General features: G+C 36.0%; 5 protein-coding genes across 7 annotated transcripts; 1 reads left to right on the top strand and 4 right to left on the bottom strand.

The window, feature by feature from the left end:
* Window positions 1-13603: 13603 nt before the first annotated feature.
* LOC136227211 (B3 domain-containing protein REM13-like) lies at window positions 13604-14721 on the bottom strand. The gene is made up of 4 exons (XM_066015887.1): window positions 14609-14721; window positions 14209-14521; window positions 14016-14125; window positions 13604-13846 (listed from the first exon to the last, which is right to left on the bottom strand). Exons 1-4 carry the CDS (start codon window positions 14714-14716, stop codon window positions 13604-13606), a joined length of 774 nt encoding a protein of 257 aa, XP_065871959.1. The 5' UTR covers window positions 14717-14721.
* Window positions 14722-27284: 12563 nt separating this feature from the next.
* LOC136226518 (B3 domain-containing transcription factor VRN1-like) lies at window positions 27285-30807 on the top strand. 2 transcript variants are annotated; one of them, XM_066015047.1, is made up of 4 exons: window positions 27285-27770; window positions 29032-29392; window positions 30200-30297; window positions 30382-30807. In XM_066015047.1, the coding sequence occupies exons 1-4, from the start codon at window positions 27735-27737 to the stop codon at window positions 30616-30618; spliced, it is 732 nt and encodes a 243-aa protein (XP_065871119.1). In that variant the 5' UTR covers window positions 27285-27734; the 3' UTR covers window positions 30619-30807. The 2 variants fall into 2 exon arrangements, with proteins under 2 accessions (XP_065871119.1, XP_065871118.1); XM_066015046.1 differs by lacking the exon at window positions 27285-27770 and adding an exon at window positions 27794-28953.
* A 1749-nt stretch (window positions 30808-32556) lies between these two features.
* Window positions 32557-35819, bottom strand: LOC136226517 (B3 domain-containing transcription factor VRN1-like). Of its 2 annotated transcripts, none has more exons than XM_066015045.1 (4): window positions 35488-35819; window positions 35284-35416; window positions 34853-34977; window positions 32557-33155 (listed from the first exon to the last, which is right to left on the bottom strand). In XM_066015045.1, exons 1-4 carry the CDS (start codon window positions 35578-35580, stop codon window positions 32904-32906), a joined length of 603 nt encoding a protein of 200 aa, XP_065871117.1. In that variant the 5' UTR covers window positions 35581-35819; the 3' UTR covers window positions 32557-32903. The 2 variants fall into 2 exon arrangements, with proteins under 2 accessions (XP_065871117.1, XP_065871116.1); XM_066015044.1 differs by having other exon boundaries at window positions 35059-35416; window positions 35488-35816.
* Window positions 35820-53383: 17564 nt separating this feature from the next.
* Window positions 53384-58713, bottom strand: LOC136225886 (pentatricopeptide repeat-containing protein At2g39620). Its single transcript, XM_066014028.1, has 4 exons — window positions 55138-58713; window positions 54275-54325; window positions 53839-54174; window positions 53384-53750 (listed from the first exon to the last, which is right to left on the bottom strand). The coding sequence occupies exon 1, from the start codon at window positions 58696-58698 to the stop codon at window positions 56062-56064; it is 2637 nt and encodes an 878-aa protein (XP_065870100.1). The 5' UTR covers window positions 58699-58713; the 3' UTR covers window positions 53384-53750; window positions 53839-54174; window positions 54275-54325; window positions 55138-56061.
* A 4375-nt stretch (window positions 58714-63088) lies between these two features.
* LOC136226756 (actin-depolymerizing factor 2-like) lies at window positions 63089-64987 on the bottom strand. The gene is made up of 3 exons (XM_066015409.1): window positions 64830-64987; window positions 63534-63799; window positions 63089-63435 (listed from the first exon to the last, which is right to left on the bottom strand). The coding sequence occupies exons 1-3, from the start codon at window positions 64830-64832 to the stop codon at window positions 63285-63287; spliced, it is 420 nt and encodes a 139-aa protein (XP_065871481.1). The 5' UTR covers window positions 64833-64987; the 3' UTR covers window positions 63089-63284.
* Between the last annotated feature and the right edge of the window lie 7102 nt (window positions 64988-72089).

Below are 72089 nucleotides of genomic sequence, written 5' to 3'. Positions count from 1 at the left end.
GATAATAATAAATAACCTAATTGGATAATAATAGGAGAATATTAATCTAATTAAAACTCCTAATTATATTATCTCTTAATTAATTTAATTCATGATCCTAATCTAATTAGGATTAATGGAATAAAATTAATTCCTTACTAACATATATAAATTTCGGCCCCCTCCTAGTATTTGGGCCTTACTGGGCTTATTTGGGCTTCCATCTATTAATCATATCCATCTCTCGTTTGGTTCCAAGTCTTATGTGTGATCCATTAGGTCCTTACTACTTCTGGCCGTATGCAACCTATTAAATTAATTTCTTCAAGAATTATATTTAATCCCTTGCATAACGGAATGATGTACAGAGCATGTTATTGGCAAGTCCGTAATCATTCCCCCAGAGTCCGTTAAGAAGACAGGTTGATTCTGTCGTTAACCCTTCCGTATTAGTTACGGTATAATACGATCCTTTATCAACTACATCCTTGAACTGAATCTTATGACTATGGGTAATGTCAAGTCACATATAGCGAGATGTTCGTTTTACTTGTTATTGGCCGAGTCAACTCAAAAGGATAGGTTAAGTGAAATCCGAATTTCTACTCTTAAGCTATCACCTTGCAAGGGTTTAGAGTCGAGTCTTCCACAAGCGATCCTTGGATGTAACTCCCATTAATCGGGAGTGATAAATGCTCAATCCAATGTATAACTACCCTGAAATTACTTCCTATGACACCCAACCTTTGCAGTTCACACCCCAAAGTCATCTCTGTTAAGGATCGTGGGACCACATGATCAAAGTCTCACATTCAGTAATTCAGAATGACCAATTAACATTCCTTTGAGTCTGAGGATTAGTTATACCTATTAATACCAATGAGATGAACAGTTGACAAGGATGAATCTACCCATCCTGTTATCTCAAGTCGGATCCCCAATCCTAATGAACAACGTTTCACCGGATCTATGTAACTGTCCAGATATCTATATATGTGAAGCTTGTGAGATCAGCTTTCTGTCGGACAGAAGACATTGTTACATACAAGTCTCAACTGTGATATATCAATCCTAAATATATCACTTGACTTGGGGTGGTTTTAAGTTTATTAGTTTATTATAAAGTTTTGTCTCACTTCATGCTTGTATGAACACTTTATAATCACTTTAAACAAACTTACGGATTTCCTTTTATTAGACTTTATTTAGTGCTTAAAAGGGATTGCCTTTATATAGTTATAAAACATATATCTCATTAAAACAAATGATATAAAGAACAATTCATTTACAATAAGTTTGTATCCTGCAACAATTGACTATAGGACACAAAACACCAACACTGACTCCATTGCCTCACGGGCTTCTCCTGCATCCAAGCACCTCAGTTGTAAACCGTCGGTGTGCCTTTTGTAAAGTAAGTCGTTGTGGATGACGAACTGCTGAGCTAACCTTCTAATCACAGCTTGATCCCTAAGTTCTGATTCTGCCGGGTATGTTCCACTCTTCATGAAGTTTACGATATCGAAATACCACGTCTTTTCATCTGCCCCTAACAGCATTACATCTTCGTAGCATGGTTTGTGAGATCTCTTCAATACCAAAGGCTTCGAGGCAAGGTTCCGAGGGTTGTCCCAAACTGACACCAAAGTGGCCAGAGCATCCGCTGCCTGGTTCTGTGCTCGAGGAATGTGATAAAAACGACACTCGCTGAATCTCTGCGCCAATCCCTCCAACTGGTCTAGGTATGGACGCAACCTTTCTTCCCTTACTTCCCAGTTTCCCTGCACTTGTTCGATACTCAGTTTTGAGTCGCCCCATATTTCAACATATGATGCTCCCAGTGCTGCTAATGACTCCAACCCATAGATGCACGCTTCATATTCAGCCATATTATTGGTGAGAGGGAAGGATAGCTTCTTTGCCATCGGGATCCTTTCTCCCTCTGGTGAGATAAGTAGCACTCCTACTCCGGCTCCATTCGAATTAACTGCTCCATCGAAGAACATTTTCCATGGTATAACTTCTATTGCGTTCAAGTGCTCATCGGGGAAATCATAGTTTATCTCTTCCTCTTCTGCGTTCAGAGGTTGGTTGGCCAGAAGTTCTGCTACGGCCCTCCCCTTGATAGCCTTCTTCATTACATATTCGATATCAAATTCGGACAAAAGCAACAACCATCGGGCTAGCTTCCCTGTTAGAGACGGAGTTCGGTACAGATACTTCACGGGATCCATCCGGGAAATAATGATCACTTTATAAGATTGGAAGTAGTGCCGTAGTTTCTTGGTTAGCCATACTACTGCCACGCACGTCTTTTCGATCATGTTATACTTAAGCTCGTATTCCAAGAACTTCTTACTCAGATAATACACTGCATGCTCCACACCAGTGTCCCCTTCCTGGGCCAGCATTGCCCCAATAGATCGCTCTTCGATTGCCACATAGAGGAGAAGCAGTTTTCCCAGTTTAGGCGGTCTCAGAATAGGTGGATTAGACAAGTAGTTCCGGACGTTCTCCAAGGCTTGTTGACACTTATCATTCCAAATCGTGGGTTGATCTTTCCGTAGCAACTTAAAGATTGGCTCGCAGATTACGGTGAGTCTTGCTATGAACCGACTGATGTACTGAACCTGCCCCAGAAAGCCTCTCACTTCTTTCTCATTCTTTGGTGCCGGCATTTCTCGTATGGCCTTCACTTTGTCGGGATCTACCTCAATTCCCTTGTTTCCGATTATATAGCCTAAGATTTTCCCCGACGAAACGCCGAAGAAGCACTTCTTTGGGTTTAACCTTAGTTTGAATTCTGCAATTCGGGCCAAAAACTTCTCGAGTGCAGCGAAATGCCCCTCTCTCGTCTCCGACTTGACCATCATGTCATCCACATAAACTTCTACCTCTTTGTGTATCATATCATGGAACAGTGCCGTAGCCATTCGCTGGTAAGTTGCCCCGGCATTTTTCAAACCAAACGGCATCACCCTATAGCAGTATGTTCCCCACTCAGTTGTGAACGAGGTTTTCGCTTTGTGTTTCTCAGCCATCTGAACTTGCATGTAGCCCATGAAACCGTCCACATTCATGTGTAAGACGCTTGATGCTGCACTGTCGATCAACACGTCAATATGAGGCAACGCGAATTCATCTTTGGGGCACGCCTTGTTAAGATCTCTATAATCGACGCACATTCTCACTTTGACATCCTTCTTTGCGATGGGCACTACATTTGCGACCCAAGGGGGATATTCGATTACTTCGATGAACCCTGCTTCTTCACTTCTTCTCTGATCTTATCTGCCCATTCCGGTCTCATGCGTCGGAGTTTCTGCTTCACGGGCTTCGCGTCGGGGTATGTTGGAATACGGTGAGTTACGATTGATTGATCAATTCCTGGCATGTCTTCGTATGTCCAAGCAAACACTATTTCGTATTTTTTAATTATTCTCTCAAATTCTTTCCTCTCTTCAATAGTTAATTCTTGAGCAATTTGTATAAGTTTAGGACTTTCATCCGTGCCAAGATTGAAAGTTGACATTTCTATTGTATTGATTTCAAATGTAGGCATGTTATATGAATGAGAATGCATGGAATGATCACGATCAACATCAAGCAAGTAAGCAAAATCAGAATTCATTTCATTGATAGTGTTGGCGAGTACATCATCGGATTCAAATAAAGCAGTAATACAATTTTCATCGCCAGGGTTCTCGGGTTTCTCATAAGCCTTGGAGGTACTGGGCTCGTCCACCGCTCCCACAGTTGCTTCAATAGTGATGACTTGCTCCTCGGCATTCAAATCTAACATCATGATCTCCTCGATGAAGCAGCTTGCCTTTCCTTTGCCCCAGTCGGTAACATCATTGAAGATCTCCAAACCTGGCAGAATCTTTCCTTCGGTGCTAGTCCATGACTCGGGAGTCCCCAAATAAACCTTTCCGTGCCCCTCATTCACAAAATACTTCCTTAGGCCCACCTTTCCTTTACTACTTGCGTTGGACGGACCTCCCAGCTCATATCCCAAACCCCTCTGGGTTTTCTGACTCTTGAACTCCGGAAATTCTGGCAACCCTTGATGGTGTGCTCCCAAGCCCATACCAGGGATGAAACCCCCTTTCATCATCTTCACCACATCGGTGGTCATGCTAGACTCGTAGATCCCAGAAACTTGGAATCCGGAGAAAAGTTGAGGCTCAATTCCCAATGCCGCCACCGAGCTCAATTTTTCCACTCTGATCATCACTATCTCCTCCCCGAAGGGGAATTTGATCATTTGATGGAGCATGGAGGGCACACCTCCCAACTTGTGGAACCATGGGCGCCCCAACAACACGGCAAAGGTTACCGGGATATCCAGCACCGTGAACTCTGTTTCCTCCTCGTGCGGCCCCACTTTTAGCTTGGCCTTAAAAACTCCTTCGATGTGCCTATGGCTATCATCATAAGCCCTGATCACAGTTTCCGAGGCCGTCAGGTCTCCTCTTTCTACTCCCAACTTAGACAAGAGCTTCAGCGGGCAAACATTAATGGCCGATCCATCATCGACCATCACACAGCTCGGATGTACAAAGGCTTGTTGTGGGCCTTCCCCTCTTCTGGGAGATCTTCGTCAGTAAACGTGATTTCGGTCTTCTTCCGGGCCATAATTGCCCCTACTAACGCTGCCGGCTCAGTATCGGTAGAGATAACCAAATTCTGCAGCTCTTTCATCAGATTTTCACGGTGGTATTTGGAATGGCATAGGACTTCCCACACCGTAGACTTAGCTTGTGTTTTCTTCAACTGCTCGAGGACTTGGTCATCTGGCTTGGGAGCCGATCCTTCCCCTATCTCAGTCTCCACCATAGGTGCCTTTCCCTCGGCCACTCGACCTGATCTTGTCATGACAACGATTTCCGGCTCATCCTCAGATTCATCCCAAATATTGATAGGAATCCTCCGATCAGTATCCTCTTCATCCGAGGAACTTTCCCAAATGTCCACAATCATCAGATCCATTATATGAGGAACGTTTGAATTCAAATAAAAGGGATCCGCTGATCCATACAAAGCCCAGCCTATCAAATCATCATAATCCCTGAGGGATACTCTACTCATCCTCCTTGCCGCCAACAGAATTGCGCCTCTCTGTATGCACATGAGCTGCACCTTATCACTCATCGTTTCATGACACTGCTCATAGCGGTGCCTCCACCTCCTAACATAATCCACGAATGGTTCCTCGAGGAATTGCCTGATCCTATCCAGATCCTCCAGGGATCCCGCCCATGGAACATACATCTCATATCTCGCCACAAAAGCATTCCTAAGAGGTATCCAATGACCCATTTCCTCCTCTGATAGGCCTTGGTGCCACAGCAAGGCTTCTCCTATGAGGGTTTCCGGGAAATATTCATGTAATTCGCATTAAGGGAACCTGGTGTCATACATATGGTTGTGGAATATCCTCGCATGCTCAATAGGATCCTGGTATCCACCATACCTAGGCATTGCCAACACTGCCTGGGGTGTTTCATAAGAGGACGAGTCCGGGGTTTGCTCCGCCAGCATCCATATCGTATACTCTTTGATAAACCTCTTCGTCATTGCCGCCCAATCGGTCTTGACATGCATCGAAAGTGACATATACCACATCAACGGCTCACCCATCAGCGAATTACAGAACAAGCTGGTGATCTCTCCTTCATTAAAACCCAAAAGCCCCATGGCCGATAAGTAGAAGTGAAGATGTTCCATCGGATCCTTGTTGCCGTTATACTTACTGACCCTCGGTAACGGACGCTTGACATGCCCAATCTGCATCGCAAAGCGCTCTGCGGCCCCATCCTTAGCTCTCTGGTACTTTTCTAGGAATAAATCTGACAACCGTTCCCAATCATGCTTGCAAGAGTCGGGTAATGAGTGGAACCACCCCAAAGGCTCGCCTATTAGCGAATGGTGGAACCACTAAGCAATCTCGTCCACCCCGAAGGACTCAACAAACATATCGTGCATATATTCACGCAAGTGCACATCGGGATTCTCTCCACCACTAAACAGACTCAACTCTGGCTCAAGCGGCTTCTGCTTCATAACCGCGGCCTTGGCCCTCCATCTTCTTACAAAATCGGAAAAAGATTCCCCAGTCTGCTGCTTAGTGCTCTCAAGCTCCTTCAAAGTGACCTCAAGCATAGTGTTGAAGCTATACTGAGCGATGAATGACTTCGCTAACTCTTTCCAATCCCTCTTCGTCACCATCGGCAACGCATGAAACCATGTGAGGGCAGCCCCCTCCAGATAAGTGTTAAACAGCCCCAGGACTTGATCCTCAGTCAGGATCGTGTGTTTCATCACAGCAACATACTGATTCATGTGGGCAGTGGGATCCCCAGTTCCATCGAACTTTTTCATGTCAGGGAGCCGGAATTTCAAAGGCAAAGCAGTTGCCGATAAACAATTCTTCAAGTTATAAAAGTCCTGACTCCCGGAACTTCCCCCACGTAGATCCTGCACCTCCTGAGTGATGTGTTGCTTCCACACCTCTTCCTTAGCTTTCTCTTTCTCAAGCTGTTTCCGGATATAATCCTGATAGTCGTCCTCATTCCCAAAGCGGGGACCATCGTTCACCTCATTCTCAGCGCGCTTACTACCACTCTTGTTATCCTTCAACGCCAACTCAGCTAGCTGGGCCAAAATTGCGGCCAACTGATCATTGATATTGTTCACAGAGTTTTCCAATTCGGCCACTTTTTCATCGGTCGCAGACATACTGACTGAAGACTGAGTATACTCGGACGAAGATGATTCGGAAGCCACAACTGCCGATTCAGAACTGTCAATCTGTAGCTGATCAAACTGCCTGACTAACCGGTTACTCTCGCAAAACCACAACCGCTTAATGATGAAGTCTGCGCGAACGGTCATCCATTAGTATGTATGCATGATTTTATATGCATGATTCGTGGTGTGTGTGTTTATTTATTTACGGATATATAAGATAAGAAGAACAAACGTTAGTCTAATTACACGTATCACAACATCTCTCTTCCACCCTTATTCCTCCACGCACTCGATGGTCCAAGTCTCTTTCCTAGGATTTTGGTTTGGGGCTCACATTGCGGTCCAGGGGACGCATGATGCCGTCGATTATTGCGGAAAAGTAAATCATTCATCAGACAATACAATTCGTTTTAACGTATCAGCGTTCAGTGACTAAGATATCGACCAAATGGATTGTCCTTTCGGAATAACTCGTCTTTTGTCATTTTGCGAGACGCAGTAATTCGGGTTTTGACTCCCTTCGAGCGCGTCTCAGATTTTAGATGTGGTACGAGTTATTCTTTCAGTCCAATCGTTCGTTATTGACAATGAATCGTTCCCTTTTATTCGCGTGGGTTCGTGTCTCGATTTTTGGATTACGACGGGATCTTTTGGATCTATCGAGAGACGTAACCACGTGTTCATTCAGTGATGAAAGCACTTTTTATTTTAAGGAACGGACTCATCGCGTAACGTGTTTGTTTTTAGCGTTAAGAATTCGTTTGCTCGTTTTGGCTATGTGAAAAGACGGCGAGTCTTATTCGAGCGCACGATAATCTTTCGGCCATTAACAACTCTTTTATTTCTTCCAATTTACGGGATATACCGTCCTAGTGTGGTTATAGAAAATCAACGTTTCGTTGAATCGCATGCTTATTCGAAGCAGGGATATTACCGTCCTTCTCACTTTGGCACGAACTGAACAAACACGCAGATCGGGCCATATTTCTTGTAGTTTTGGTAACGGTCGAAATGATCGAACCATTAGTCAAATCCACAGTCTCGTCCATATGGCGCAATTATGCGGTTTGGTTTAATTCGGTTTCGTGATTTTTAAGTGGCGTATATACCAGTTCAAGGCACGTATTTAACGATATTGGTTCATTTTTTTTAACTACCCTCGGGATGGATATATATTGTAGATACAGAATGACTTTGGTCGTTTGTTTATTTTTGCTTTTCTTTTATTTTCTTAATCACTTTTGCGGACACGTCCATTTCTCTTAAGAACGACACAAGGCATAACGTAAGAGCTCGTCTTTTATTCGGAAGGGACGGGCCACGTTTGCGAAACTCTTTACGTTACAACGGGGTCATTCGAAACAGAAATGTTCTTTGTTTTCGTTTCGTCATAATCTCGTTTCATCCCAACCTATTTAAAGAATGTGAATAACGGCTACCGTTAATATAGTCTTTTGAATCGAGATATAACTATCCTTAATATCAAAGCGACTTGAACTAATACGTGCTTACGTCACAACGCATTTCCTGAACATGTGCCTTCTTCGGGACACGGAAAGGGACCAGGCGGGTCGGACAAGTTCATTCATACGAGATGACTAAGTCGTCTTTGGTTCGAATCGTTTCGATGTTTTGGGGTAGTTTGTATATCGGTTTAAGAGTATATATTAACGTATCGTTTCATTTTCTTTACATATTTTAGGATTAGACACGTATCATGGTAATTTGAAAACACGAACTGATTCATTTATCACATAAAAAATAGTAACGGGTAATCCTATGGCAACTTCTAAGGCTACTATATGCTGACACGGCTGATCGCGGGACCTCATAGGACCGCACAAATTCGCCCCTAACGAATGGATGGGGACCCTTTGGCGCCTTACTGTAAGGGGGAACTTACACTAGCCTCTTTCGAGAGACGAATGGACTCTCACTAGAGGTTTCGCGGAAATTACCCAAAAGGTTTGCAATAATGCTTATGAATGCATACGAAAAGAAATAATACGATCCGTCCCCGTTAAGGGCTTAATACACGCCTTCCGGAATCAAATTTCTCGCTTCCCCAGCAGAGTCGCCACTTGTTAGACGAGGTGCCGCGGCCTAATCTCCCGGGCGGACCGGGGGGTGGACACCTCATGGCGACGTAAGCGGTGATTGGCGCCGAAAGCAACCAATCGTGGAATCAAGCTGCTCGGCAGGACCGGAGCTCGGAGTATGGAAGAGTCGCCACCCATGAATGGGAAAATGAACACTGATCCCTTGCGGGAGACCAGTGAGGGTTCGGAAAACTTAGGTACGAGCCGAGAAGGCTATCTCCTTTCCGGAGAAAGGCTACTAGGCACCCCGACATCGCCCGGTTATGAACCACCGGCCTCCTACTCAGCGTGTTAGGCGATAACGGACTAATCGCATATTTCTTTAAGTTTAAAATTCATTTGAAACCTTTTCTTTCTCGTTTTGAAAACCGTTTTGAGCATATATTATTGAAAGCCATTTTGGTAAAGAATCACCCATTTACATCAGTTCAAAATATATAGGAGAGAGAGGGGGAGAAGAAAGAATTGATTTGTTTACAATGTGATTTATGCTTCGTATTACACACTAACTCTAAACTAAGCTCACTTCCCAAAAACGAGTTTATTTACATGGTTCGTACCTTAATCGCCGTTGGAACGATTTAGGTACGTTTCAAAACCCCGTTTAATGACGTTCACTCGAATCGCCGTAGGAACGACTCGAGCATTTGAAAATGTTGAGATAAAAGCTTTAACAAGAAAACGTGATTAAGCATACAAGTCAATTTATTTTGTTCAAAAACCATTTAATTAGGAAAACAATTCAAAAACTCTATTATTTACAATTAAAAGCAATTTTAATTACAAGGTTCACTTAATCCGTCGTTGGAACGAATTAAGGTTTTAAAACGTGATGTTTTAAGAAATGGTTTAAAAAACGTCAAGAAAACGTTATTTACACTTTAGGAATATCTAGAAAACTTTAAGTTTAAATAAGCAAATTAAACTCTCTTTTTGTGATTTATTTTCCCCATTTTCACTCAATTGAACCTTACTCGAATACAATAACAACAAATAATAAATTGAATCTCAAACTCACCCAATCAAAACGTTTTTCCCAAATAATATATATACATATAAGAAATTTGGAAAGAAAAGGAGAAAGATATATATATATATATACATGTGTACAAAAATAAGTAATAATACCCATTAAAATAACATAGAGAAAATAATATACATTAATAAGTGAAAGTAGTGATGAAAATACTAATAAGTATAATAAATTTTTATTCTAATCAAAAGCACAAAAGATGAATAAGATTCATGAATAAGAAATTAGTATTTAATCCCTTCCAAAATGATTGATGATGAGTATGTATGGAAAATAACTTTCTAATAACCCAAAATGGCAAATATGTATGGTTTAAATGAATTTAAAAGACAAATCTATATATATACATATAATTTTATTAAATCAAATTAATAGAAAAATGGTATGTAAACACATTAAACAAATATATGTACAAAGTATTAAAAAATAGCTTGAAAGCATATATTACATAAATATACATATATATATAGAGGACCAAAAGCCTAAAAGTTGAGAAAGAGGGACTCAAACAGCATTTTTTACATTTCAGCAGCTTTACCGACGGAAAATCCGTCGGTAAACAGCATTTAGTGACAGAAAATGGAAAATTACAGAGACAGTCCACAACTTTCCAGATTTATTCGTAAGCTTTAGATTAGATCTATTCTATCGTTTTGGACTTCCGAACTACCAAAAATGGACCCATGGGCCGTATTCCTCTCCGATCTGAGTTTGGCTGATCATAGTCTATAACGGAGGTTCCTAAAACGACGTTTTTTATTTTAAAACATCATTTAGAAATATTTTTAACACTTATAATTACAACATTTTTATTAATCCCGAACTACCTTTGAATCGGATCACGGTTCGTATTGGGATATTAAAACGAGGTTTTTATTTTAAAACAAAACCGAACGTTATCTAATACGAGACGAAAATTAAATAAATACGAAAAATTAAATAAAACGTGATAAATAAATAAATAACTAAATAAATAAAATTATAACATAAAAATAAATAAATAAAGGAAATAAATTAAATAAAATAAAACGAGTCTAGTCCTCGGATAATACCTCAAGATCGGTATCTGATAGTCGAAGTCGGTCGATTCAACGAGTTGTGATTTTCCGGTTTTTTTGTGTTTTTCGTCTTTTTAGTAAAAAATTTAACTTTTGGGAAATTCGGACTTTTTGAGAAAAAAAAATATTTTTCTCAAAAAATTTCACTTTCTCTCTCTAAAAATGTCTAGAGTGAGAAAGCTCTCCAAAAATTCCTCCTCCTTCTTGCATGGGGATCCGTGCCTTAAATAGGCAACGGGTCTTGGAAACTTTGGGCGACGCCCAAATAAAATTGGGCGAACGCCCAACCTAGTTGGGCGGACGCCCAACTTCAGTTGGGCGCGCGCCCAACCAGCGTTGGGCGCTCGCCCAACGTCGCTGGGCGCTCACCCAGCGGCTGCCTGGCGCGCTCGCCCAGCGGCCGCCGGGCGTGCGTCCCGCGCTGTCAGGCGCGCGCGCCCAGCGGACATAGAGCGGGCGCCCCGCGCTGCCGGGCGTGCGTCCAACTGTCGTCGGACACGCGTCGGCTGCCGCTAGGCGCTCGCACCACGTCGCTGAGTACTTGCGAGCCGTCCACTTGACGACTGCGACTCCCATTAACTTCTTCCATTTTTATTATATATTTTTGCTTTAAAACCTCCGGAACCAACCGCTTGGACCGTCTTGTTACAGGTTTTCGTCACAGGTCCTCCGACTCGGTGTCTACAACTCCTATTTTGATAATTTTTACAATATTTGTTATTCATTTTTTTAATGAATATGTTCTACATTACTAAATTAAAATTCATAGTTATATGAAAATTAATAAAACAATTAACTAATAGTGGAAAGATTATTATTATGAAGGAAAAAAAACATAAAATAGGGAAAATAGGTGTTTTATTATTAAATCATATATTAAAGGGTAGTTTTGATATTTTAAATTTTATTTACTCTTATTTGACCATTCACTCAAATATAAGGACTAAGGAGTTAACAAAAATAAAAACCAAGAGACTATATAATCATTTCTAAAAATACAAGTACTAACTAGTGTATTATGTAAAAACATAGGGATCTTATAATTATTTACCCTTATATTTTTATTATTATTATTTTTAACGTTTTAACTGTATATCAGACTTGGATAAATTGACCTTTTTTTATCGTTTTACAAGGAATTTTCATCATATATCCTCCGACTTCAGTATCTACACCGCTACAGAAAAAATCTCAACACATTTATCTGGTATTTTGTTGATTTCTCCGATTAAATCGATGATTCTCTCCTCAAGGGCCAAACTTTGTTGGAATTTGCTACAACCTTATTATTAGCTTTAAGCATGGTCTCGTTGTTAGCTTTAAGTGAATTGTTCATAGTTTCGTGATTATCCTTCATAGTTTGTATGAACTCGTTCATATGTCTCTCGATTCTTGCAAAAGCGTCAGTCATGTCGAGTAGGGCCGATCCTTGAGGTCGTGGTCGGTTTATTCCTTAAAACCGATGGACTCCTTCAGCTACGAAAACTTTAGATACTTCGGCCTGGTCCTGGCTCTAATTCTGTCTTGCTTCCAAATCGAAAGGAATGGGTCTTTCCATGTTCACTTCTTTATGTACGTGATGGAGAAAAACAAGACTAGACACAAATTTCAAATGCAACTGAAATTGAGCTTTATATTCAAAGTTAATTGTTTTAGTTATCAATGACTTAATCTATCCAAAAATAAAAAATAAAAAACTTAAGGGTAATTATTTTATTAGTTCCTATATTTTAACAAAACACGATGTTTAGTCCTTGTATTTTAAAAAACACATGGTAAGGTTCCTAACCTTTTTCTCAGTGAACTGTTTAGTCATTCTATCTGTTTGTTAGATTTTTTACCGCTTATGAATTCGGAAATGACTAAATTACCCTTTACTATTTACCTTCAAATTTCAGAAGAGAAAATCTAATTTAGAAGAAGAAACTATTTGTATGGAGAACAAGAAAAAGAACAGACCCAATGCTTACGAATTTGAACGATTAAGAAGAAAATCAAGAAGAAGAACACTCAAAGTTGATTTCAGATGCAGTAGAGTTTAAAGGAAATGAAAATAAAGGAAAAGAAGACCGCAAATCCAAATTGACTAACAGAATCTTCATGAGAGTCTAACAGTAGGGACTAAACAATTCACCGAGAAAAACGTTAAAGGCTAAACAGTTAATCGAGAAAAAGGTTAGGGATTTTACCGTGTGTTTTTTAAAATACATAAACTAAACAGTGTGTTTCGTCAAAATATAGGGACTAATAAATTAATTACCCAAAACTTAATGTATCTAAATAAAAAATTAATAGTTTAATAAACTAAACAATAAAAAATAACAATCATTGCAGCGCTTTTTGCTTTGTTATTATGATTATTGACCTTTTCTAATACAATCTTTCATTGCTTAAACACAAAACCTTATTTGTTATTGTTTTGATTGATTTTTCTCATTTCTTCTTTCTTAAGGATGCAAAATATATCGACAAAACACACAGCTGCCTCATGAAATCAATTAAACCCGCAACAGGTAAATCTTTACCTAGTTATTAAAAAATATAAAACTCTAATAACAGCAAAATTAATGTAAAAGTAGCCAAATATATGGAATATTAAACTTCAAATTTGTGTCATTACACCCACTGATGCACAAAATAATCTAAAATGTGCCAAATCAAAACAAAAGTATTGTAGAATATCATATCCTGAAAATGTGTACCTTGAGCTCATTTGGTGCAACCAATTCGAACACACAAACATCTTTGTTCTTCAAACAATTATCCTTCACAAAATCAGACCAACCAGTAGATAATCTAGCAGTACAACTTTTCCAATAAATAATCATTTTTGTTGACCAACCACTTTGACCTCCTTCAATCTTCAGAATCACTCTCTCCAAATTATAGTCCATATGCTCCCTCATAAATCCAATAGGTATAGTCTGCAACATTAACATTCTATTTTAAATTATAAAAAAAAAATTGTTATTCTATCAATAGTTATATAGCTAATGTTTAGTTAAAAATTCGAAACAGTTACTTTTAACAGAAAAAATCAACTAATATCTAATGTACATCCATAACAGCATACAGAAACAAACGGCTCTTTACCAGGTGGCAGAATTTTCCGTGGGACGGCTTCAAAACAACCTTGAACCATGGATTGATAGATCTAAACTCATCAGCAACTTCAAGAGCTTGTTTTGATTCATTAGGTATGCCTAGGTACAGCAAATGGATAAAGAATTAGCATATGAACAACAACAAAATTATGCTAATTAAACAAGAGAGTCAAACGTCGTACATTCCAATTCTGAATCTTCAATCTCTATGACCTCGATAGGGTTTTGTTCTAAATTAGTATAGGGAATCTCTAGAAGAGTGGTATCAAATATGAACACAAGAAAATTAGATTTGTGTTGATACTGGAATAGCAAAATGAAGCCATGTTTGAGGGAGTAATGTTCTGAGAATTCTTTCCAACCTTTTTCTAGAAAAGCTTCATAATTCCGACTCTTTAACAGCTCCATCTTCCATATGGTGCCATCAGGAACCTTGGTGATTATTTGATTGGACAAACAGTCTCCATGTTCTTTCACAAACTTTCTTGGAATCGCCTGGAGAAAGAAAAACAAAAGAAATATCAGAAAGAGGAGATAAATTGATTGAAAGTAAATAAAAAGAAAGAAAACATGAACACTCACGAGTCTTCCTTCTTGGATAGTTTCTTGAATAATAGTTTTGAAGAATTTGGGGCTTCTTTCCAAGATGTTGAAGCTAAGATCATCGTCTTCCTGGAGTTTACGAGTCATGGTTATGGAGGATGTGATTTGTTTCTAATTCAAGGAAAATGGAAGGAAGGAGGTGGTAGTGGAATAACTTGAATGCATCTCAACGGACAAGTAATGTAATGATGTGACAGATCTCCAAATATTTCTTGAGCTTCCAAAACCTTACTATTCATGCTTCTAGCAAAAGTAAACGTCACTTCACTATTCTATTTCTAAATTTCATCAGTCTTTCTTAAACCCATTTTAGATAAAACGACAAAACCTAGCATTTTGAGCAAGTTATATGATTATATCCAAGAACTTTGACTATTTATCTATTTTTTTTTTTTTTGAAGAATACCCATAATGTTTAAGTCCAGCATATTATTTTCTCATGCTGTAAATATTACTAAATCATAGGCACCTGGGCATGGGCCGGGCTGGACCGGACCTGTCGGGCTTTTCATAAAGCCTGCTGAGCCCAAGTCCAGTCCAGCCCGCAGGAAATTTATCGGGCTCGGGCTCGGGTCTGAGATACGAATCTCAAACCCGCCGTCCAAACCCATCTATATATTTAAAAAAAATATATAATTAAATTTAAAATGTCACACCAACTTTCTTAATAAAAAAAAATCCACACAACACAATACTTAATAAGTTTGGAAAAATTCTAATAAACTAATTGTCTATCGAAACATCAAATCCAAAATAAATTTAAGCATAACAATAAAAAAAGTAGATATCTATAAATCAAAAGCACCAATATCACTTTCAGAATCATTGTCGGTTTCTTCATAATCTTCACTAGAACTACCCGAAATCATGTCCGAACAAATTATCCTCATCTACAAAAAAAAAAAAATAACAGAAAAATTGTAAATATAAAAACACAATAATATTGATAATATATGAAACATCAACAAAAAAAAAAAAACAGTATATATTATAATGATGATGGGCGTGAAGAAGAGGCGTTTTTTTTGTTGACGATGGAGGAAGGTTAGGTTAAGACAAAGATTTTGATTTTTGTTTATATAATTATATTATAATAAATCATTAATAATAATAATATTTATATAATTAATAATAATATTTAAAAACAGTATATATTGTATCGGGCCGGGCCGAACCGGCCCGATGTAATATATGCAAAGCCCAAGCCCGCCTATTTTTTAATGGGCTTATACGGGTTTGGACCGGGCCGGGCCTGAATACGTTTTTATGTGTCCAGGCCCGGCTAAATGGGCATGGGCCCGGGCCGGGCGGGCGGGCTCACCGGCCCATGCCCAGGTCTAGGGAGATACAAAAACAAATATTTTGGATGGATAAAAAAAGCAAAATAACTGCACCATTGATCATTCAACCTATATGGTTGTTTCAAAATAGTTACTTAATTTCGATCTCTTTCAATTACATTACACCACCGCCGATTTTTGTCGTTAAAAGTTCTAGATATGATGACATGAGTGACACGTCAACATGAGTCAACTCAGATCACTGATTGAAACGAAACATAACATCCACATATACGATATCTGGTTATCACGTGTTGGTTATTTTTATGAGAAAAAAACAAAATTTATTTATTTATCATAAAAATAACTCACATGTGGTTGTCACGTTTCGCTTTGATGCATTTTAATCGGGAGCGAATAGTTGACGTGTCACTCATGTCATTATTTCTATGACTTTTAATCACGAAAATCGACGGAATAACGTAATCGAGACAAAACTCAAAGTTGAATGATTTTATCGAGACAAATCCAAATTAAGTAACCATTTTAAAACAACAATATAAATTCAGTGATAAGTGGTGCATTTAACCCCCAAACAATTGGTCATAGTTTGAAAACTAACATTTTAAATAAATAAAGATTAAATATTTGGACTTATGAGAAGTATATATTTTCTTGTTCTTTTATAGTTTTTTTACTCTTTATAATCATTTTTATGCCTTTATGAATCTTATAAGGTTTTATTCCTTATGTTGTTGCTGTACTTGTTTGTTTATCTATTAAAGATTTAAGCGTTTTATAAGAAAAAAAAAAACAAGGACCAATATTTTAAATAAGGGGAAGTAAATAAAAGAACATTTGTATTTTTACGATTTTTCAAACTCCACAGCTTTTATAATTAATTTATTAGTTGTTATATTTGCACAAAACATACTGTTTAGTTTCTGTATTTTCAAAAACATAATAAAGTCCTTAACCTTTTTTCGATAAATTGTTTAGTCCCTAATGTTTTTCTCAGTGAACTGTTTAGTCCCTGCGCTGTTAGACTCTCATGAAGATTCTGTTAGTCAATTTGGATTTGAGTCAAAATCAAATAAAAATAAAAATGTAATCTCTTAACTACCCTTTACCACAAAATCAAATATATAAGACCATTATCTTCATTGTTTTTCATCTCTGCGTTATTCTTGATGATTATTTGAGTGGACAAACAGTCTCCATGTTCTTTCACAAACTTTCTTGGAATCGCCTGGAGAAAGAAAAACAAAAGAAATATCAGAAAGAGGGGATAAATTGATTGAAAGTAAATAAAAAGAAGAAAGAAAACATAAACACTCACGAGTCTTCCTTCTTGGATAGTATCTTGGACAATAGTCTTGAAGAATTTGGGGTTTCTTTCCGAGATGTTGAAGCTAAGATCATCATTTTCTTTGCGTTTACAGGTCATGGTTGTGGAGGAGGATGTGATCTGTTTCTAATCCAAGGAAAATGGAAGAAAAAAAAGGGATTAAATATTCAAATGAGGTTAATTATAAAAATAATTCTCGATCCAATGATAGTTAAAATTTATTTTTTTATAAGGGGCTATTTTTTAACCCTAGTTAAAAGTAGTCCCATTACGACGTTTCAGCCACCGTAATAAGAAGAAAAGATAATTTACGCCGTAATGAGGCATAGTATAGTTTGTTGCAGGAATCCTGGGATTCCTGCAACGATGGCAGTGGCTTCGAGCCACTGCCAACTCTCCTCCTTTTAAAGGAGGAGATTATAATAATGTTACTTTATTACATATAATTTTTTTTATAAAAACTTAATATATTAAATAAATTAAAAGATAAATAATTTATTTACCAAAAAAAAGAAAAAAAAAAAAAAAAAGATAAATAATTTATTAGTTTTTTTAACGCATTGGTCATTCTGTCTAATTTTTTTTTAATTTTTTAACCGTTATATTTGGCATAAATAGACAGACAGAAAATAACAGAGTAACATGATTATTTTGTATTTATTATACCCTTAACATTTACAACTAGGAGCAATGTTACCCCTAACAGCTTCAGTATTTTAAAAGCCTTAGGCTGCTAGTTTTCATATTATACTATTTTATAAATTAAATTAATTTTTGATCGAACCAATGCAGACAACAAAACAATTAACAACAATATTATCGTTTGAGTAAAATACAAAAAAGACGGAGGTTTAATCTTTTCAAAAACACAATCATGTGGTTTAAAAACTCTTTTTGGATAAGGTGCAAAAATACACATAACGTTTATAGTCAGAAGCAATTTTACCCCTAACATTTAAAACGATGCAATTTGTGTCATTTATCACTAATTAGTAATAGACCACAACATATTAGATGCGAAAAAAATATACTCTACTTTGTACAAGTTGGACAAAAGAAAGATTGGTTTGACTATCATTTAACCGTCACACCGGGTCTTCCAAACATCTGTTGATAAATTGAAGCAGTTCCGTACATTTTTTTAAAAAACTATATTAATAACACAACAAATATTTCGTTCATAAAAAAAGGCAAAAAACATTATTAGGCCCATGATCTTTCATTTTTTTGGTTCATTAACTTCAAGATGGTATACCATGGTGCATGCTGTTTGCAGATGATATTGTGTTGGTTGATGAGACGAAAGAAGGAGTGGAGATGAAGTTGGAACTATGGAGGCAAACTCTAGAATCTAGAGGCTTTAAGTTGAGTCGAAGTAAGACAGAATATTTGGAGTGTAAGTTTAGCGGCCGTAGGAGTAGGGAGGTAGGGACAATCACCCTAGATGGGAGAGTTGTTCAGGCCTCGGATTGCTCCCGGTATTTAGGATCTATTATCCAAACGGATGGAGAAGTAGATGGAGATGTTGCTCATAGGATTAAAGCTGGTTGGTCGAAGTGGAAGAGTGCTACGGGTTTCCTTTGTGATCCCGGCATGCCTAATAGATTGAAGGGAAAATTCTACCGGACGGCAATTAGACCAGCATTGTTATATGGTACGGAGTGTTGGGCAGTGAAACACTGCCACATCCATAAGATGTCGGTGGCGGAGATGCGTATGTTGAGATGGATGTGTGGTCACACGAGAAAGGACCGGGTGCGTAATGAAATAATTAGGACAAAAGTAGGGGTCACATCTATTGAGAATAAAATGAGAGAAAACCGACTAAGGTGGTTTGGCCATGTGAGACGTAGAGCGCTTGATGCGCCGGTTAGGAGAACCGAAGAGTGGCAAAGGGATGTAGTGGTGAGGGGTAGGGGAAGACCTAAGCAAACTTGGAGGAGGGTGATCGAGAGTGATATGAGTTTATTGTGAATTGAGGAAAATATGGTAGTGGATAGGACGGAGTGGAGGGAGCGAATCTGTGTCGCTGACACGACTTGATTTTCACGGTTTTATATGATGGTTCATGTTAGCCGACCCCGAATCATTTCGGGACTAAGGCTTTGTTGTTGTTGTTGTTGTATTAAGCCATTGATCTTTTATTTGGATACATTAAGCTTCTGATCATTTATTTTTTTTATCTCATTAAGCCCTTGAAGACCAAATTAGTAAGTTGTGAACATTTAATTCTGTTAAAAATACGTTATATTAACTTCATCTGTATTTGAAATTATTAAAAAAATATATATTTTTCAGTTTGAATTAAGGTTTTTACAGTTTTTGTATAGTCAAATAACACATCCAAAACTGTTTTCAAACAGGAAAAAAATACAGATTTCGAATGCAGGTGCTTCGAATAACAGTCTGTTAACCGAATTTTATGTTCAAAACTACCTTTTTTGGTCATAAGGGTTTAATGAGACCAAAAATAAAAAATCAGGGCTTAATGTATCCAAATAAAAGATCAAGGGTTTAATGAATAAAAAAAATGAAAAATCAAGGTTTAATATGATGCTTTTTACCTAAAAAAATAAAAATAAATACTACTACTAATAATAATAAAATATATACATAATTATTTTTTACTTTATTTAATATAGGGTAAATTCCAAAAAAAACCCCTATGGTTTCACCGATTTCCAAATAAACTCATGTGGTTTGTTTTTACCAAAAAAAAAGGAGTGTGTTTACGCCGTTACCCGAAAAACGGAAAATCGGTTAACGTCGTTAAAAATGCTGACGTGGCGAAGGGTAAATTTGGAAAAACGATTTTTTTTTATTTATTTTTCTTTTTTCTTTTTTCTTTCTTCTTCTTCTTCTTCTCCTATATCCACCTCCGCCACCGTCTGCGGAATCATATGCTACAGAGGCAACACCGGCGAGATTATAAACATCCAACCCGACATCTCATTTTCCTCCATCTCCGGCGGCGAAAACTTCTTCTGCGGCCTAACCTCCACCGGCAACGCTTTCCTATGTTGGAACACAAGCCTCACTAACCCCACCAGACTCTACTTCAACGTCACTTCCCCGTTACAGAAAATCTCCGTCGGTCTTGATCAAGTCTGCGGAATTTTAAACAACATCGCCACTGTTAAATGCTGGAGAGGCGATTATTACAGTTCCGGCAACCAATCGCCGGCGGGGAGTGATAAATTCATCTCAGTTTCATCTGGATATCGATTCACCTGTGGAATTTTGACGCGAAATAGACGAATTCGATGTTGGGGAAGTAATCCAATAGCTTCAGAAATTGAATCCCAATTTGAGGGGATTCCAATGGTGAGTATTGAAGCAGGTGGATTCCATGTTTGTGGGATGAATTCAACTGGTTTTGTTGTTTGTAAATGTGAGAATTTTTCTGGTCAATGTGATATTCCGGTGAATTCGCCATTGATGTATGCTCAATTGGGGCTTGGAGGTGATCATAGCTGTGGAATTCGGAGAAATGGAACGATGATTTGTTGGGGAGGAAGAGGATTGTATAGTGTCGATGAATTTGGTGTTCAGATTCTTCTGTTTTCCGATCAGATTCTTCCCGGCTGGTGTGTTGAGTCAGATTGTGAAGGGAGATTGTATCCTGATTCGGATACACTTTAAATTCCCAGATTTCCAATTTTGGAAATCTGGAATTTCCAGATTTCTGGAATTCCAGAAATCTGGAAATTCCAGATTTCCGAAATCGGAAATCTGAGATTTCCGATTAAAAAAAACGAAGAAAAAGAGGAAGGAGAAGAGAGAGAGGAAGAAGAAGGAGAAAAGAAGAAGAAGAAGAAGAAAAAGAAGAAGAGAAAATTAAAAAAATTCGGAATTTTCAATTTTACCCCTCATTTTTAACACTGTTAACCGATTTTCCGTTTTTCGGGTAACGGCGTAAACACGCTCCTTTTTTTTGGTAAAAACAAACCACAAGGGTTTATTTGGAAATCGGTGAAACTACAGGGTTTTTTTTGGAATTTACCCTTTAATATATTAAATTTATATATGTATAAAATAATTATAATATTTTTTGTGAGAACATTTTTAACTATGGGTTAAAAACAGCCCCTTATGAGAATTAATTAACCATTTCCAAATGGGGAATTATTTTCACAATTTGCACCATTTAGGGGTTTAACCCAAAAAAGGAAAGATTAGGATATTCCTTGTTCAAGAACTTGAATGCATCTCAAGGGACAAGGTAATGATGATAAGAAAGATGTGACAGATCTGCAAATATTTCTTGAGCTTCCAAAACGCTACTGTTCAAGCGTCAGTTCACTATACTATTTCTATATTTCATCAGTCTTTCTTAATGGATAAATGGTCAAAATCAACATTTTCGATAAAACGACAAAAACTAACATTTTCAGCAAGGTATATCCAAGAACTTTCACTATTTATCTACCCAAAATGTTTTTCTTTTGTTGAAGACTAGACTACCCAGAATGTCATACTTTGAAAACTAACATTTTAAATAAATAAAGATTAAATATTAGCAAATTATAGATTAAAAGCAATAACCAATATTTTAAATAAGGGGAGGTGAATACAAAACATCCGTATTTTTACCTTTTTTTCAAAGGGTCAATTAAAAAAAAAACTTAGTGGTTTTTTTTTTTCAAATACAGGACTGTGGTTTATTCTGTTACACTATTTACGGATTTGGTGAAGATGTCGTTTATTTGCTGACGTGACTGAAGAGCAAATATGTGTTTTCAAAAAAAAATTGACTAATGGATTTTTTATAACTATTTTGGATCTACAATATTGACCAATGGATTTTTTATAACTATTTTGTGGCTACAATATTGACTATAAAATCTCACATGAGTGCAAATCTCATATGGTTGTTCAAGGCCTTTAGTCAATTTTTTTAAAAAACTCATATTTGCCCTTCAGCCATGTCAGCAAATAAATGGCATCTTCACCAAATCCGTAAATAGTGTAGTGGAATAAATCACAGTCCTGTATTTGAAAAGAAAAAAACCACAGTCATTTTTCTGCAAAAAAAAAAAAAAAAAAAAAAAGAAAAACCACATGGTTTTTTTTTTTTTTAAATTTACCCCAATTTTTTTAAAAACTCATATTGCCCTTAAACCACATTAGCAAATAAACGGCATCTTTAACAAATCCGTAAATAGCGTAACGAAATAAATCATTGTCCTGTATTTGAAAAGAAATAAACCACAGTCATTTTTCTGCAAAAAGTGAAACCACGATGATTGTTTTTTGAAATTTACCCTTTTTCAAATAAGTGTATTTTTTTTGTTCAAGAGTGTGGTTTCTTTTTGCGTCCGAAAGATGACTGGGAATTTTTGTTTTACTAAAAATAACGATCTTAAAATTAAAAAATTCAAAGATTTAATTATATTTGAAGTGCTTTTTGCCACAAGTTTATCAATGATGACATTTGTAATATTTCACATTTGCGTTTTTCTTGACTTTCCTATCTTTTCTCCTCCCCCTTCTTTTGTTTGTTCTCATTCCTCTTCTCTTCTTCAAACACTCACTTTTCTTTTATTTATATATTATGGGTTTGTCAGTTCTTGGGCCATGGGTGCTCACCCTGCCCAAGTTCTGTCTCGTCCCAATTTCTATAAAAAAAAAAAATATTTGAAGAAACTTTAATTTTTCAATTTTTAATTTTGAAATTATTTAAGTTTTGTTTGGTAAGCAGACATAAAATGAATATTTAGAAACAAAAAGTGATCCCACTTAATTAAAATAATATATTTTATGAGCTAAGAAAACTAACACATTAAAAATGAATTACTTTTTGTGAGACAGATATGGTATGGGACACTAAAATAAGGACAACAGATTTCTTCCGTAAATATGGTACTAAACTACTTTAATTTTTTAAAATTTTCGTTTTGATGTCATTAATGGTCATTTTTATAGTATCAAACTAAAAAAACTTTGTTTTTACCAACACGAAAACCAGTGGCGGAGCCAGGATTTGAGAGTTATGGGGCTAATTTTAGTTCTGTAGTTTGCGGTAAAAAAAATTTTTAGTCTGCAACATGATTGTGGTGACTAAAAATTAAAAGTGTCCAACGTAAAAAAGCGTATACATATTTAATTTTCTATATGTTCAACGTTGATTTTCTAAATTAAAATACCTAAATTTTTGTTGTTTTGCTGTGTTGAATGCTAAAAAATTAAAAGTGTTAAAGCCTAGAAGAAATAGATATATTATATGTTTTATAAATCAAATATTAATTTCTTAAAAATTATATTTGGCAAAAAAAATACTTCAACCCAACCATCTTAGCATCTTGAAATAATACTATAAACACATCTTAATATAGTAAAATTAGGGGGGCTATCAACTACCGAACCGAGCATTATTTATCCTTCTCTTGTCATTGAGTTCGATGAAAAACTCAAGGTGGCAGAAGAGAACCGTGACTTTCTTTAGACCAAGGTCAATCACAAGAAGATTATCTTCACTCCTGCGTTTCTAGCTGAGCTTCTAGACCAAAAAAACGAAAGGACAGAACTCAAAAGGCCGGGTGATGAGAAGGATGTGAAGGCTTTCCCCACTAGGTATTGTATACCAAAAGGGAACACTAGCGAAGTCATTGCAACCTTCATGGAGCAAATTCCTCGTTAAGGTCATTATCTCATCGTTAACTATCTTTTTTCCAAAAAGAGCTAAGTAAACTCGGTGTCTAGATTTGAGTTATGCATCCTCTGGCACATGATGAAAAATAAGCCTTTCAATCTGCCTGTCTTCCTAGTTTCTGCTCTTCAGAGGTGCTCTGTCCAATACCTCTATTGCGCCCTAATCACTGAAATTCTTAAGCACCATCAATTTCCACTTGGAGATAAGGAATCCTCCTATGGACCACAAATCGGTATGGAGGTTCTGAACTCCTTAGCCCATAGCAAGATTCAGCAACCTGCTGACGATGATGGGGAAGATGCTCTTGCTGAGCCTAAAAAAGGGAAAGGAAGGAAAAGAAATGCTCCTGAACCTAAGAAAAATCAAACTCCCAATCCTCCAAAATCTCCAAGAAGGACGGGAACAAAGAAAGTGAGGGTCAGTGCCTCAAAATCCAACTTTAACTCGGAGGGACTCACTCCTTCTGAATAACATGATTCTGAGGCAACTCAAACTGATAACACAAGTAAGCCCTTAAGGAGAATTGGCTCTGAGATCCCTGTTGAGGACCGACCTCTTAAGAAGAAACCATCTATCAAAATCAAGTATATCTCTGCTGCTCCACTCAGAATTGCAGTTGAAGATGCACACTTCTTTCAACAAAATAAGAAAGCTGCTAAAGTAACTCCAGTTAATATAGCACCTCCTTCCAGCAATCCTCCCAATGTTATAAGTCTGTCAACTAAGGACAAAGGGAAGGCAAAGGAGGAGGGCCAAACTCTTGCAGAAGGAGATATGACTATGTAGGTAACTCTTGAAGGAAACGCTCAATTTGAGCAAAGCCAAGCTTCCAAATGCCTATGTAGGTAACTCCTGAGCCAGTAAACACTCCATCTTCCGAACCTAAGCATGCAGAGCCCAAAACACGCTACAAGAAGAAAAGCGCTAATATTCAATTCAAGAGGTTCGACTCATGACTTTTTACAACAAAACACACCTCTTAACCAACCCAACCATCTTATCATCTTAAAATAATACTAATAACACATCATAATATAGATGGGGGGTTATCAACTACCGAACCGATTTTATTCACTAGTGGAGCCGACGGCCAGGGGGGCCGGAGCCCCCGAGCCTTGAGCTGGCTCCGCCACTAACGAAAACCACAATTCTCATTTGGACAAAACAAATTTCACTGTTTGTCACAACATGAAAACATGTGAGTTTTTTTAGATTTTATTTGATAAATAATTCATCGACCAACCTCCCCAACTTTTATATCATTTGTAAAATCCAAAATTGCTTAACATGTAAATTTAGGTATCACGTTTAATTTCTTTTGTCTTTTTATTTTGTTCATAAATTTTATTTAAATTTTTATAATGAATTATTAATAAATTGATCCTTATAAATAGTGTTAAATGGCACCAAAAAAAATTCCTTTTTTAATCCCGATGGTGATTATGATTATCTGTTTTATTCCTCATTTTGCAATATTTAAACAATATATTCTAAAATAAAATTTACAATTTTACTATTAGTTAGATAAATATAATTTAGAGATAAGTTATAAATTTAGATGTATGGATATTAGAAGAGAACGGATTTAACCTTTGCATACATAATAATGTAATCTAATATTTATCATATCTGCAATTTCGAATCTCATAATGAAACATAATTTTTTTTTATTAACATAAAATATGGAGACAAAGGTGGCTAGAACTTCGTAGGTTGAAGAATGATGAGATTGCTAGATGTTGGAGAGTGACTACTAGAATATGAAATTACACATTAAGAAAAAAAAGGATTAAACCCAAAAAGTGTATTTTAAGTTATTTTCATCCTTTTAATGGTTGAGCAATCATTTCCTTAGAATTGTTTTTAACTCAATGATTAAAAACAATTTTATTATGGCGGTGGACCTGCTTTAATAGTACCATTACGGTGGTGGACTTGTCGTAATGGTACAAAAGTCACCATCGTAATGGGTCTGTTTTTAATTGCTGAGTTAAAAAAACAATCTCTCAATTGTAATTATTTTCTAACCATTACCAGGTTAGGGATAATTCTCTTAATATGCCCATTTTTTGGGTTTAACCCAGAAAAAATCTCATTTTGCTCAAGTCAATAAATGTATCTTTCCTGATCTCCACCCTATGGGAAAAATAAATGAGGATTCCTCGTTCCATTGTCGGGAATGAATAATCTACTTCTTGTTTGTAACTGTACTCGCAAACTTATTTTTTTAGGATAAAGTTAATTAACACCTTTAAAACTTAGTTTAATTAAAAAGTTGTCTTTATACTCTAATGCCCACCCCCACCCCCTCAATCTGGAAGATGTAAATTTAGCAATCCCAATGCCTGAACTCATTCAAGGTACGATGTCTTTCCAATGGTTTGGTGAAATTGTTAGCTAACTGTCGTTGAGTTTTAACAAGTAATAGATGCATTATTCGAGCTTGTATCTTCTCTCAAAGAAAATGACTATCAATCTCTATGTTTAAACCTTTCACTAAAAGCAAGATTATATGCCAAATAAATGGTAGGTTTATTATCACAGCGGATGTTCATAGTATTTTTCTGTGTAAAACCAAGAAAATCTAATAAATAAGCCATCCGCTGTAATTCACATATAGTAATAGCCAATAACATGTTTTATACCTTTATTGAGTTGCGAGACATAACCTGTTGCTTTTTGCTTCAAGAGGACACCAAAGAATTTTCAATAAAACATTAAAACCAATAATAGAACGTCTGGTATATATATATCCTGCCTAATCCGAGTTTCTAAAAGCATGTAACTTCATTTCAGACTTAGTTGAATAACATAACCTTGAGCTGGTGAATATTTAATGTATCTTAGAATTCTGAAAGCCTCTTAAAGATGAACATTAGTTGAAAAAGAAACAAATTGACTCAATATATTTACTACATATACAATACCAGTTCTTATTGTTGTTAAGTAAATTAATCGTCCTATGAATCTTCGATATGCAGTTTTGTCTAGTGATATAACTACCATATATCTTTAGATAATCTTGTTGAACTATCTATATGTGTACTAACTTCTTTACAAGCTAACGACCATGCATATGTGAGTAATTATAAAGCTTACTTTCATTGATTAAAGGAAGATGTGTGCCTTTATTCTTGCAACCTCAATTTCAAGAAAAAACTTTCAAGGACTCAAATCTTTAATCTTTAATCTTTAATCTATCATGCAATAATTTCTTAACATCTTGGATCTCGATGTGATTGCTAGTAAAAATCACATCATCCACTTGACTTTATTTTGGGAGCCTTGGGCCTCCTAGATGGGCTTCGGGCTCAAATTTTCATAAAAAAATCGCCCATAACACAGTCATTGCAAGGCACTGAGTGCGAGCCTATTTAGGGTCAATAGGGCTCAACCGTGTGCGCTTTGTTATTCATAGCTTGGTGAGTTGTATCCTTGCGGCGATGATGGTTTCAAAGCTTGTCCCTTCATCATGCTTTTAGACACTGTCTTGTGCATGTAAGGGTGACTGTTAAAGCTTTTTATTCGTGTGCATTTTGCTTGGAAACGTGTCTCTCATGTGTCTTGCTGATGATGTAATGATGTTTTTGGAAGCGTGATTTTCACTCTTGAAATGTTTATCGTCTTTACTCAAGGTTGTGTTGTTTATTTAATGATGCTTATTTAATGTCAATGATGATTAGCCTTCCGCATTCAGTTATAAATAGAGCTTTTTTTTCCTATATTGGTTTCTTTTCTTCTAGTTTCCTTTCTTCATTCTACTTGATTTTGTTTCTATGAGAATTATGTGGCCTGTAATTCTCTGAAGGAGCTTCGTGGCCTGTAATGGATGTTTTCTCTGAAATTAAAGGCGACTTTAAGGTCAATCCACTTTTTGTTTTTGCTTTTGTGCATTCTTGATTTTTCTTTCTTTGTTGTATTGGGTATTCCCTTTAACTTTGTCTGGGCATTTTTAAAGTTTATGTTTGGTTTATTATGTCTGTTGGGAGACCTTCTGCCTCGTTGAGTCCTCGAGCTGAGGAAGAGTTGGATTTGCAATTTCATGCTTATATAGAGCAAACTAAAGAACCTACTTCTTATGCTCCTTCGACTTTAGGTGTAGCTGTGGTGGGGAAGGCAATTGGTAAGAAGAAGGAGAACTTGACCAAAGAACCAAAGTTATTGTTGATGCTTCCTAGGTCTAGGGGGAGTAGCCAGTGGTGACTGTAGCTTTGCTCGAGGTTTATAGGCGTTCCAATTGTGATCATTTTACGATTTACAAAGATGTGGTTGAGAAAATATGGCTGCGGGGACCTGGGAGGAATAGTTAGTCCATCGGGGTGAGGTTGTCCCTTCTCCCTTTCTTTGTGGAGGTGCTGCGAGAGTTCAACATGGCTCCTGCACTATAACTGGGAACGAGTGGAGGTTGATGGTGGCAATGTACTCCCTTTTATCGTCGAGTCGACGTGAAGAGATGATAAAGAGGATTCCAGTCTAGAGAGAGAAAATGATCACTACTTGTTGGTTGACTTCCCTTATTTAAATAACATAAGTTAATTACCCCTTATTTAACATAAAATTTGAACAAACTTTGTCAAAAAAAAAGGTACTTGTCCCTGCTGAGCGAGGGTCCGGGAAGGGGTTCCACCACAAGGGTGTACTGGGGGCAAGCCTTCCCAGGCCAATTTATTTGGCAAAAGACCGCTCCTAAGATTCGAACCCAACACGACAACAACGTTTACGTTGCGCCAAGGCTCGCCCTCTTGAACAAACTTGTTATTTAACATAAAATTTGAACAAACTTGTTAAATCTTTAATATATAAAAATGTGTTACCTAGTATAATATTATTCTTTCTGCTTTTCTAATGATTGTAACATCTTCCGGACAAGTAAGAAATCAGAGTTAGGATATCTCCTTTATTTAATTCTTGAGCATCCCAATACAAGTCTCTTCCAAAGAAGCCTTTCCAAGTTCCATCAACAATGGATTCCAAAACCCACAGAAAAAAAGCACCCATCTTTATCAAGATTATCCTTGAAAATACTATCAAACAAGGAAGACTAGTAAGCCCTTTTTATTTTCTTTCTCTATTTTTCATCTATTATGTGCAGTCTAATAAATAAAGTTTACATTTTTATCAGGAAATTCCATCTGGGTTCGTGACAGAATTTGGGAATAGCTTATCTAATCCAATAATCCTTGAGGTTCCAACTGGGAAGAAATGGGAAGTAGAGATGTCAAAGGTTGGGGGAGAAGATCAAGTTTGGCTAGGAAATGGGTGGCTGGGTTTTTCAGAACATTATTCACTCCAAAAAGGGCATTTGTTAGTGTTTGAATATCAAGGAAATTCCCATTTTAATGTGCTAATATTTGATATGACTGCTACGGAGATTGACTATCCAGGCAGTTGCAGCAGAGATGGTAAATCCAAACCCAAGATGAACAAAAACAAAGAATTCATTGATCTAATCTCGGATCAGCACCACATTCAACAATTTGGAGGTTTGTTTTCATATGTTCTGATTGCAGGGATAAGGTCCAATTTTGTTCTAACCAAAGATGTTTTCAACTTGAAGTAAACCTTTAAAACACGACTTTTATTCACGTCTAGAGAGGTGGAAATTTCGGGTTTTATGTAAGAATCGGTGTTACTCATAGGTATATATATATTCCATATGGTTTATACATAAATAAATATGCTAGAAAAATGATTTTCGTAGGGTTGTCAAAATCGTATTTTTGGGAGAGATGGAGATAAGAGTATACGGGGTGACGGTGAACCCTTGACAATTCTTCTTCCGGGGTGTCAGTGTCGGAAACCATCCTTTTGAGGCTCTGATTGTATTCCACCAGAAGAAGAAGTGTATTTTTTTTTCCCTAGTTCAAGTTAATTAACATGGGCAAAAGAAATTTTTAGTCCAAATCCATATGCTAAATCTTTTTTTTTCTTTGCACTATAAGCAATTAAAGACGGATTCCATCACTATCTGGACTCAAAATTGGGTAAATTTCATAATGGTCGTTGGAATTTTCTTTTGATTTTAATAAAATCATTACAATCAATTTAAACATTGTAAAATCATTAGAATAATAACATTACAATCATGTTGAAAAAATTTTACATGAAAACTACGTGTATGTCATGTCACATCCAAAATATACTATATTGGACTGCAATGTGATAGTTTCAAGCAATTGAATTATTTTTTCCTGTCATGTCACATGTAAGAGTCAATAATTTTCAATTTAGTTGTCGCGTTACCATTCTAATGTTTTTTTTTTCAAATGATTGGAACGACTTTATTTCAGGTAATGTAGCTAGTTGTAGTCAAGTTAATACAAGTGCTAGCAACTTCACCTCAAGCAATCCATGGTTCAAGGTTGTTCTCAATTCAATTGGCAACTTGGTAAAATATCTTTTCCCTTTGATAATAATACGATACGAAATGATACAAATATTAATTTATTTATTTTAAATATCATTTGGACAGTCCGTACCTTTTAGCTTTATGGAGAAGCATATGAAATGTGAAACAAAGACAGTAATACTCAAGGTTGAAGATAAATCATGGCCTGTGAAGTTGAATGTATACTTGAGTAGCAGGGTAGCTGGATTATATGCTGGTGTCGCTTCTTTTTGGAAAGATAATTCTCTCAAACAAGGAGATGTTTGTGTCTTCGAGTTGATCCGCAACGACATCTTTACTGTATCTATTTTCAGAATCTGATTTCTGTTTATTCTTTCCTTTTTAAAAACTTTTGCTGCTTACTATTGTTCGAAGTAGCATAAAGAAATTAGCTAATTTTTCTCCCGAAATTACTATCAAACTCATATTCTACTAGTTTGTGTAACTAAGGATCCGTTTGGTTCACTTTACTGTTATTGTTTGCTGTTTATTGTTGTTGTTAATTGTTTGTTAAAATGACTGTAATAAGTAATGATAAATTATTGAACTGAATGTTACTAAATTGAACTATACTGAAATTAAATGACAAAAGAACAGAACCTGATATAGATATATTTTAAAGAAATCAACAAATAAATTATATAAATAATAAACATTAACAATCTACATTGATAGTTATGGCCACTAATTTTCACGGTATTATCTTAACCTTTGAAACGTGACATAAAAACCACTCAATTTTACATGCCGTTCATAGTAAATGTCATTTTAAACAATTTTAACTCTTGAACATTTTTATTTTGAGATCTTTAACGATAATTTGGAAACGTTAGTTAAACTTTAATGGACATAATGTTAACACTATCTTTATCTCAGTTTAGACAAAAAAAACAGTTTCAAAAAGTGGAAACAAATGTTATTTCAAAAACTGGAAACAAATGCCGCTGAATCAGGAAATACATAATTGGTATTCACATTACTGCTTATTCAACTAGTTTAATTATTTAAGTGTTCTGCATTAATTATGTATATACTAATATTTGACAAAAGCCATCTTGAGGCTTCTAATTTTTTTTTTTTTTTTTTTGTAGATGACAAGAAAAATTGATTTTGAGCATAAATTCAGTGTATATGTTACTCATTACATTCACATTTGAAATTACATTTGTAACAGTTTAGAATCAAATTTTTTTTTCCATGTGAGTATAAAGAAACTGAACAAAAAATATATATTTGGACTTATAAATGATACTATATAGTACAAATTAAATAAGTAATACTATTTTAAAATGATTTGATGTTCACAAATGTCATCAAGAATAAACTAATGTGTTAAAGTAAATTCTTAATACGTCATCTATTCCTAAATTTGTCTAAGAAATTTGATTAGCCCGCTGAACTTTCATAGTATTCTAATACCCATCAACTTGTTTAAAATGTCCTGATAGTACTTCAACTTGCTTAAAATGTAAACTATTAATCTCTCGATTGTAAAGAAATAAACTGTATGCGGAATATGTATTGCACGAGCTTTGAAAAAGCAAACAAATTAACACGTAAGCAATAATGGCAGATTTGGATTGATACAGAGCAAAAAAAAAAGAGAGAAAAGGGGTTAATTAATTCTTTTTATCACCGTGAAATCCAATATGTACTTTTACTTGAGCAGAATTTTTGACATTCATTGCTCCAGTTTGTGAAAACTCTTCCTCCCAGTATAACAAACTATTAAAACACAATAAATGAAAAATAATATTACATAATTCGCAAAGTTAGAGCTTTCACGGTGAAAAAATAATAATTAACTCTCTTTTTTTCTACATGTCAATCCAAGTTCGATGTGTCACTTACGTGCCAATTCGTTTAACTTTTTAAAAATGTGTACAACACACCTTTCACATGTACTTTACTTCTTTGCAACCGATAATCGACTATATTTTAAATAAGTTGAGAACACTATCGGGACATTTTAAGCAAGTTAAAGAAGTTATAGGAACATTTTGAAAATTCAGAAGGCTGATCAAATTTCTTGAATAAGTTCAGGGGACGAACAATATGTTAAGCCTCAAATAAAAGATTATACGCTCAATCCACCAAAATCGGAATGATAAAAAAAACCTCGTGATATTTTTAAAGCCTTCAGTTGAGCACGCTGCACACGTCTGGTAACTATCAGTAGAATGTTCTAATTATGGTTCAATTTCAAGTTGCATACTTTTAGTTCTTCAACAATAATAAAATGTAAACATTTGCTCACTATAAAAGGGAATACAACACTAATGATAGGAAAGATAATCACAAAACGTATTACACATTGCAAAGTTATCCCAAAAATGGAAAAAAGACTCAACATTTCAGTAATAAATATTTGGTAGATTGAAATTGCTAAGGCTAAAAGACAAACATCTAATGACTCTGTGTATCTATCTACGAAGATGGATGAACGATTTTGATCATATGGACCTCAAAGACCATATAATATTGGGTAGTCACCGTTAGATTTAGACTTATTAGAATCATAGGACGGAGATTTAAAGCATTCTAAAGTTTAGATTTAATAAGCATAAATCTAACAGTGAATGTCATTAAGGACCATGTGAACACTACTATGATGATGGATGCCTGAAAATGTGTACCTTGAGAGTTTTAGTAGCGACCAACTCAAAAACACAAACATCTCTGTATTTCAAAGAATTATCCGTGAAAAATGCACGCCAACCACGGCCGAAAGAAGTTCGATTTCTCTTCCAAATCACATGCAATTTTGTTGGCCAACAATGTTTACTACCTTCAACCATCAGCTTTACAGTGTGCGAACACCCTACTGTATGCTCCAGCACAAATTTATTGGGTATATCCTGCAACGATAATGTTTAAACTTGAAAGAAATTTTTAAAAATTGTTAACACAAACATAAGTCCGGTTTAGTTTGCTGTTCGTAGTTACGAGCTACTATTGTTGTTACGAACTACTGTTGTTAGTTAGTTGTTTACTCTTGTTAATAACTAGTAGATATTAACTAATGTTCCTTCCAAAGTAGCAATCACCATACGATTACTTAACGTTAGATGAATCATCTCCCAATTAAAATTTCCTGAAGATAAATGTCCAAACTTTCCCCTATCGTTTTTGGGAAAGTAGTGCAATTTTACCCTTCTAAAGTTTTCAACCAAGATCAATTTTACCTTTGCATAACGAAAAAAGAAAAATATTATTTGACTCGTTATTTAATTGTTACATTGGACCTTTCAAACATCAATGGTATCTAAAACATTTATTTTGTTACTAACACAGTTACAACTAACCTATCAAAATGTCTATATTTAAGTCTGTCAAATACAAATTTATTACAAAAGAATTGGCTAAAATGTTTACTGTTATAAATAACCTTCCAAAATGCATAAAACTGTTTCAGTTTATCGACAAACTTATTTGAAAGATTCGATGTGACAATCGAATAACTGTCAAATTAGTACATTCAAACATTCTGTTAGATATAAATTTATTACAAAAGAATTGGCTAAAATGTTTACTGTTAAAAATAACCTTCCAAAATGCATGAAACTGTTTCAGTTTATCGACAAACTTATTTGAAAGATTCGATGTGACAATCGAATAACTGTCAAATTAGTACATTCAAACATTCTGTTAGATATAGGTAAAATTGATCTTGTTTGAAAATTCTAGCGGTAAAATTGCAGAATCTCGTATGTTAGGGGGTACATTTGCACTTCTCCAAAAATGAAATGGACAAATTTGGAGCTTATTCGAAGTTTTCAACGTACACAAGAACTCGAACTCGAAATCTTTAGTTTAAGCGATTTGAAGCTCTTAACCACTCAAGTCAATTTCAACTGGTCAATTAAGAGTTTTTCATTCTTAATCAAACACTTTTATGCACTAGGACTCAAAGTCAAGATCTCTAACTTAAGCTACCTAAAGCTCTTAACCAATCAAGTTAATCTTATTAAGAGTTTTTCAATCTTAATCAACACTTTTATTCACTACGGCTCAAACTCAAGACCTCTAGCTTAAGCGACTTGAGATTCTTAACCGCTTAAGTTAATCGTAATTGGTCAATGGAGAGTTTTTCAATCTTAATCAAACACTTTAATGCAGTCAGATTCAAAATCTCTAACTTATGCCACTTGAAACTTTTAACCACTCAAGCCATTTTTAATTGGTCAATTAAGAGTTTTTCAATCATAATCAAACACTTCTATTCAGTGGGACTCACACTCGAGACCTCCAGCTTAAGTTACTTGAGATTCTTAATCACTCAAGTCAATCTTAATTAGTCAATGAAGATTTTTTCAATCTTAATCAACAACAACAAAGCCTTAGTCCCGAAATGATTCGGGGATTAAGGCTTGGGGCTCTTAACCACTCAAGTCAATCATAATTGATCAATCAAAAGTTATTCAATCATAATCGAACACTTTTATTCACTACGACTCAAACTCGAAATGTCTAGGTTAAGCTACTTGAAGCAAAAAGGATTACAACCAAACCGACACTAAATCATATTATAATTTACAACATAACAACTCCTTACCAGTGCCTGTAATAGCCCCTTTTTTGACGGCAAAACAACCTTGAACCATGGGTTTGCTGAGCTGAACTTTTCAGCAGCTTCAAGAGATTGAGAAACTGTGCTACCATTGGACTCATTACATTTCCCTACAGTAAGTAAATCGATTAACAAGCCGATTAATTAAACAATAAAAACAGGCCAATTAAGCAAATAAAAATCAAACAGACCTTCAAATTCTATGTTTTTACTATCTGAATCTTCAATCTCTGTGGACCCATTCAATTGACTAGTGTTTAGTTCCAAATTGGGGATAAAATTAGGTTTCCTTGGATACTCGATCTCCAGAAGAGTGGTATCAAATATGAAAACATGAAAATTGGATTTGTCTTGATACTCGAATACTAACATATATGAATGTTTGAGGGAGTAATGCTCTGAAAATTCTTTCCAACCTTTTTGCAGCCAGGCTTCATAGTTTCCAGATTTTGACAACTCCATTTCCCATTTGGTTCCATCAGGAACAATAAGATTTATACAATTTGACAAACAATTTCCATATATTGCCACAAACTTTTTGGGAATAGCCTGCAAATGAAATTGAACAAATTTAGAAAGAGGAGACTGATTTAAAAGAGGAAAAAGATATATGTACTTACGAGCCTTCCTTCTCGGATGGTATCATGGAGAATGATCTTGAAAAACCTCGGATAATTGAAGCTAGGATCATCTGTCTTGAAATCAGAACCCATTGTTGACTAGATTCACGGCTTCCTTATTGTTTGAATTTGGAGTTTTAAATTGTGTGGAGACTCTACACAATTTCTATCGAATTGAAGTGAAAGATTTCAAGTACGGTTTAATGTCAAATGAATGTTCTGAGATTAATGTCCAATTCAGCAACATTCCGACGCCATGGGGCAACTCTCCGCCGTGCCGCCACCTTCTCACATGCGAGTCGAAAGCAGTAGAAGTATAAAAAGTGAGAAAACCTTATGTATAAGATAAGTAGGGATAAATTTGTACTTACATTCAATTTGATTTCTTACTTTAAAATCCGATATATGGACCTTGAATTTTGTATTTTTATTAACATAATGAACTCGTTACCATGGATTAAATCACTCTGATCTTCAAAAAGTTTATTTATGAGAGATAAATTGATTATTTAAAATAAGTTTTGAAAATAATGATTTGATTTTTTTTTTTTTAAATATCATTCTAATCAATTTTAATTAATTTTAATTATTCAATTTTTTTACTTTAAAATTATCATAATCCAATTACGGGGTGTTTGTTAGAAGGGATATAGGAGGTATGATAGAGATAAAAAAATACGAGATAAGTTATCCTGTGTTTGTTTGGGAGATAGAAGAGTGAGACGGATGAGGGATAAGCTTCTTATCCCTCAAATCCTATACCCAGGAGGGGGTGGTATAAGGAGGTGGGATAAGCTCCTGCGATTTTAATAGGATGGAAAAGTCCATCTTATCCCTCAAATTAATGTTATATAGTTTAAATAAGGTTAAAATAGTAAAATGTATTATTTTATCCTCATTCATATCTCACGTACCAAACATTGAATAATAATTCTCGACTATCATATTTTTATCCTTATCCCAACCATTTATCTTTATCTCTATCCTAACCTTTATCCTCATCTCTATCCCAATAGAATATCAAACGTAAATATTTTATAAATACAGTTATATTCTAAATATGAAGTAGTCTTTATAACTAATTCCTTTACTAAAAAGCCTTGTTGAGGTAATGAGTTAATCATTTATTGCATTAACCTAAAACTCATTACTTAGAGATAATAATGAGTTTTAGATCAATGAGATAAATGATTAATTTTCCTTTAATGAGAATTGTATATTAATAACTAATATATATAGAGTTTGAATTTAGAAAGTAGAGAATAAATTAACTAATAAGAAACTTATTGATAATTACAAATATTAAAGGTAATATTTTAGAGATAACTACAAGGTAATTAATTCTAACACCATAACAATCTGGTTTTGGTTACTGGAAGAAAAATTAGGGGCCAATTTGTTCTTATTACGATAAAGAATGACATATTGTGGATATCCACCAAATCTATACTATCCATAATAGCTGAAGCAGAGAGAAATGAGGAGAAGTGTTTTAGAGTCATTTTTGATGAGTTATCAACGTAATAAAAAATCAAAATTAAAAAGATTTAATTAATTAAAAATAACAGATTTATATTTATAATATATTAAATAATTACTAGCCCATTAATTAAAATAATAAAAGAAAGTAAGAGTTACAGGAAGATGAAAAAACACAAAGCAAAGGAAATCCAAAAGTCACAAATAAACTTCTATATGAAGTAGGATAGATGGTATTCCACCATTATATTCATTGGTCATGATAGATAGTATTATGTTTCTGAATGTAATTATTCGATTTTTTTCATATTTGTAGTTATTTTGTTCTTAATTGTGTTGTTGTTTTATTTTTATTAAACAATAGTTGTTATAGTTTCATCTTTCAGATCCATTTCTGTCGTTACCCAGGTTTTATATCTCTCGCTACATTATCCATATTTTTTTTATTTGTTCCAAACTGATATCTCCAATTGAAGAAATCCGATAGAAATAGAAGATTGATGGACAACTAAAATCGGGAAACATAGAGGTGTCAAAAATTACAAGAAATGTTTATGTATCTCAAGGTAATTATTCAATTTTTTTCATATATTGTAGTTTTTTGTTCTAAATTGTGTTGTTGTTTTATTTTTATTAAACAATAGTTGTTATAGTTTCATATTTCAGAGATGAAATTCCACTTGTGTCGTTACCCAAGTTCCATACATCTCGCTACCTTATCCATGTTTTCTTTTCTATTTGTCTTTTTTTTCAAAATGACAAAAATAAAGATTTTGTATATTTGTATTCTTTTTTAGTATATGTTGCTAGGTGTTATCGTTCCGATTGTTAACTCTAACTAAAATTTAGATTTTCGGCTTTATATGAACTCAATTGTTAGCTTTAATTGAAGCTGGATTGATTTTTCTAATTTGGAACCTGTTAAAATCCACTCATTTTTTTAGTTTGAGTTTATCTAACTGATATGGATTGTATTTTTTTATTTTTATGCATTTTGGTACAAATAGATATAAAGTTTCATACAATAGTTGTTCATTGAAGTTGGAGACATATTGAAGAAAATATTAAAGAGGTATTGAAATATTATACTTACAATGACGTTTATTTTAATTATAAATTATGTTATATCATCATCATTATTATTATTATTACTATTATCAAGAATTTTTTTTTTCTCAGTTCTCTAGACAAAGAGATTGTAAGCGTCTAATACACTTGATAAGATCTTTATTCTTGATACATTTGGATTATGTCAGATACGAATTCAAAATGAAGATAAATAAAAATAAATTTTGATGCTCAAAATCCTAAAAATGTACATTAATTATGGGATATTGAGATAATTGTTTTTGCAACATTGACTTATATAGTTTTTAACTATTATATTATGGTTTGTACAAAATTGTTAAAATTTCAAGAGTTTTTAACATATTAAAATGAACCATGATCATAGGACAAGTTGTTGGAAAATATTAATTAAAAATTATTATTATTTGAATCTCTTCAAATTCTCAATGTTGAGCATAATGATTCTAATTAATAAAATTAATTTCACATATTAATTATAAAACGTTTTTTTTTTGTACTGAGTGGTTACAATTGCGATTTAATTCTATTTAACTAATGGGCAAAAAATAAAATTTTTACTAATGGGCAAAAAATATTTCATTAAGAAAAAATAAAAATTTTAATTAATGGGCAAAAATATTTCCACTCTCCTCTTTATATGCTTATATCTTGACATTCTCTCTTATTTTCGAAAAAAACGAATCTTTTTTGTCCCTTCATTTTTGTTTTCTATTCTTCTGTTTGTTTTTCTTGCTTACGAAATTCAAGAATATATAATTATTAGAAAATATTAATAAAGTCAAATAAGTGATATCTACGAGCGTGGCTAATATTCTATACAGTGAAAGAATAAAGAACAAATTGATTGAATGTCTTGATGAGATATTACGAGATGAAAATAGGAGAAATCATCACATTAAGCTGATTCAATTGGATATATTGAGTTATTATAGCATAATGAATAATTGAATTCGAATACTTGGTGATCATGAAATTCCATCAAGCAAAATGATTATCATCAAGATGAATTTGTGACTAATTCTTATGAATTTTATTTTTTTATATGTAACATATTGAATTGATAAAGTTTCTTCATGTGCAATATTAGAAACGTATTGATTGTAATAGTTTATGAAATAATATATTGATGTTGCTTCCATTTTAACATAAATTGTAATTCTTTTGTATCGTAGATATAATATTTAATTTTAATTATAGTTTAATTCAATTTTGGTTTAACATAGATTGTAATTCTTTTGTATCATAGATATAATATTTAATTTTAATTATAGTTTAATTCAATATTTGGTTTTTTTTATCATATTCTAATATATTTCTTAATTAATCTCCTATTTTATTATTATTGTTTCACAGAATTTCAGTTATAAAAAAATATGAAAATATATTAAAATTACTAAAAAGTACAAATCGTTGAATTTTGTAAAAATAAATAAATCATTCACCTTTAATTAAAATTCTATAAAAAAAATTAATCAATTATTTTCAAAATTAATTTGATTTGATTTGAATTATCAATAAAAAATATATATTAATTTCAAATATACATAATATGAAAAAAAATTCATAGCATAATATAAAATTACTTAAAAAAATATATCAATTTATTTATTTATCTAAATTATATAAAAGTTTCATATCCCGTGCATCGCACAGGTTTTCGGCTAGTTATATTGAATAATTGTGAAAGCCTTAATTGAATAAAAAAAATTATTTCAATCAAACTCACATAACACACTATATTATTTCTTTTACATATACAATTCCACTCAATTATTTGCTGCTTCATTACCAAAAGCTCATTCTTATTTATACTCGAATATGTTGGTCACGCATTAAACAAAAAAACCCACAAGTTTTATTAGTTATATACAAAATATCAGTTACAAACAATTTTTAATGAGTGTCTTTTGTTCTCTAGCTCCAACTAGAAGATTCTTGACATCTTTTTTTTTGGTAAACAAGAAAAGAAAAGGACAAAACAAACCACAACTTAACTTGGGATCAGCCTGGGAAAGCTAACCCCGATCCTATCTTCAAGAAGAAGAGAGGAGAGAAAAGAAGGAGGACTAGAAAGAATGGTAACTCCCAGCATCCTTTCATGACCAGCAGCAGCCAGGCGGTCAGCAATTCGGTTTTGCTCTCTGTAAATATGCCTGAAATCAACATACTCAAAGACGGAGACAAGCCTCCTAATGGCTTTAATAAGGTTTTGGCTATTAAAACAAATAGCATGATTATCGGAGATCATATCAATGGCCTCCTTATTATCAGACTCCACAGAGAGCCTCTTGACACCCAGACTCTTGGCAAGCTTGATACCAGAGAGGATACCCCACAGCTCCGCCGAAAAGGACGAGCCCATCCCCAGGTTATGAGAAAAACCAGACAGCCAGGCTCCCCCTCCATCCCTCAAGACCCCTCCAGCCGCGATTCTCCCACTCATAAGACAGGAACCATCCGTATTAAGCTTAACCACCCATTCCTTAGGCCTAGTCCAACCGACAAGATGCACCTCTTTTTTCTGAGTAGCCCTGGCCAGGGAATCCCCTTTAAAACTATCAATAGCTGAAGAGAGCTTTTTCGAGAAAAACTCAGATAAGTTATGAACATACACCTCCCTTTTACCAAAGATTTCCTCATTCCTCCACTTCCAGATTTGGTGGCAAATAATAGCAAAGATAATATCCCCATGCTCCAAATTGGCCAGAAGCTTCCCACTCACCCCAGATCGGAACCAATCAGTCTCAGGATGGGCAAGGAAGGACGGAAGAATGTGAGGGGGAAGAACTTTCTTCCAAACCCCGATACTTTTAGAGCAATCCCTAAGAGCATGGCAAAAGGACTCAATATGGCCAGCACACCTACTACAAGCACTTGAGACCGCAAGATGCCTTCTGTGTATATCAGCATTGGTCAGCAATCTGTCCTTCACACCCAGCCAAAGGAAGCTCCTAATTCTATAAGGGATCTTCATAGCCCAAATGGATTTCCAAGAAATGGAGGGATGGACAGACCCATTACAGGAGAAGGCTTCAAAAGCAGACTTACAAGAATAAATACCATTATTGGAAAGAGCCCAACAATGCTTATCCTTGTCTTCCTCTTGAGTGCTTATCTTGACTCCCCTGATTTTAAGGAGAATATCCAGACTAAAGAAGGACTCAAACATAGACCACCTCCAGTCCCCATCAGCATCAACCACGTCAGCAATCCTCCAATTATGGATACTGGAAGGCGGGGGGAGCAACAAACTTCCATAAGAGGTCTATCCCCAATCCAGGAGTCGAACCAAAAGCTAATGGACTTACCATTCCCCACATCCAGACCAACGCCTGAGCAGAACTCGGCAAAGACAGCGCTAAGACCTTTCCAAGTAAATGAGCAATTAGATACTCTATCTTTCGGACCTCCAAAAATCTTATCCTTTCTGTATTTACCACAGAGCAATCGCACCCAAAGAGAAGAGGGGGACTGCCACATACGCCAGAGGAGCTTCATCAACAAGACTTTATTATTATCCTTAGCCTGTCTAATACCGAGACCACCCATAGTCTTCGGCTGGCACACCTCCTTCCAGGAAACCAGATGGATCTTCCTACCTTCTCCAGACTCTCCCCAAAGGAAGCGACGATTAATCTTGTCCAGGTCATTAAGAACCGGCTCGGGCAATTTACAGGCTTGCATGATATGGTTGGGAGCCGCACAATTGACAGATTGAACTAAGGTAAGGCGGCCAGCAAGGGAGAGAGAATTAGCTTTCCAACTCACACATAACCCATTAGTTCTATCCAGAATCTCTTTAAAGGAAGCTTTGGACACTCTATCACTGTGGAGCGGAACCCCCAAATACTTTCCCAAGGAGTGAGTAAGGGGAATACCAGACAAATCACTAAGCCTTTTGCAAACACTCCTGTCCATATTCTTAGAACAGAGCAAACGAGACTTATGGATGTTAATCTTCTGGCCCGAGGCAGCACAGAAATTATCAAGAATATTCATGATAACACCAATTTGCTCCTCATTCCCTTCCACAAAAAGCATTACATCATCTGCAAAAAACAAATGGGAAATAGGAGGGCAAAACTTATTAATAGACACAGGATGGAGAGAACCATTATCCACCGCTTCTTGAATAAGGAGGGCTAGCCTCTCCATAGCTATCACAAAGAGAAAAGGACTCATCGGATCACCTTGCCGAATACCCCTAGAAGGAGAGAACTCCTCCGATATATCCCCATTAATCATGACTTGAAAGACAGGAGAAGAGATACAATCTTCAATCAGCCTTCTCCAGTTCTCAGGAATGCCAACTCTATCTAAGTTATCCATAAGAAAGCTCCAATTTAAGCGATCATACGCTTTCTCCAAGTCCAGCTTAAGAGCCACAATTCCTTTCTTACCTTTCCTCACCTTCATGGAATGAACCATCTCCTGGGCGATAACCACATTATCCATCATTTGCCTGCCAGGGACAAAGCTACCCTGGTTTTGGCTAATAACCCCAGGAAGGATAATCCGGAGTCTATTGGCTATAATCTTAGTAACAGCTTTATAAATAACATTACAAAGACTGATAGGCCGCATTTGCAAAAAAGAAGAAGGTTTCTCAACTTTAGGGATCAGAACAAGGAGGATTTTATTAACCAGACTGATGTCAATGGAACCCCCAAACACCCCAAGGATAAAGTTGTAAACGCCATCCTTAACCGTATCCCAGTGTTTATGGTAAAAACTAGCAGGAATACCATCGATCCCAGGAGCTTTAGTAGCTCCAATACTAGAAAAGGCGAGATCAATCTCTTTAATGCTAATAGGTCGAAAAGCTTCTTTCCTAACCTCCTCCTCTAATCTTGGAAATGAAATCCCAAAATGAGCTCTACTCAAATCCACCTCATCAGCTTCAAAGAGATTTTTATAGAAATCGAGAGCAAGGCGGCGAATGATTTCCTCCTCATAAATCCAATCACCATTCGAGTCTTTGATGGCGTCAATTCTATTTCTCTTCCTCCTGATAATAGTAGAAAGATGGAAAAATCTAGTATTCCGGTCGCCATTCTTAATCCAAGCTTTTCTAGACTTCTGGAACCAGAGGAGCTCCTCCTGTCTGAGAACCGCTTCCAACTCATTCTGGAGGCCTCTAAGCTGACAGCTCAAACTGTGGTCGAATCGAACCTCCAAACAACGTTGAATCCCTTCCATCCTACTTAACAGTTTATTTTTCCTTCGGATAATATGGCCAAATATATTTTTATTCCATCTATCCACCTTCCTTTTGAACTCCTCCGCTGCCAGAAGAACATCAGAATGGGGTTGCCAATTATCTTTAACAAAGTTACCAAACCTAGGATGGGCATCCCAAGCAACGAGGTACCTAAAAGGTCTGTTCCCTTTCAGCTTATTACTCTTAACCATTCTAACCAGGATAGGACAGTGATCAGAGTGTCGGAAAGGAAGATTCAGCACATACAAATCAAGAAATCTGCAGAGAGCGGCCACATTCACATAAGCTTTATCCAATCTAACAAACACACTATTCCTTTTCCAAGTGAATTTATGCCCCGCGGCACCCAAATCAGACAGCCCACAAAGATCCATATTCTGCTTATGATTAAGGCACCGGTTAACATAATGATTACCCCCCCCCCCTTTTTGATCACTCATGAGGGCAATATCATTAAAGTCACCAGCAACAATCTAAGCATCCACCATACTAGTGCTGATAGTATACAAAAGCTCCCATAGACGTTTACGGTTAGAAAGAACCGGATCAGCATAAACAAAAGTCACATAGAAGGGGTTATTACCTGGATAACGAACCTTACTATAGATGCATTGTTTATCTAGATTAATAATATCAATTCTAATCCGATTTGGCTTCCAAAAAAGCCAAATCCCCCCAGCCCGACCAGTAGCCTCTGATCTGATACAACTCCAAGACTTAAATTTACTCACCACCTCATCAGCCTTGACACCACTAACCTTGGTTTCGAGAAGGGCAAAACAAGAGGGATTAAACTGCTTGATAAGATCGTTTACATGAATGCGGGTAGCCTTACTAGCCGCACCCCTAACATTCCAAACGCAAAAATCCATCAGAAAAGAGGAAACTGATCAAGACCCAAACCTTAAGCAAGGTATTTATTAGGGGCTCCTGAGAGCCTAGAGGAGGAACCCGCAGGTCCCCTCTTATCCCAAGATCTCGAAGAATTCTGGCTTTTCTTGGGGTTAACTTTAGGTTTCTTCAATTTCAACTTGTTAACACCCATAGCTTTCAAAGAAGGACAATCCACAGGGGATTTAGAATTATTGATTTTACTGGTTGTTACTCCACCTCTAGGACCAATGACTAGGGACTTTACTTTAGTAGTAGCATTAGGATCAAAAAGAGGATTGATAGAGTCACCCAGGACGGAGTCCTGCTCAGCAGATTCCAGGCTAGGCAAATTTAACTCCAAATGCTCATTAGATAAAGCATTATCCTGACTTTCATCAAAAGCCAGGGCTCCAAATCTCGACCCAGAACCGGAAGAAGAAGCAACCTCAGCACCAGTCCTGGAATCAGGGGGCCTAACCTTGATTTCAGGATTAATCTGCAAAGCGTGCAACTTCTTACTAATGTCAGAGCTTTGGTTACGAACAGAAGCAACCTGAGGCTTACGTCTCACTGTCCTTTTGGCCAGCATCCAAGGGCCAAAATTCTTTTCATCCATCTGAGGCTCAGCTCTACCTATGATAGGTTCCACCATCTCATCAACCGCCTTCCATTTCCTAGGGCATCCCTCAAGGGTATGACCAAACATGCCACATTCAAAACAAATATTGTGAATCCCTTCATATTCAATATGAAAAACTTTTTTTCGGATGTTGAATTTGGACAGAAGAGGCTTAGCCAGATCAATATCTATACAGACCCTGGCAAACTTGCCTCTCTCTGCCCCAACAGTGGTTTTATCAACATGGTGGACTTTCCCAACAAGACCACCAATTTTATTTAGGAATCTTTCATTATAATATTCTAAGGGAAGACCTGGGAATCTAACCCAGGTAAGGATCCTATTCACTGAACAGTCATGAGGATCAAAGTTTGGGACCCAAGGTCCCAAGGCCAACACATGATTGGATATAATATAAGGACCACCATTAACAATTCTATTATAATCCTCAGCCTTTGTGAATTTGACGACATAAAAGTCATTCTCCAGGTCAGTAATGGTGACCTTCCCTTTACCTGCCCATTGGGCCTGAATCCTCTGAGCAAAATATTTAAAGCTTATTCTTTTTCCAAGAACGGTGACAATTAAAGACAACTTCCATTTTGATCTTAGGACACATTTGTCTTCAGAGGACAGACGGATCATCGGACAAAGAGGGTCATCTTGCATCCCTTCTTCCTCAGTATCTGAGTCAGAAAACTCAACCTCAGAAACATCCACATCTTCCACCATAGGGTCCTCCTCAATCACACCTAAAACTTTGTCTCTCCAGGATGACTTCCCAGGACTAACCCTAACAGTAGTATTAACGCCAAAGGCCATCGAAATCTCCGACTTCCCTCCTTCTTTCCCAACCTCCCCAAAAACTAGATCAGAAACATTTGCGGACTGCGCGGCGTGCGCGGCCTGCACGGCCAGCTCGTCCTGCTCGGCCTGCGCGGCCAGCGCGTCCTGCTCGGCCTGCGTCGTCTGAACAGCAAGCGCGGCCTGTGCAGCATGCGCGGCAAACAGAACATGCGCAGACAAAGAGGCCAACTCCTTCTTCTTGGTCTCCGCAGCCAAAAATCGCCCCTGACCTTCAGTCACACCGCCAACATCTCCCGCCACCGCAGCTTGCCCTGCCTCTGGAATAATACCACCTCTTGACATCTAATACTTTTTTTTTGCTTTTTTTAGAAAATGCTTGTAATTTCATTAGATAAAAAATAAATAAGTACAACAAGTAAAATGTAAGGAGTAAAACCTCACATGATTACATACTAAAACAAATACAATATCCACGAAAGGATGAAAATGACTATAAAGAGCAAAAAGAACTCATAAAAGACACAAAAAACACAAAACTACAATATATTTCTCGTTAATCCAAATCAGTAGAAAGACATCTGCAATCCAAACTTCATCCTTTAGACCATTCCGAATATTCGGATCTGAATCCTTTTTTTTTGTTGTAACCACGTAGATTTATTGATCTACGGATAAGATAAATCATTTCCGTTCTTGCTAAATCCGAAAAAAGCATAAACGATAGAATAATAGAGAGCAGATACAATCAGACGGATAAAGAGTTCTGATGAAATATATGAACACTAACTAAAAAAGCAATAAAAAAAGTTACAAAAATCTAACCCGGTGTGAGGAGGAAGAAGGAAGATCCTTCGTCATCCTCAAAGTAGATCAACAAAATAGGAAGATTGATAGGAAAAAAGGAAAAAAGAAAGGAGAAAGAAATGAGTTTTTTTCGGTTTTGAACATCATTTCCTAGAAAGTTGTCTAGTTCCATAAGCCAAGGTTCAAAGCACATTAGTTACATATCCTATATATGCAGATATCTTCTGTGGAAAGTTATCATCAAATCGTATTTGTCTCGTTTCTAATTTTATTCATGGGGGATTGTTGGAAAATTTTAAATAAAATTATATATTAATTTAAATACCAACAAACACCTCATTTCATGAACAGTCATGTTCGTACGTGAACAGTCGTGTCTATCCGTGTACAGTCGTGTTTGTTCGTGAAAAAACATATCCTTTCGAATTCTATTTATATAGAATGAAATGTCAAATTCATAAGTTGTTGATAAAAGTATTCTGTGAATATTTATGTTCTCTATATGTTCATAATGTTCTTATTTTCCTACTCCGGTGCTAACGGGCATACACACGGTTTGAGTTCGCTTGTTGTTGTATCCTGGGAGACGATCGTCAATAGAGACAACATTTGTCTTAAGGAAACTGCTAATATAGGCCTCAGATTTGTCTAACTCTTTCCTTTTAATTTCTAGTTTTCTTGTTCATATATTTTTCTGTGTTCGATTTGTTTTTGGTTAATCACATCTAACATTCTTAAAACAGACGGTTTGTTTTCTTAAGAATCTAACATTCTTAATACAGACGTAATTATTTGTCCAACATTCTTAAGACAGATAAATTATTTTGTGATTGAAGAAAAAAAGATACAGAAAAAAAAAAGTAAGTATCCTATCATATTCTATAATTGCATAATTTCATTTGCTTCCATGGATGGTATTACTGGACGTAATAATTCTTGTATTTGAGTTTTTAAAATGCTATGGAAGTCAGATATATGTGATGTTTTAAGGTCGAATATATAATTCATTTGATGTTGGAAATATATAATATTCTTTGCCTTACTTTTAAGTATTGGAATTTGTAGTTATTTTGGAATTGCATTCAGAGAGTTCTTTCCAGTTTGGACCTTGCTTCCATCACTTTGGAATAATTTGGAAAAGAGGTAGATTAATTTTATTAATGATCGTTTGATATGTGTTGCTACATAATGAATCCGGTTTTAAAAATACGGTCACTTTATAGTAGGGGTGTGTATCGGTTCGGTTTAAGCCGCATACCAAACCGAACCGAGTGAATTCGGTTTTTTGGTTCGGCTTTTTTAACAATTCGGTTTGGCATCGGTTTTAATTTTAAGTGTATTTCGGTATTCGGGTCGGTTTGACAGAAAATGTAAAAATACCGAACTGCACCGAATTACACATATTTTACATTTATATATATATATATATATATATATATATATATATATATATATATATATTTAATTATACAAGTTTATTTTTTATTATTGTTGAGATAATAACTCAATATAGATATATTTTGGAAATATTTTAATTTTTGTTGTTGTTGAGGTAAATTTAATGAGAAAATATAGTGATTTTTATTTGTTATTTGTTATTTTTAACTTAATTCGGTTTGTTCGGTTTAAACCGAACCAAACCGCATATTTCGATTCGGTTTTAATTCGGTTTTACCTATTATTCGGTTCGATGTCGGTGTGAATTATTTTGATCATTTCGGTATTCGGTTTTTTCGATTTAGTTCGGTTTTGTATCGAAGCACACCCCTACTTCATAGGCTTTAGGCCTACTTGTATCAGTGGCAACGTGTAAGGCACACTAAAAGTCTAGAAAAATTCATCTGAGTAGTGATGTTATCTAGCTGAGTTAGACGTTGGTAGATGAACATTAGTTGCCTAGGTTTAATTTACAAAAATCACTAAAATGTAGAAATCAAATTCCTAAAAATAAGTATGTCACAATTATGGAATCGAAGAAAAATATCATATAAATTGGTGAATATGCGGTATAAAAAGCTTCTGAATGATGAACTCAGGTAGAAAAACTTCCGAATGATGAACTCGGGTAGAAAAGCTTCTGCGTGATAACACCATTAGTCAATTGATCTCAACGAGTGTCTTTCTAATTGATTTTGTAGAATCAAAGGATAACAGAGCAGATCCGCTAACTTAGAGGTTAAATCGAGATCAAATTGAAAAATCCTCGAAAGGAATGAGACTAAGGCCCATTAGAAGATGCATTATGTGAAGGAAAACCCTACCTAGTTGACCGGAGATCCCAAGATCTAGGTTCAAAGGGACAACCTAATTGCATAAACATTGTGCGTTCACTGTGGGGGTTAAACTCAAGTCCATTCCTAGATGTAAATAGTGACACAAGCGGGAAAAGGTTAATCTATATGCTTTTAATGATACATTGTTTCTAAGCAAATAAATCACTTATGTTAGAATGAAATGGGGTCGCTTCGATGGAGCCTAGTTCTCTTAAACTCTCGTAGAACCAGGCGATGTTCATGACCATAACGAACATAACCATGAGAACCATGAAAAGACATCGCGTCTATTACTTTCATAAGGGAAGGTTCAAGGCACATTAGCTACCTATCATATGCAGATATCTTCTGTAGAAAGTTATCACCAAATCGTATTTGTCTCGTTTCTAATTTTATTCATGTGGGGGATTGTTGGAAAATTTTGAATAAAATTATATATTAATTTAAATACCAACAAACACCTCCTTTCATGAACAGCCGTGTTCGTACATGAACAGTCGTGTCTGTCCGTGTACAGTCGTGTTCGTTCGTAAAAAAAAAATATCCTTTCGAGTTCTATTTATATAGAATGGAATGTCAAATTCATAAGTTGTTGATAAAAATATTTTGTGAATATTTATGCTCTATATTTGTTCATAATGTTCTTGTTTTTCTACTTCGGTGATAACGAGCCTACACATGGTTTGAGTTCGCATCGTCAATAGCGACGACATCTGTCTTAAGGAAACTGCTAATACAGATCTCAGATTTGTCTAACTCTTTCCTTTTAATTTCTAATTTTCTTGTTCATATGTTTTTTCTGTGTTCGATTTGTTTTTTGGTTAATCACATCTAACATTCTTGAGACAGACGGTTTGTTTTCTTAAGAATCTAACATTCTTAATACAGACGTAATTGTTTGTCCAACATGCATTCCCTTATCAAACACGATATGCTCATTATCCTTTTTGTTTCTTATGACGAGATTGTGTTTTCTCACCTCGTTGCGATTGCAACGCTGCTCCTTGTTAGTCACCCTCAACTTACGTCGCCTTGACATATTTTTGCAATATCTCTTCATTGAATGTTTTTGTCCCTCTAACTAATATAGATAAACCTTCCATAGCTTAGCCAATTCGCTTAAGCTCTTGATTAAAGGTTCTAGCAGCATCATCTCCTTAATATTTTCCTTATTGATGAATTTTTGTTGCTTGTAAGCTCATTGCTTATATTTTCTCGATGTAACAGCTCCATATTTAGTTATGTTCATGTTGGAAAATTTTGAATAAAATTATTTATTAATTTAAATACCAACAAACACCTCCTCTCATGAACAGTCATGTCTGTCGTGAACAGTCGTGTTCGTATGTAAACAGTCATGTCTGTCCGTGTACAGTCGTGTTAGTTCGTGAAAAGACATATCCTTTCGAGTTCTATTTATATAGAATGGATTGTCAAATTCACAGTTAGTTGAAAGTTTTTGAAAAATCTGCTGAAAAAACTCTCTGTCGGTTCACAATGTCTTGTTTTCCTACTCCGGTGATAACTAGGCTACACACGGTTTGAGTTCGCTTGCATAATCTGTTGTATCCTGGGAGACGATCGTCAATAGCGACGACATCTGTCTTAAGGAAACTGTTAATACGGTCCTCAGATTTGTCTAACTCCACTCTTTGGATTTTCTATTTACTGTTAATATATTTTTAAGACAGACGTAATCGTTTGTCCAACAGTTCATCACGTGCTCCACTTTCTCATATAGATGTTGTACCTTGGAAATCTCCATTGGCGTAGGCTTCATCCTCTCCTTGGGCTCTACCTTTTTTTATGAAAACATTTTACTTGTTACTAATGGTTTAGGCTGCATCTCTCCTTTGCATGGCAGCCTCTTACATAATGATTTGGGTATAAAGTCCACCTTCCCCTATGGTGGAATCTTCTCACACAACACTAGTTGCACATGTCCCACTTTTCTTCTTAGTGGCATTATCTTAGTTATTGCTTATTGTGGTAGCATTTCACACGAAACTAGAAACTCTTTTTGGGAAACTCCTTTGGCCATTTATTTCTTAGTAGACCCCTTGAATGGTTTCTCTTCCCCACCCAGATCTTCAATGATCTGTATAGAGTTTAGGAGCTGAAGACAACCCAGTTGTCTTATTGATTCCTCCTCCTCTTGCTGCCTAACATCAACTTCTTGCTTTTGCTTTTCATCTGTTTTTGGAGGATGGAACAAAATCATATGTCAGTGACTCTTGAATAGCACATGAAGCCAGAAAATCACATTCTTCTTCGCTTTATTCTTGAGAGTGTATGGATGTAACAATATTTCCTTCTTCTTTCTCATACCAACAATCTCGGGCATGCTTGCCTCTTTTGATACATACATAACATTGATTGTTCTTGCATCCATACGCATTCTCGTCCATTTCACCATGGTTGTAGTGAACTCCCCTTGTTTACAACTTCCTTCTTACAACCATTTCTTCCGTCCTTCTTGTTTGAATCTTCCACCATATCTCAATCTCGTGATTTTTGGTTCTTTGCTTTCTTTATTACTAAACAGAGCTTTATCTTCATTATTGAATGAGACTTTAGATATTTATTTATCTATAACCTCTTAATTAGCTAAGATTTTTGCTAATTTATTTAAATTTGGGTTGTTGCAACAAGCGTGTTAAATTCGGGACACAATAATTCTTCTTATTCTCGTTTCGTTAAATTTATTTTCAGGATTCGACTTTGAAATTTCTTTGCAACAAGTTTTAACTTTATTAAAATATTGACTCACTGTCGTGTCATTTTACGAGATCGATAATAACTCATCCTCAAGTTGTTGAAGCTTGGCATCATTTGTTCTTGCAAATAATTCGGTAAGAATGTCTCATGCTTTTTAGGGATGTTAACATCCTTGATCTACTAATGCAAAGCATCCTCCGCCGAAATTGATAAAGCCTACATAGTTTTACCACATTTGACCTTCCATTTTTTAAGGTCTTTTTGTTCTGTCGGAGGTCTTGTGTCATTCCCTCCAACAATCTCCTATAAATCTTGACCGAGCAGATAAAATTGCATACATTTACTCCAAATACTCTAATTATTATTATTGAGTTTTTCCATAGTGTTTACTAAGGTAGACATGTCAACCATGATAACTTGGTTATCTCCTTTAACAAACCAAGTATGTTTGGTTCCCGAACAATAATTTTTACAGTCTTGGACACCGCGCTAGAAATACCTCGCACCACCACTATCCGGATCACGAACTCCTAATACTCGATGCTTGTACTTGACTCTCACCGTCTGCTCTGAGACCACTTGTTGAATAATTACGAAGGACTTAATTGAATAAAAACAAAACTAAGTGAACCAAACTCACGTCAAGTGCTATATTATTTCTTTTAGGCCTAATACTCCTCTAGCCTCCTTAACTTCACCTATTAACTTGTCCAAATTGGTCATTTTACCCCTCTCCAACTCATCGAATGTTCTATTTGCCCCCCTTAACTCCATAAAAGTGGTATTTCTCACCCCCTTATGATCATATTTACCCCCATTAACTCCGTAAAAGTGGTATTTCTTACACCTTTATAGTGCAAAATTAATAGAACTTACTCAAATGAGTTTGAAAATATATTTTTTTAATATCAACTTTTTATTTTGTTTTAATTTGATAATTATATTGATCCTTCATGTGTTTATTACAATAATATTGTGTTACAATAATTAGATAATCAAAATGTAACTAGCCAAAAAAGTTAAAAATAGAAAGAATGAATAAAAGATACAAATAAAAAAAACATTAATATAAACAAGTTAAAGACATTATATGTAGAGATAAAGTACCAAAATAAGTCTATTGTTTTTGGGGAAGTATCAATTTAGGTTCTACGTACAAAATAGCACCAATATAGGTTTAACGTTTAAAAAACGGTATCAATTTAGGCTTCGATAACGGATTGTAAGGGGTGAGAAATACCACTTTTATGGAGTTAATGGGGTAAATAAGACATTCTATGAGTTGGAGGGGTAAATAGACAAGTTGAGGTGGTGAAAAATATCACTTTTATGGAGTTAATGGAGTAAATAGGACATTCAATGAGTTGGAGGTAAAATGACCAATTTAAACAAGTTAAAATGGCTAGGGAGCATTAGGCCTTTCTTTTACGTATACAATTCCACTCAATTATTTGGTGATTCACTATCAAATGTTCATTCCTATTTGTACTCTAATACGTCAGTCACTCGCTACGCTCGACGAGTGAAGTCCGCGGGGAAGATAAGATCCTTTTTAACAAAACCCGGAAGGGGCAAAAGGAACCGCATTCCTTATCTATGTGTGTGGAGTTCTTATATTAAACATCGGGTCTTCAATGTCACTCGGAGGACCTTCAATTCACATTTGGACACGTGTATTGTGATCCCACGTAATAATTAAAATAGTGAGACTTTTTATAATATGTGCGAGTCCATGATACAAGTATGAAAATATGTATTTGACATGAAAAACCGAATACTTCTAATAATTTGCCATATGTGATATGATGCCGATTGGCCGAACATAATGCCCTATTCGCAAGGGCTACCCATTAAACAAAAAAACACAAGTTTTGACGGTTACATACAAAATATCAATCATAAACAATTAAAATCTTTTGTTTTCTAGCTCCAACGAGAAGACTCCTTAAATCTCTAGATGTAATAAATTATAAGAAGAAGCTTTTAGTAGCTAATATTATCAAAGACACTCCTAATAGTACGTTTACACCAGAACACTATAACCAGCTTATGACTCTTTTATATACCATGGAAAAGCCAGGTTATGGTTCTCATGTTGGGCCATCAAGAGGACCATCTCTAAATTCTTATTTTGATCTAGCTAACTCAGGTAAATTTGTTTTTGGATGGTCATTTGATCAAGAGGGCGAGCCTTGGCGCAATGGTAAATGTTGTTGTCGTGTAACTGAGAGGTCACGGATTCGAATCTTAGGAGCGGCCTCTTACCAAAAAATTGATCAACTGACTTGGATTATTGATCCAGTAACTACAAATCATGTAGCAAAGTCAGTTGATTGTTTTACTTATATTCAAGATATACCAGATATAATTGCTCATTTACCTAACAAATAAAAAACATTGTGGTTAATAAAAAAAAGTAACAATTCAACTTACTAAAAAACTTGTGCTAAAAGATGTACTCTTTGTACCATCTAAGGAACTCGGCAAAATAGCCCCGTAACTTTGGGAGAAGGGGTGCCTCCTCACAAAGGGGGTCGCAGTGACCTGACCAGGCCCCAAAAACACAGGACAGTACAGTCAACCAGATGATTGAACGTATACTTGCATAACAGAGTAGCTGGATTATATGGCGAGTTTCCGTCCATTTCTGACAGAAAATTCTCTCAGAAAATGAGATGCTTCTGTCTTTGAGTTGATCCACAACAACATTCTCAATGTATCCGTTTTCAGAAACTGAATGGTCTCTTTGAATTTTTTTGGGATGGACATATCATATGCTATAAAGATATCTGCTTTCCTTCACCCTGTATCAGAAAATGCAACTTCAAGTTGTAAATTAGTTGAAAAACTTTCGTCTTTGAGACCAGAAATTTGGTCCAAATGGCAGAGAAAAAAAACACATACCTGTTTTGGATTGGAATGTCACTAGGAATTGACCTGCAACTCGATCTCAACCTTGGGACCATAACACTAAATCAGAAAGTGTTTAAAGAACTATTTCCCTTTTGATTAAAGATTAATCATCATATAATAGCAATTACATACATGCTGAGGTCTGCATAAAATGTGGTCACTTAAACCTATTAAAGACTGTATAATGGAAAGTGGCTTCAAAGGATTGTAAAATATGCCAACAATGATCATTATCAGATTCACTTAACAATTGGGAATTTTCATTAATGATTGAAAAGCAAGTATAAAGTTATTTCTATACACAAAATCACAGCTTAGCTCACTAACAGAGTTAAACGTGAAAACGAATCATAAGAATTGCATCAAAATGTAGAAGGCTTAATACATCATTTGTCCCCCCGAACTTGTCCAAAAAGCTTGATTGGCCCCCTGAACTTTCGAAGTACCTCGATAATCCTCTCAATTTGCTTAAAATGCTCTGGTACCTCCTCAGCTTGCTATTAATCACTCGGTTGCAAAGAAGTAAGCTGCATGCGGAAGATGTGTTGGACGTGCCTTGGAAGAACTTCCTTTTTAATATGTTTCAACCTATTATGTGAATTATGTAATAACATTCCAAGGCGCGTGCAACACATCTTCCACATGCAGCTTATTTTTTTGCAATCTGTGATTAATTGACTATCTTTTAAGCAAGTTGAGGGGCTATGAGCATTTTAAGCATGTTCAAAGGGCTATCAATACATTTTGAAAGTTCAGGGGCCAATTGAGCTTTTTGGACAAGTTCAGTTGTCAAATGATGTATTAAGCCAAATGCAGAATGATATCTTACTATTCAAGCACATAAATCATATTACCTAGCATAACATAAGCATATAATCACTGTATGAAGAAAAATGCAGAACAGCAACAGCAATCTTGGCATACTTTCCTTGTTCACCATTTTTACCTAGCATAATTAAGACAAGAGGTAAGCTTCTAAACAAGTAAGATTCAGTATCATAAATGGTAGGAGATGAGATATGCTTAGAAAGTTCCAGGTTCTTAGAGTTCATTGATAAACTTGAGATTTCTTGAATCTAAGTGATCTGGTGGCACATCTTATTTCGGAGACTTCTTTATGTCATCTTAGTTCCTTGTTTCATCTACTAACAATGACTTGTAGCTAGGCTACCCTTCCCTGTGGCTTCCGGTGTTTCTCATCTTCCGTAGCCACTAGGCGCAAAATGGACGGATTGAAAGGAGCACGGGGGAGCTTGAGCACCCACGGGTCCCCGGAAAATGCCAGAAAACTCCAGGGAAGCTGTGTAGGGAACGTCAACTTTTTCTATAAAAGCGGCCAAAAAAAATCAATTGAGCACCATAGATCACCAAAGAACACCCCCTGTCCGTTAATCTTGGATTGGTCCCCGGCGCAAATGGTAATGGCACATTTGGCTTTTCACTGTTTCAAAGGTGAATTCCCCTTGTTGAAAAATAGCAACACTACATTAGCCATACCTTTCCCATTGGTCCTTGTCAGCTATTAATATGAAGTGGACCTTTAACTATCAACTCGAGCTTTTAGTTTAAAACGGTTCCATAACTTGGTATCAGAGCCACTATGACCAAGTGGTCCAGGGTTCGATTCCTGGAAGCCCCATTTGTTGTCACGCTTCAAGCCCAAGTGTGCTTTCGCGTGTGGGGGTGTGTCAGCTATTAATATGAAGTGGACCTTTAACTATCAGCTTGAGCTTTTAGCTAAAACGGTTCCATAACAGTCCCAAAACACAAACGGAACTTCATCCATTGCCTGAAACCCAACTCCATCCTGGACTTTTCTTCAGCCCTGTCTTGATAATCTTTGATCTTGTACTGCCTGCATCTTCCCACTTTCCGGAGTTAGCATAGATATTTGATAAAGCCACATGATGATTTGGATTTCTAGGCTCAAGTTGAACAAGGTGTTCTAGTGCAAATTCAGCAAGTTGCACATTGGAATGCATTTCACATGCACCTAGTATGGCCCCCCACAGTTTAGCATCAGGTTGCAATGGCATTTCCTTGATTAAATGCAAAATTTCATCGAATAATCCAGCACGACCTAATAAATCCACCATGCAAGCATAGTGTTCCAAACCAGGTTCAAGCTGATGCCTTTTGTACATGGAATCAAATATTTCCCTCCCTTCATCTATCAAACCTGCATGTCTACAAGCAGATAACACGTTGATGAAAGATAGAGAGTCAACACCAATATGACTAGTTTGCATAATTGAGAAAAGCTCAACTGCTCGGTTCCCTTGTCCATGAACTGCATATGCTGCAAGCATCACATTCCATGAAACAATGTTTTTATTCTTCATCTCATGAAACATATTTTCCGAGTAATGAAGCTGCCCACATTTTGCATACATATCAATAAGAGAATTTCCAATATGTAGATTAGACCGGAATCCCATTTGAATAATATAGGCATGAAGAACCATGCCTTCCTTTAAGGCTGATAGAGATGCTACTGCAGGTAGGACACTCACAATTGTAACTAGATTGGGCTGAAAATTCTGCAATTTCATCCAACAAAATGCAGAAATAGCTTTTTCGGCATGTCCATTGTGCACATAACCTGCAATCAGGATGTTCCATGATACGTCATTTTTTGCAAACTCAGTACTCATGAACAAGAATTCAGCAGTGGAAAGGCTTCCGCATTTGGCGTACATGTCAATCAGTGCATTAGTTACATGACAGTAAGAATCAAAGCCAAACTTTATAATTTGTCCATGAATGCAGGTTCCTATGTCTTGCTCGCATGTCAATGAAAGCAAACCCACCATAGTACCGGAGTCCGGCTTTATTTCAGATATCTGTAACTTACAGAACATCTCCATTGCATGATAAGTGTCACCAGTCTGGCCATAGCCATTAATTAAAGAATTCCAGGTTACAATATCCTTACATGGCATTCTATAGAATATGGTCAATGCAGAAGGAAAAGATCCACATTTAAGATACATGGATAATAAGGCTGTTCCGATTAAGACATCCGAGTCGTAATTGGCTTTAACAGCATAACAGTGAACACTTTTACCTAATCTCAGACACAATATTTCTGCACAAGCTGGAATTACACTCATGAGGGTTATTTCATTGGCCTTGAAACAATCTTTCTGCATATCTTGAAATAACTGCAGCGCGTCTTCACCGTACCCTGATTGGAATAGAACCGCTATAATTGCTGACCAAGCAACCACATCCTTTTCTTTAATGCCTTGAAACACCTGTTTAGCCCTATCTAGATCTCCAAATTTTGCATACATAGTTATCAAAGAAGTAGCAATCAAAACATCTGAGTCAACGCCTTCTTGTCTGGCAAAACCATGAACTTCCTCCCTTCTTACTGAATCTCTCATCTCAGCTGCAGCCAAAAGTGCAGTTGCAACTGAAGTTTTACCCAATTTATGATTCTCCCTCTTCATACAATCAAACAACTCCAAAACCTCAAAGAAGCAGTCATTATGTGCATACCCTGACATCATTGTTCTCCATGAAATTTCACTCTTATCTTTCATTTGTTTGAAAATCTGAGAAGCCATATCTACGTACCCACACTTGGAGTACATATCAATCAACCCATCAGAAACAATCGCATCAAAACCCTTCCTAATCACATAACAATGAATAGCCCTACAAGTATAAATATCACCTAATGTCGAAACAGCAGGAACCAAATTCACAATGGTTACCACATCAGGGTCCAAACCAACCGATTGCATAGATTTAACAAACCCCAGAGCTTCCTGAGGATCCACACTCTGCGATAAACACAAAATCATAGCATTCCAAGTTATAACATCTTTCTCAGGCATTTTAACAAACACTTCTCTTGCAGACTCTAAATAACCCAACTTACAATACATATCAACGAGAGCAGTCCCTACAAAAACATCGCACTCTAAACCTCTAAAGGCTATATCCCGATGAATCAAAACGCCTTCTTTAAACTCTAATGCACCAGTGCAAGCTTTCAAAACAAAAGTAAATGTGTACTTGTCCGGCTTGACGCCTTCATTTAACATGCGATGATACATTTTTATAGCTTCCTGGTGATTTTTGGAACTTGCATAAGCTCGTATCATAGAGTTGTAGAGTCTAACAGTATGATAGGGCATTGAATCAAACAGAAAACGAGCAAATTCGCATTTTTGAAACGAAATGTAGGATTTTAGGAGATGGGTATTGGTGGAATGGTCATTTTGGAGGCCTGAGACGATCAAGACGGCATGAAGTTGAAGTAGAGAGCTTGGGTTCTTGCATGAGGCAAGTAGGTGAAGGTAATTGGGGCAATTTTTAATTGCATCTGAAGGTAGAACGGAAATCTTATTGTTTGGTGCTAGTATGTGGCATAACCTGTGTAGAAAGACTGCATTTTTACCCATTGATTTTTGGGGAAGTGTTTTCTCAGTCTCAGAGCCCAAACAGAATAAAAAGAATTTTTAGTGAATTCGTTTCTATAATCTGAATAACTGAAATAACGGTAAATAATGCCCCTGGGTGGGGCGATATATTAGTCTAGCAGTCGGGTTCTCGCGCGGGTGGTCCGAGTTGGTCACATGGTTGGACCTCACGTGTATGATGTATCTTAGCTTGGGTGGCTGGGCCGGAATCCGGATGGGTTTGGGGTGATGTTGGATGGGTTTGGGGTATGCAGAATTGGACCCAAAGTTCGTGCCTTTTGGTTTTTGATGGAATTGAGGGAAAGATAAAGGTTAAGATAAGATATTGAAAATTATTATTTCCATTATGTGAGATGACTAAATTCACCTAGTGAATATATTAGATAAAGATGAGGATAAAATAGGGTTAAACTATGCTTACTATTTTTTCTACCATTGGATGGTGATGAACTTTGACAAAGTAAGCTCATCCAATGGTAGAAAAAACAAACTAAAGCTTACTTTATCGAAATCAAAATAAGCATAGAAGGTACCGGATAAAATAATATATTTTATTATATTATTCCTATTTAAGTTACATAAATTTATTTGAGGGACAAAATATATTTTTGCATTACGGATTTATCTCACTCACTTTTGAATATAAGATTTGAGGGATAAATTTTTACTGTCATATTTTTAAAATAAATATAGAATAACGGAGTATTGTATTGTTTATCTATATCTCATTTCATTTATCCATAATAATAGGGATAAGGTGCAAAAATACCTAACGTTTACAGTCAGGAGCAATTTTATCCCTAACGTCTAAAATGGTGCAATTTTACCTCTAGCGTAGGCAGCTAAGTGCAATTTTACCCTACGCGTTGAATCAATTTCAGAAATTTATGTTATCAGACTGATGAAACAGTTGTGAAGTTCCTGAAGAAGACGTACGATGTGCAGAAGAAACTATACATAATTGTTATATTAAGCCGGCCGGTGTCTGAACCACGAAGCAAATAGTATTTTGGGAATTTTGGTGGCAAATTAAAAGTGTTGTATAATGTATTTATTGATTTGGAGTTTGAAGATCGAAGCTTTTGAAGAAGATGTTACTAGAGAAAGTCGTAGGAACTTTCTCGAGGAATTGACTAATCTAATAATTCTTGGGAGTGGTATGAATTGATCCAATTTGACAACGTTAGGGGTAAAATTGATCTTGACTGCCTACATTAGGGATAAAATTGCACCATTTTAGATGTTAGGTGTAAAATTGCTCTTGACTGTAAACGTTAGGGGTATTTTTGCACCTTATCTCATAATAATAACAAGCTTTTTACATGAAAATAATAATAGGTTATCAAATTAAAATAAAATTATACTACCAAAAATAATTCTCAAAAGAGGTCTTTCTAGAGAAGTTTTTTGTTCTATAATATATGATATCTTGATTCTATTCATGCACATTAATTAATTTTTATCAAATATACCCCTATTTAAATTGCTTTCACTTTGAGAATAGATAAAATTTCATTAGTGGATGCAATTAATACAAAGGTGATATCGGGCTAAACAATATCGCACGCGTGACTTCATCACTACCCTCGTTACAGTCCAGGCCCACACTTAACAAAGGCCCAAAACGGCCCCAACAAGGTAGAATCAATTGATGCGGCCCAAGCCCAAGCAAGCGGCACCAATCACCAAAAGCTCTAAGCCTCAACACAACAAAGGATCTTCTAGAATCCAACAAGATAAAGGATTCCTCCCATGAGCCGAAATCCTTGAGGGAAACGGAATCCTAAATTTGTAAGGATTCCTAAGGAAGTGGCAACCTTAAACCTAATCTTGCACTATAAATACACGGGTATAGGTACAAGGTTCGGTACGTTAATTACTATCTCTAACTAGTCCTTTCCCCTCTATTCAATCCTTAATCATAAACTGATATAGACGTCGGAGTGAGTTTGCCGGACTCTGACTCCGTCTGACTTGCTTATTGCTTTATAAACTCAAATACGACGTTACCATCAAAATCGAAGCTTGTGACCAAGTTTCAGGTAATCAGTTACCAAATGGTAATAAAGTCTTTTAGTTAAAACTATTTACATTTTTTTAATTATTGTACCTTAACCTTAAAAGACATTTATTATGAAACAGATAGAATAAGATTTACTTCTAATTTACAAACCATAATCCTAATGATTTTACATAATTTTATTTGACATAATTCAAATTATTATTTAACATAATTTTATATAAATTTTTAAAATTGATTTTCTATGTAAATTTATACAAAGTTATTTTCATTGTTATTGTATTTTTACTTTTTTAATTGTTAGACATAAATTTGATTATTTTGTAAGAAAATAATAAGATGTTAAAGTTAACAAATGTCTGAACTATTAAAATTTTAAAAATTAAATTCGACAGGCTGCTGCTCTGTTTGCAATTCGACAGGCTTTACATCGGGGATGGCACTCGTTTTGGTTGGAGTGTGACTCAGCATATGTTGTGCGTATTCTTCCTGATCCGCTGGCGGTGGTTCCCAGGCAACTTCGTCTTGAATGGCAGAATTGTCAAGAGTTCCTGTCATTCTTACATTTTCCATAAAGGGAACCAGGTGGCGGATGCTCTTGCCAATTTTGGCCAGACCTGCTCGGAGGAGATTTGGTGGAGCTCGTATCCTCGCTTTTGTTCATCATTTATTTGAGAAAATGCAAATGGTTTTTATTTGTATAGGTTTTGTTAATTTGTCTTTGTTACTTTGGCCCTTTTTTTTTTGTATTCTTTATTTCTTGATTTATATATTTCGGGTTCTGTTTCGTTGCTTTCTTAATGTGCCAACCTAGTTGGTTGGTCTTGGTTCCTTGTTCCTCCCCTGCCTTTTAATAATAATAAAAAAAGTTAACAAATGTTAAAATATATAATTAAACATTTTAATTAAACCACTCATCTTCAATTTTTAAATACACTGAGTCATCCACTAACGGTTTAAACAAAGAAACTGTTTGTCAAAAGCTCGTTATATATGAAAATTAAAGTTCAAGAGCCGAATTTAGAAAAATACTTATTTCAAAAAGTTTACAGCCGGTTGGTTGAATTCTTCGGGGTAGACCTCAATTGGATTTTATGCCACCATGACTCCACTCATAGAAAGTGATTCTGCAAAAGCTTGAAAGTCTTTAATCAAAGAAGGACAAAATCAAGTACTTTCGTAAGATTCCAAATGATCAAAGCTCAACCTTTTCGAACTATAAATGTTCAAAGGCTTACTTGATATAGTTCGAAAGGCTTACTTGAATCTCTGATTATTTATTTTTTAAAATTAGCTTTTTTAAATTTTCACACATTTTCGTTATCAATGTTGAATGAGAAGTTCAATGTGTTGGATAACTTAATGGCTTAATTCTTGACATTTTATCATTTTTAAGAAATTATAAATAATTAATTTTTCTATTTTTTTCTTAATAAACAATCTAAAAAGTTCATGAGTTTAAATATAACTTTTTATCCATAATAATGATAAAAAAATATAAACTGAATAGAAATTTTAAATTTAATTAATTTAAATGCTATTTTTTTAAAACCAGAAACACAATTGTCTTCGTTGATCATTTATTTTTCATTATACTTTCTTTAATTATTAGATACAACTTTCTAAGAAAATAATAAGATGTTAAAGTAAACAAACGTCTGAACTATTAAAATTTTAAAAATTAAATTAATTTTCAAGATTTTTAAAAATTAAATTAATTTTTAAGAGCTCAATGTGTATAAAAATTAAAGTTCAAAACCCTTAATCAAGGGCTCAATCTTAAAACTGTATTGGTTCGAGGGCTTAATTGTGCGTTTGACCAAAATAAATTAAAGAATTTACAGAAAATAACTTTTTTAATAAATATTTAAAATATTACTCCAAATTTTCTCTATTTTTCATTTTTATACTCTAAACTTCATTAGAGCCTAACAACAAAATTAAATTGTTGTTTGTGACTGAAAGTTAAAAAAATTGATTTTGTTATTTTGTTTTTACAGGTATAATGTTTTTAATATATTTTCCTTCTACCTCAACTGTGCAGCAAAAAACAAAAAAAAATTGAAGAAAACAAAATGAGAACGCAGAACATATAGGACAAGAGACTGCAATTCCTGAAACCCTTTTCAAAATCTTAACACAAGGCAAATCTCACAATGCCCATGAGAAGATGTCATCTTTTGTAATCCTAGCAAATTTCAATCCAAATCCCTTTCATTTACACCATTGAAATCCTACCACGAATTTCAATTTGCTTGCATTCATAATGACAAGCCCCTTTCAGAATAATCCTAAAATAAATTGTCACAAGGAAAAGCATTGCCTAATTAAAACAGAGACCAAACACCAAAATGAACTATATGTACCCTGCAAACCATCTTATAAATTGTAGGTAATTATCATCACACTGGAAGGGGAATAACCACCCTATGTATCCATAAACTTATAGAGACAACAACTTAACTTAATGAAGTGAATTCTAGTTTCAAATAATATAAACATTACACTTCAACGAACCAGTAATATGGCTATCCATCATACGGTAGGTTCAATTTGATCGGCTCCTAATAACATCAAGCCCCATCTCTGTAGGATCAGTAGCTTGCAACTCTACCTGAATGCCATCTAACTCTCTTTTGAACCTGTCTTTGGAACTCGCATAAATCATCTTGCTTCTCACTCTTGATATATCAGGAGACCTTCACGTATATCAACAGTAAATAAGATAAATCAATTATGAAAATCGTAGAAAGTAAAGTTGAACAATGATGTATTCTATGAAATTATGATAGTGTACCATGCAACAAAAACAATCCTGCTCTTCTGGCAGTTCTCCTCTGTGACATAATCATAATCATAAACAGCATATCGGCATTCATCAGCAGGAAGGCTTGCACAAAAGTCCTCATAACTATCAGTTGGTTCACCTAGCTTCTCCACAAGCACCTGCTTTTGTTTTTCTTCAATCTTGTAAACGATAAATCGGTAGGTCCTTTTTGCTTTCAGTTCTAAAAACTTCAGTTTGCAATCGTCATGCACAGCCATCCCAGATGTTGCATTTGCCTACACGGATAGAAATAAATAATAGTAAGGATGGAACAATCACCCTTGTGGTGGGACCCCTCCCCGGACCCTCGCTCAGCGGGGACGCGTAGTGCGACCGGGCCGCCCTTTTTTATGGAACAATCACCCTGGAAGCAACCAAAACAGCTGTACCACATAACGGGTAGAAGTTTGCAAATTCTAACAATGACCATTTAAAAGTAGCTCCCTTGCGATCCCATGATTGTCGATAATGGCTCGGAAGGGACATGTTCCAAACAAAACATGAAATTGATATCTTTTCCCACATCTAAGTACAAGTCATAATAAGTAAACTCATTAATTCAAACTAACTGAGAAGGACACAGTTAATCATTTTACAAAAAGATTTTATTTCACTATTGAAAAACACAACTCCAATTTCTGCTGCAACCATACTGGTATTCGCCCCAGGTTTCGCTTTCAAAAGGAAAGCTTATATTTGATGAGCTTGTAGTTACCAGAACAGCATGATCCACAAGCTCTACATACAAAAGTCAGACAGTAGAGTACATATTTTTCTTATTCAACTGATTGCCAACCAGAGTCACTGATTGCATCTACATCTTCCAGAGCTAATTTATCAATGGCACCCAAGTGCAAAAAAATCAAGCATATAATTCATTTTTCGAAATTGGCAACACATTGGGCACACCGAGCTAAGGATTTCTCTATGCTTGATATGGAATCAAACAACTCTAGTTAAACAGCATAAAAAAAAAACCTAAAAATAACTATTACCCAAAAGTAACCACCAACCCACACACTACAATAATCGGAGAAATTTCACAAGATAATCACCATACAAACACACACGAACAGACATACAAGCTATAAGATTAATCAAAATATATAATCTACCGAAAAATTTCTCAAAATCATCTACTATCAAACAGCGAGGGTTAGACACTAAAAATGAAACCACAGAATAGCAATCAACAAAAATTATCAAGAGGACTTGGAAATAAGAAGGTAATAGTGTTTAGAGAAGAAAGGAAAAGAAGTTGCTCACCATTTTGATATTTGCTGAGAAAGTAAAAACAGAGGAGAAAGAGAGAGAAAATCTAGGGCTAGGAGAGAGATTGGGGATGATAAAAGATAGACTACTTCGAAATGCGGAGCCTCCCTTTCCTTGTTTTCTCGTTTGGTATGTGTGGTGGCGCTGCCTTGCTAACGTCACGGTCACCGTCAATAATAAATGACCACTAACAGTAAAATGCTGCCGCGTTTTTTTTTTTTTTCTTTAGCTGTTGAATCCCTATGTTTTGAGCCGTGAGATTGGCATGTGTGTCATTCATTAAGGCAGCCTCCGGAAAGGAATAAACCGGCGTCGTTCATGAGCTGCTAGACTTTAACTCGACAAATTTCTTTTATTTTTTTTTTATAAAATCTTTTTTTTTTTTTTTTTTTTTTGATAAAAATGCATACATCATTTTATAGATACGAAAACATCAAGTACAACAAGAAAAGTAATGAATAAAACCTTACATAAGTACATGCTATGCCTATTACAAAATCCATAAAGGTAAAAAAACGACTACAACGAGCAAAATAAACCATCAAAGGTACAGATAAAAAACAAAATAGATGAAATATATATTTCTTCAAATACCAAATTTGCAGAAAAACATCCGTAATCCCATCTTCAGCATTTAAACTCTTCTGAATCTTCGGATCTAAGTCCTTTCTTTTGCAATCACGTAGATGTAGTGATCTACGTATAAGATCTATCATTTCTGCTCTTGCTAAAACAGAAAAAAGTTACCAATGAAAAGAGTAAATCCTTTTTTTACTCTTACCGTAATTTTGCTTTTTATTAATATAAAATTTTAGAATATTCCAAAATTACATACTCAACCAATCAATTAATTATTAAATATAGATTTTTTACGCTAATTATTTCGGACGAAGTTTTAATAAATGGCCGGTTCATTTCCGAACCAAGTTGTAATAAAAGTCAGCCAATAAATGAGAAACACACAAACCCATATTAGAAACGGTTTCACCACCCAGTTTAAGGATCCACCTCAGCGCAGGTCAACAAACAATTAGAGAAGTTAACTCTACAGTTGGATCAAACCCCACATTTAGTGTGGTGAGCATGAGACCCACTATGCGACATCTAGATCTTATGTCCGAACAACTCTAAACATTTTTCAGAAACATGGGTGAATGATCGTTTGAGGACACTAGCCAAAAGAAATTCACTCCTCAATCCAAGGACTCGAAAAATTTAGGAGATTCCACACAGGAGGGATGAAAGAATCTTGAACAATGATGAACAAAACCTCAAAATCCATGATCTCGATAATGATACGGCCAGAAACCCAATACAACCGGGAACTTCATGATAGATTCTAATGCGATGTTACTTGCTACATTACATAAAATGCAAGATACTCAACTCTAGATTTTAGAGACTCAATTACAATTACGACAAGACACTCAACTGTTATGGGATTATTTGACAAAAGACAAGATATCCTCCCGTAAACATGAGAAATGAAGGGGAAAAGATAGGCTTAAAAGCCCTTATCAAAGTGTCATTAATAATATTATACATGAGAAACAAAACACTCGACGGAAGAAAAACAAACAAGTCTGAGATGATGTAGTCCCAAGGAAAGCATTGACAAAACTTCGATGGGATAATCCTAAGCAGTATTATTTCAATATTTTCTAAATAAAAGAGTGTTCGACGAAATGGTCGGCTATTGGATACAATCCCATTATCCCCTCTCATAAAGCATTATTGACACCCCTTTTCCGCATAATTGGAAAACTCTTTGTCTCCCTCAATATTTTAGTGTAGAAGATCGAAATGAACTGGACGGAATTCATGAGTATGATGAACCTGTACATCCAGGAAGACGTTATAATGTGTAAGATTTTCTCCACCATCCTACTAGGAGCGGCACATGAGTGGTACAGGGAGCTAATATCGGGATGTATAGATTCATTTTGGCATTTGAGGTATTTATTTGTGGTCCGATTCGTGGAAGCAGTGAAATATCAAAGAATAAGTATTGACCTACATGATGTTCGACAACGAGCAGTTTCATCAAATGGCCTATTTTGTCATATATTTAAATTTCAAGGTTGCCTCATATGCCCTAACAAAAGGTACAAATTGCAAACCTCTGAAACACAACCCTGCCTTCGGACTTTCGAGGAGTTGATGGTTATAGGCTAGAGTTTTGTTTGTTATGATGATAGGAAATGCCATGTTGATTACGTCAAAGAAGAAAAAGGAAAAGCTTCATAGGGAATCTAATTGAGAGGAAAAGGGAAAACAAGTTAATGGCAATAGGGAATATTATGAACGAAAAAATGATGCTCATAGCTCGAGCTGTAAGAGACAGAATATATGGAATCCATTTGAGTGGGAGGAACAAAAGCCTGATAAGTTTGAAGTGAAAGCAATATTTATTTGAAAATGCTCATTATACAGAATTTCAAGCCCTCGTTATTCGCAATATTAGGCAGCGAACGGAAGGTGAGAAAAGGAATGAAGGACATGCTCGAGAAGCAGTTGAATCCGTCCCTAGGGAGAAAATTTTCAAATTTCACAAGAAACAAGGACACTCAACAGATTAATGCAGCCACTTTAATCAAGAGGTAAAGTGTCTCCTCGGTTAGGATCGTGGTTGAAGATATGATCCTTGCATCATGAGGATGAGCAGCTTATCCTAAGGAATTGTGAATCTCAAACAGATAATCCCACATTTTTGCCTATTATATAAACCCACATTTTGGCCTGTTACTGGTGACATTTTTTTAGTAGTGAATCATAGTCGTTGAGACAACAATGTAAACATAGTACTTTGTTCTTCTTGACTAAGAGGCTACCCTGGAGACGAGACTCACATGGCCTTTAGAGTCTTCTAAGTTTAATGTGTCGGTAATCCTACTCAACAGCTGATCATACATTTCAGTAGTTGGATGAACGATGGATGCTCTTATCTGAGGAACATTAAATGTTTTTGTATTGGTAATATCTTTAATTACTATCGAATTAATACTTGGTGAACTCTGTTGAAACAAAAATATTCCAAGAGTTTTTTTATTCTGGCAAAAATAATTTAAAACGCAAAATTGTATTAATGTTAAAATCTTAAGTTTAAATTAAATTGTTCTTCACTAACAAGTTTGCTAAGTGTGTTTCTCAATTACACTTAAGAAGAAGCAAAAGAAACGGGCTTGAGAAAAAGAAATCCAAACAGATACAATCAAGAGGCCCCAATATTTCAAGAAGCCAACAAGTACACGAATGGATAGTTGGCTGCGTCTGTTTCCAAGAGTTGACAAGAAGGAGACTGCTACAGCAGACATTGTTGGTCCCTTATTTAGTTGCAAGTATAGTTCCAAGGGGGGGTTAGGAACTATTTAAACTTTTTCGCAATTTAGGCAGACTTCTTTTACTAAAGAAAAGGTTTGAACAGCGGCGCTGAGTAAACAGCAAGATACTGGCTTAGTCAACAGGTGACTAGGTCAGTTTCTTAGCTTGAGTCAGGAGATAGCACTTAGAGTCTATTCCTGAGCTCTTACGTTTTAATGCGCACAACTCAACTTGACCTCTTGACTTGGTCAGTTTTGATTGTTTAAGCAAGCAATATAAATAAGGAGTCAAAGGTTTAGAAATACTTCACTCAGCAGATTTATCCAGGTTCGGCTTCTTCTAAGCCTACGTCCTGTCCCCGGAACACGTCCGAGATTTCAAATCCTCTACTGAGCTCTTTAAAGGTAGAGCCTCAAACCTTTTACAATATCAGCAATTGAGTATGACAAGAGTACCTTCCTCTATACTTCTACTCAATCCTAATCTCTCCGCTGAGTACTTAAAACCGAGTACTCAGCCTCTCCTTTCTATCTCTAGAAATGATAAGTGTTTTTGTCCTAATACAAAGATGTGCTAAGACACTTTAGACGATTTACAATCACTCTAGACTTTTACACAGATATGAAAATGTAGTGTAAGAATTTTGCTTTGCTTCTTGCTTGTAGAACTTGTAGAGATTTGGTCAGCGTAATGGCTTGATCAAGTTCTGTTTTTTTGTGAAGCTTGTGATGGCACTATTTATAGAGACGTCTGGTCATTCGGTCATTTCGAATTTCGAAATAACCGTTGGAGGGAAACGACTATGTGTTGTTGTCATCCTGACTTGCATAGAGCTCTCGGCCAATCACAATCGTGTATCTTCTGTCCTCAGTCAGCACAGCAGATGGTCTCTCCTTTTATGGTAAAGTCAACTGGACAGCATACTGTGTCATCTGAACTTTGCCAAAAGAGGAAACACTTTGTCTGGAAGTTTTCCTTTGCCAGCTGCTATCTTGTACGCTTTGTCGAGACTACTCAGCAGCTTCATCTTGAAGTTGTTCCCGGAGGTCTTCTAGATCCTTCCGATTGCTGAGTTGCGTTTTGAACAAAATGACAACGTCTTGATATACGCGGGCCGAGTGTACTGAGTTGTTTGACTTGGGCCTTGGCTTCCGTATTGGGCTTGGGCCTTCCAATCCTTATGACTTATAACATTTATACTCAACATTGAACAAACACATTAGTAGAATAAATCAAAGCATTTAAACTTAGTGTGTTTAGAATATGTATTTTAATTTATACTTAAACAATTTTGTCAAATCAAAATTATGTGGAAAGGTGTTTCAACAAACTCCCCCATTTTGATGTTGGCAAAACTGTTCAGCAAGGAACTCAGTATGAGCTCCCCCATAATAGTTGACCTAGTATAATTAAGCAAACTCCCCCGTAAGGGTTGAGCTACTGACTTAGTTTTTCTTAAGACATTTAAGGATTTAAATGAGTAAGTCTAAGGTCAGTTTTCAGATATAGGTCAGCTATATCACATATTCTATTTACTCAGTGTTAGGCGGAAGTTTCTAGACATATAGAGTGCGCTGAGTAATTTGTTGTTCAATGAGTTCTTATCAGAATATTTCATAAGTGTATAGGTTCATGTCAAACATGTTATCAGCATATCATTTAGTCAAATATTATAAGTGTTAAACAAAGCTGATATAAATGAAGATACATAATAACTCAGTACTTATTAGCATATATCATAACTCAGTATTTGAATAAGAAAAGTAAGTATGATATATAAGTTGAAAGAAGTCAGCAGTTACACAGCAAAAGAAATAAACATAGCACATAGATTACAAATGTTAAGACCTAGCCTATTTATTTCTTTTTCTTGCCCTGTGACTGACTTCGCTCGTACTGACGTCGCTTATGCTGAGCTCTGGCAGCTTGCGTTTTCTCCCCCGTTTTGTCAACTTCAGGGAGCTTGAACGCATCGGTTAAGACAGTACGAGAAAGTTCTTGTGAAAGCTCTTTTAGTTTGTCAGCACTTTCGTTTACGCCATCAAAAATGGCAACTCCATCAGCTGATACTTCTACTGGTATATGAAGATCAGCAGCACTGAGCATATTTACACTGAAAGCTTGAGCTTTGGCTTGCCAGATGAGAGCTTCAGAGAGGCCAGCAAAGACTTGGTGGAAAGTTTTCAAGAGAGCTGAGTCATAATGATGACGCTGGATATTATTATGACGGATGTGATTGAAGGATTGCTGTGCGAGAGATAGCAACTCATTCTGTTTCAACGCGTCAGTATCCATCTCTTGTTTGTTGAGGTTAAGTAGCCTGATGGCCTCACCGATTTGCTCGACTGAGCACTGACTATAGGACACCATTTGCTCATTTTTCTTAAGTTGCTCAGTATGAAGCTGAGCAAAAAGCATCTTTAGTTCTGAGGAAGTGGCGTAGTCAGTGTTCACAGCAGATAACTTCTGAACTTGCTGATGGAGAGAGTTCGGATGTTGAATTGTTGACAGCTGTATCTCTGCCAACTTGGCAAGTGAATCTTGCTTAGCTTGCTGGGCTTGGAATGACAAGACTACATTCTGCAGATCCTTGAGTCCCTTGACTTCGTTGAGAAGTAGAGTGACCTAGGAGAACTGAGTTGTCTCAGGAATTGAAGATCCAGCAGCAGGCGAAGCGGAATGTTAAAGATCATGGATGAGTGCTTGCACTGAGTCAATGAGCTTTTTCCCGGACTCAGTGGCATCCCGATGTACATCAGTATGACCAGAAGAAAGTAGAGTGAAAGGAGTACCCTGGTCAGTGACTGGATGACTTGGCTCAATCTGCACTTGAGTTGGAGGTAAGGTTGATTGATCAGCAAAGAGGTTGGTGATGGAAGTCATAACTCAAACACTGTCTGTGCTGACGGCAGAAGGATGAGGAGTCAGCACCATGCTTGAGGAAACAGTATGGACAGTGCTTGGTTCAACCTGACTTGTTGAAGTGGTGGAAGTGGTATGCTCGGTATGTTCCTGTTGAGAAGAAACAAAGGCTTGTTTTTCCAATGGCATTGTAGTAGAGGAAGTTGAGGGCCGTTTGAAAAAGTTTAATTGGACGGTAGAAGGATCCTTTGTTGTCTTGGAGAGGACAAGTTCAGGAATAGATGGTGATTGCACAGGGGGTTCACTGACCATTTTCTCACTGGCCTTAACCAGCTTTCGCCTTCTACGTGGTGGAGTGGTATGATGAGCAGGTTCTTCTGAGTGAGTAGGAGTAGGTTCCTTTTCCTCAGTATGGGTCTGGTCAGCTTGATCAACTTGCTCAACTCCAGCAGCTAACTCAGTGTCAGTCTGCACAGCTCCACCAGCTAACCCAGTGTTAGCGTCCTCAGCTTCAATTTCGCTGTCATACTCTTCAGACTCCTCAGCGTCATCCTGACCGCTGGTTTCATCGTCTTCTTCTTCCTCCTCAGTATTATCTCCATCAAGTTCTTCCTCAACTTGGGAGATGAAGTGGTCATCTAACTGGACCTCAGGTTCCTCAGCATCAGTACCTTGGCATTGAGTGAAATGAGAATCACCCAGTACAATAAAATCTGTCGGCATGACGTCGAGAGGTGCCAGTGTTGAAGACTTCTGCTTCTTCTGAGGTAGCTCAGCAGCTTCCTCAGTGTCAGGCTCATCTTGCCTGCTTCTCTTCTCAGCTGACTTTCCAGCTGACCTCTGCCTCTTTGCTGGAGACACAACATTAGGTGTCTCAGCAGATTTTCTCTTGCGAGAAGCTGGGGCCTTAGTTCTTCGCCCTTTCTTAGGCTCAGCAATAGTCTCCTTAGTCTGATCAGCTTGGCCAGCAGCAGCAGCAGCTTTTCCTTTCTTCAAGGGTTGTCCAAATTTAAGTGCCCTCAGCGAGGCAGCTGTGATTTCGGTTCCTCTGAAAGATTCCTCACCTTCGAG

Source organism: Euphorbia lathyris, chromosome 4 (genome assembly GCF_963576675.1).
Source record: "Euphorbia lathyris chromosome 4, ddEupLath1.1, whole genome shotgun sequence".
Taxonomy (NCBI): domain Eukaryota; kingdom Viridiplantae; phylum Streptophyta; class Magnoliopsida; order Malpighiales; family Euphorbiaceae; genus Euphorbia; species Euphorbia lathyris.
The sequence above is the reverse complement of the archived record's forward strand: the minus strand, read 5'-3'. Positions and strand labels throughout refer to the sequence as shown.

Excerpts from the sequence above, each read along its gene's own strand:
- LOC136227211 (XM_066015887.1), bottom strand. The coding sequence starts at position 14,716 with ATGACTCGTAAACTCCAGGAAGACGATGATCTTAGCTTCAACATCTTG. Across the intron at positions 14,522-14,608 it reads CTATCCAAGAAGGAAGACTC|GCGATTCCAAGAAAGTTTGT; the intron begins GTGAGTGTTCAT and ends TTCTTTCTCCAG. Across the intron at positions 13,847-14,015 it reads ACGGAAAATTCTGCCACCTG|ACTATACCTATTGGATTTAT; the intron begins GTAAAGAGCCGT and ends TTAATGTTGCAG.
- LOC136226518 (XM_066015046.1), top strand. The coding sequence starts at position 28,873 with ATGGATTCCAAAACCCACAGAAAAAAAGCACCCATCTTTATCAAGATT. Across the intron at positions 28,954-29,031 it reads CTATCAAACAAGGAAGACTA|GAAATTCCATCTGGGTTCGT; the intron begins GTAAGCCCTTTT and ends CATTTTTATCAG. Across the intron at positions 30,298-30,381 it reads TCAATTCAATTGGCAACTTG|TCCGTACCTTTTAGCTTTAT; the intron begins GTAAAATATCTT and ends TCATTTGGACAG.
- LOC136226517 (XM_066015044.1), bottom strand. The coding sequence starts at position 35,580 with ATGGGTTCTGATTTCAAGACAGATGATCCTAGCTTCAATTATCCGAGG. Across the intron at positions 34,978-35,058 it reads TAAAAACATAGAATTTGAAG|GGAAATGTAATGAGTCCAAT; the intron begins GTCTGTTTGATT and ends TACTTACTGTAG. Across the intron at positions 33,156-34,852 it reads AGGGGCTATTACAGGCACTG|GATATACCCAATAAATTTGT; the intron begins GTAAGGAGTTGT and ends TTATCGTTGCAG.
- LOC136225886 (XM_066014028.1), bottom strand. The coding sequence starts at position 58,698 with ATGGGTAAAAATGCAGTCTTTCTACACAGGTTATGCCACATACTAGCA.
- LOC136226756 (XM_066015409.1), bottom strand. Across the intron at positions 63,436-63,533 it reads AGGATTGTTTTTGTTGCATG|GTCTCCTGATATATCAAGAG; the intron begins GTACACTATCAT and ends ATATACGTGAAG.